This window comes from Sorex araneus, chromosome 2, assembly GCF_027595985.1.
Source record: "Sorex araneus isolate mSorAra2 chromosome 2, mSorAra2.pri, whole genome shotgun sequence".
In the NCBI taxonomy this organism is placed as follows: Eukaryota; Metazoa; Chordata; class Mammalia; order Eulipotyphla; family Soricidae; genus Sorex; species Sorex araneus.
In genome coordinates this window covers 123580314-123651659 of record NC_073303.1, presented here as the reverse complement: position 1 = coordinate 123651659, position 71346 = coordinate 123580314, and the positions used below count along the sequence as shown (strand labels likewise).

At 48.7% G+C, this 71346-nt stretch overlaps 1 protein-coding gene across 3 annotated transcripts; it reads right to left on the bottom strand.

Annotated features, from left to right (window-relative positions):
• Positions 1 to 15666: 15666 nt before the first annotated feature.
• Positions 15667 to 45371, bottom strand: AZIN1 (antizyme inhibitor 1). 3 transcript variants are annotated; one of them, NM_001291520.1, is made up of 13 exons: positions 44937 to 45253; positions 40510 to 40647; positions 33666 to 33811; positions 29006 to 29203; positions 28452 to 28625; positions 27721 to 27893; positions 25325 to 25459; positions 24478 to 24559; positions 23532 to 23606; positions 22285 to 22447; positions 19244 to 19359; positions 18724 to 18938; positions 15667 to 18016 (listed from the first exon to the last, which is right to left on the bottom strand). In NM_001291520.1, exons 4-13 carry the CDS (start codon positions 29105 to 29107, stop codon positions 17908 to 17910), a joined length of 1344 nt encoding a protein of 447 aa, NP_001278449.1. In that variant the 5' UTR covers positions 29108 to 29203; positions 33666 to 33811; positions 40510 to 40647; positions 44937 to 45253; the 3' UTR covers positions 15667 to 17907. The 3 variants fall into 3 exon arrangements, with proteins under 3 accessions (NP_001278449.1, NP_001288677.1, XP_054980197.1); NM_001301748.1 differs by lacking the exon at positions 33666 to 33811; XM_055124222.1 differs by lacking the exon at positions 33666 to 33811 and having other exon boundaries at positions 15717 to 18016; positions 19244 to 19356; positions 44937 to 45371.
• Positions 45372 to 71346: the final 25975 nt, after the last annotated feature.

Below are 71346 nucleotides of genomic sequence, written 5' to 3'. Positions count from 1 at the left end.
GCCCTACCCGCTGTGCTATCGCTCCAGCCCCCCTTTACCTACTTTTAATGCTCAGCTCTTGTCTAGCATGATCATTCCCAGCTCCTAGTTATCATACTTGTCCCTCGTCTCTCTTACCTACCCTCTGTCCACACTGGTCTTCTTAGGAGAAAAAAGTTTTGTGACAGGACACAGTCCAGAGTTTCTAATTTTTTTTTGGGGGGGGTAATGAATGCAGATTTCTGCATGGGCATAGATACCTGAGTTCCTGGGTGGCCAGGCATGCCACAGGAGGGAAAAGCCTGGACTGCAGGCTCAGAAGGGCGCTCCTCACCCCCCACCCACCCCACCGTGGGGCTCCCAGATAAAGCAAACAGGAAACAGGAAACAGACGCAAATGAAACCGGAGGCCAAGTGTGGGGCAGAAGAGGGCAGAGGTGACAGTGGGCTGCTTCCCCAGAATGACACCAAAAGCAAGCGACAATGATGAACCTAGGGGCCTCTGTGTAGAGGAAACACATCCAGCCAACGGTCCTCTCTAGCGCAAAGCGTGAAGGTCGAGGTGTCGGGGGCCAAGAGCACTCAGAAGACGCACAGGGGCCAGCATGGCGGGGTTAAGGTGTTTGCCTCGAATGTGCCACCCTGGTTCAATCCCCATCACCACATCACCACGTCGGGTCCCCTGTGCATCCGAGGGAGTGGTCCCTTGGGCACAAAGCCAGGAGAAAGCCCTGAGTGCCGCTAAGGGTGGCCACCCCCAAACTAAAACAAAAAACGGCAGGATGAGGAGCAGCGGCTTCATTGAGAAGGTGGCCAAGGAGGCAGGCAGGCGGCACAGAACGCTCTCACAGTGACAGCAGAAAAAAAAAAGTGGAAGTTGTGTGCTGGTGGTGGAGGGTGGACACGGTGTTTGTGGCTTCCATATCCGGCCTGGCCGCCCTCCTGCACCTGGCCTGCCTTCTGGGCAACCCCCGACAGGCCAGCCCACCCACTTCCCTGAAGCGGCCACCACACCCGGGACCTCCCACCTCTCACTCACACTTTCCACGCCAAGCCTGCCACGTTTCTGCCTCTCAAGCTCCAGCACTGTGCATCTGGTCTTGCCAACGCGGCTGCCGGCAAATTAGACCCCTTGCCTCCCCCCCCACCCCCCGAAGCTGTCATTTTAGCCCTTCGAAGGAGCCCTGCAACCCAGCGCTTCCCAGAAGCCGACTTGCTGGCTATTTGGAGCTGGTTGGGATGAGCAGGAAGGAGCCAGCCAGCCCCAGGCTGGGGAGAAGGAGGGTGACTGGGGGAGGGGCTCGTCCTGGTCTGCGGGAGATTAAATGAGGGTCACTGGAGCAAGAAGCTACACGTGGATCCTCCGAGACTTTCCCGACAGACGGCGAGGGGGGTTTGCTCACCCCCTCACCAGCAGCTCTGCCTGCAAGATGAGACACAGACACCCCCCCACCCCAGGCCTTGGCTAGCATCCCTGGTGGAGCTGTGGCTTTGGAACCAAGAGCAAGGCAAATCCCGGAAAGAGAGACCTGGAGTGGTTCCAAGCGGAGGACAGCTGGGGCTCGCCTCCTGGGCCCGTGGGTTCCTGGGGTGAGGAAGGCTGGTATGGGGGTGGGGGAAACCCAAGCACGGAGGGGTGGGCGCCCGTCCTTCCGGAAACCCACCTGAGTTAAACACGCTTCCAGGAACTTTTTTTTTTTTCTCTTGCTCTGCTGCAGGCGACCTAGAATGGCAGATCAGCTAAGCCCTGCTGGATGCCCTGGGGGTGTGGCCAAGCTTCATTCAGTGGCGGGGACCCCTCATACCCCCACCTCCTTTCCTCTGGACTCAAGCTGCGGCAAACTCAAGGCTCCAAACACAAACCAGTCCTGGACACAGGGGCCCCCAAGGCGTCTGGGGGTGGGGGTCCTTCCTTTCTCATGCCACCCCGCCCCCCTAACTCTCCAAGGCCCTGCTCAAGATTCTTTTATCCTTGCGCGTACCCCTTTTAGAGAGGTGGGTGGGGGAGGGGGGAACTCCAGTGCCAACCTCTTCCTACAGTGAGAATAGGGGGGTGTCTGTCCTTCGTCCAGAGCTGCTGCTTTGCCGAGGACAAACGTGCCCCGGGGTGCACGGACTGGGGGGAGGTGTATCTTTTCCAGCAGGGCTTCCCTGCCCGCCAGCCGGGACCCTTGGCGCGTCCAGCACGTGGCCGGCGGCCGGCCGCAGGTTTCCTCCCGGCCAGCCAGCTCCGCGGGGCGCTCTTTTGGCACCCCTCTCCTACCCCCATCCCCACCCCGCGACTTCTTGTAAAAGGCTCAGCTTGTCCCCACCCACCTCCGCCCCCCGCGGGCCGCAGGGGGCGGGGGCGGGGGCGGGGGCCCTCCCCGCGCGGGCAGCGGAAAGTGTTGACTCAGAGGGCGGGTGGCGGCCAGCTCTGATGTCAGCGGGGAGTCGGGCCAGGAGTGGGGGGGTGCGGGCGCGGGCGGGAGAACCCCGCGGGGGGCGGCGGCGGCGGCGCGTGAGTCACGGTGCGTCACCGGAGCTGCCCCGCCGCGCTGAGTCATCAGAAAGGGGGTGGGAGCGCGCGGGCCGGGGGTCCTGGCTCCCAACGGGAGGAGGCCCCCTGAGTTTCCCGCAGCCTCCTGGGTTTCCCTGCGGGGGGTCGCGGGCGCCCCAGGGGGGCCAGGCCGGGGGACCCTGCGTGGCGCACAGACGGGCCCAGGGGCGCCCGAGATGTAGGTCTGCCCGCCAGCCCCGCTGCGCGCCCTCCCTGGGGAAGCCGAGGCCGCTGCGGGTGCGCGGCGCGGCGCGGCCCCAGTTCTTTTTCATTTTGCTTTCTGATTCTTGGGGAGGAACCACGCCACCCCCACCCCCGCCCCAGTGCTGGGGTGCCTCCCCGCGTGCTCTCAGACCATGCATGGGGATCCTGCCTGCAGGGGCCCTCCGGACACAGTGCCCTCCGGTCAGCCAGGCTCTGTGGCACCCAGGCGGGAGCAGATGGAGCTGGAGAACCTTCCAGGCCTTCTCTGGGGCCGCCCCCGTACTGTCCTGGAGCCGATTCAGAAATCCGCAGGGAGAGATGGGAGACCCCTCTATGCAAGGCGGGCTCCAGCCCCCGGGACAGGTGATGGCACAGCAGTGTCCCCTTCCTGCACGTAGGTTCTGGCCAGGCAGGTGCGTCACCCAGCCTGTTAGTGACGGCCGGGAGAGGTGGCACAGCTGCATCCGGACTCAGGAGGCCTGGTGGACAGGGCCCTGGCGTGCAAGGGTTGGAACAAAGGGATTTCAGGCCATTCCAGGACACCAAGGGCAGGAAGGAGCAGGGGGTAGTCTGGGCATGGCAGCGAGATGGACGGGCACAGGCGAGGCCCAGAGCAGCCTCCCAGCCTGGCCCAGCCCCCCGGGAGCCCCAGGCAGCCAGCCTGGCCAGTTCCCAGGCACATGGATTCCTTCCAGGAATTGCTCCGCGGTGCCCGGCGGCATCGGGCGGGCGGGATAGCTTTTATTAGCGATGTCACATGTAAGCCCTATTTCTTGTTCAGATTGCAACTCCTTTTCCTATTCTGTCCTTTGATCTCTCCTCTCGCTGGGCTAATGTTACCCTTCAGTATTTCCCAACCTGCGACCTCGAAGTGCAGTGACCAGGAGTGCGTATGACAACTGTATTGCTCCACATCCCCTCCCCACAATCTCAGGCCAGGTTCCGGTGGAGACCCCCACCCAGCGTTCTCGCAGTGGAAGGGGTGGTGGGGGAGGGTGGATGTAGAGTGTTTCGCTGAATGGGGGCGCCTCTGATGGTCTGTCCCCTTTGAAGGCTGCGTGGGTCGGGGCTGGAGTGACAGTACAGCGAGCACAGCCCTTACCTTGCAGGTACCCGACCCGGTTCCAGCCTGGCATCCCATATGGTGACCCCGGGCACCGCCAGGAGTAATTCCTGAGCGCAGAGCCAGGACTACGCCCTAAACATTGCCCGGTATTCCCCCTTTCGTCCCCCCCCAAAAGACTGTCTGGTCCTCCTGAGCTTTAGACCCCCTAAGCTCCTGGCATTTTTCTCTTTTTCCATCTCGACCTCGCCAGGAAAGGCGCAGAAGTTATCCTTCACTCCAAGGGTTGGGGCTCTAAAAGCGCTGGGGAGGGGGCGGAGCGATAGTTCAGCGGGTGGGTGCTTGCCTTGCACGCGGACCACCCGGGTTCGATACCCCGCACCCCATATGGTGCCCCTGGGCACCGCCAGGAGTAATTCCTGAGTGCAGAGCCAGGAGAAATCCCGCCCCTCCCCGAATCACCGGGTGTAAGCCCCCCCCAAAAAAAGCAGAAGGGAAAAATTAAATAAATAAAAGTGCAGGGGACAAAGGGTACAGGGCAGGGGTGGCCAAAGCGGCGCGCCCTTGAATTCCACCCCGGTTCCCGTCCCTCTCTCGGCCGGTGGCAAAACACGCTGTGTGCCATGACAGCTGCGGTGACTTTGCGTTTTCCCACTTTAATACCCTCAGGGGTGGGGTCGGGGGTGGGCTTGCTCCCCTTCAGCGCCCCCACCGTGGCCTGGGGAACGAGAGGTGCCCGGTCGCCCCCAGCCCGCACACAAAGTAGCACGTGCTCCCGCGCATAGAGCTCGGGCCCCGGCCACCCCGCCCCCACCGCTGCCCGGGCACTCGGGCCGCACACGTGCGCGGCCAGCGCGGCCCTGCCGAGCCCGCCCCGCGTTTCCCGCTGGAAGCCGAAGGCCGGCCAGGCCCCGTGGGACGTCGGGCCTCTCCCGGGAGGAGCCCAGCCGGTCACGTCTCCCCTATCCGGCTCCCCAGTCCGAGCGCGCGACCAGCCGGCGGGTCCCGCCGGGAGGCGCCTGCAGGCGGGGCCGGGCTCGGCAGGGGCGCGGCGCGGCGGGCGGGGCGGGGCAGGGGAGGCCCCCGCCGGGGAAGCCGCGAGGCCACGCCCCCGCCCGCCCGTGTTGCTGGGGAGAAACCTTGCGCGGCTCCGCCCCCGCAGCGCCCTCTGCCGGCGCCGCCTAGCAACTGTCGGGAGACCCCGCCTCGACCCGCCTGCAGGAGCGACGGAGATTCCCGGCTGGTGGGGGCGTGGGGTTGGAGGGCGCCGGGCTGGGGAAGTTTAAAAAGAAACTACAGTCAGAGCGATAGTACAGCGGGGAGGGCGCTTCCCCTGTATGCGGCCGACCTCAGCCGGTCCTTAGCATCCCACGTGGTCTCCCGAGCACCGCCAAGGAGTCATTCCTGAGTGCAGAGGCAGGTGTAAGCCCTGAGCATCGCTGGTGTGACCCCAAAAGCCAAAAAAAAATGTATTTACATATATTATATCATCAGTCTCTTTCAAAACCGAATATACCGGAGAGGTACTATGTGGAGGGTCAAGCGCTTTGACCCACTGGGTTCCATCCCCAGCAACAACATACGGTGCCCCGAGCAACGCCGGGCGTGATCCCTGCGCAGAGCCTGGAGTAAGTCCAGAGCACAGCCAGGGGTGGACCCGCCCCTCCCACCCCCCACTCCCAAAATTCGAGGAGTCCTGAGTTGTAAGAAAGTTGGAAGACGTGGGGGAGGGGACTCCCTCACCGACAGCCGGCAGGCTGTGAGCATTCCTGATGCCCTGGTGGGCGCGGCCCCTCAGTTGCTGTTACTCCGTCTCGGGTGCTCCTGTTCCAGGTGCCCGAAAGCCATTGTTCTTGCTACCCACGTGGGCTCGTGCCGTAACCAGTGGGAGCGGTGGGTTTCAGCCGCGTGCTTCCTTTCTGTGTGGCTTCCCCAGGCCCCGTATGTAAGAGGCCGAGGGTAAACCGGTCCGCTCACCGCCTCGGCATCTGAAGGCCAGATGTGTTTAGAATTAGAAATTAGCCCCAGCAGCCCACCCCAGCACCAAACTCCCCCCTGGAAGGCACCGCCTCGCACACCAGCTGCTTCCCTCGCTGCACGCAGCCTGTGGGACCCCGTGAGTGCTCTCCAAGTCACACACATCCTCCACATTCGGAATTTGGGGCGACTTTGCGCACCGGTTCTGGCTTGGGGGCATTCCCACGTGGCCGAGGACTCCGGGGGGAGGGGGTAAGGTGCACGGAAACTGCAGGTGGTGGGAGGAGGGGATAGGCTGGAGGGCGTGGGGGTGCAGGGGGCGGGCTGGCCCCCCCCCGCCACTCCCGCCCCGCGCCCGGGGCCGCCTCCGCGCCAGCCCGCTCCCGCCAACCGCGCGCGGCCGGGCCAGCCTCCTCCGGGCTCGCGTCCAGGGCTCCCAGCTGGGGATTTTGAACGAGAGTGACCTCCCCCCGCCCCCAGCCCCGCCCCTCCCACGCAGGGCCTGCAGTGTGTGCCAGAGGGCACGGCGGAGCTCCCGAGAGCAGGGGGCAAAGGCGGGGGCGGTCGCTCTTTGTTACCCGCCGGTGCCAGCCCGGATTCCAGCCCCACCCCGCGGCCGCTTGCAGACCAGACTCGGCCGCCTCCCCCAGGCCCGCTCCGAGTGACTCAGCCGGGGGTCGGCGTCCCTGCCAGGGCCCTCCTCCCCCTCCCCAGCTCGCCACCGCCGCCATCTGCTGCCAGCGCCAGGACGTCGCCTCCCACCGCGTCCCGCTCCCGCCCTGGAAACAGACTCGCTGATGTCACCCCCCTCCCCCCCAGGGGACCCGGAGCCACCGCCCAGGTTTCTGGCTGGGCCTCGTGAGCACCAGAGTCTTTCCTGGGCGCGGGGGTGGGGGTGGGGGGCTTGGAGCGCGCGGGAGACCTGGGTTCCACCACGCTGCCACCGCATGCGCCCCCAACACAGCTGGGGGCGACCCCCCAAGCACTAAGCACCATCCGGCGTGGCTTCCCCTCCCCCATTTAAAAAGTGGGATGTGTGTGTGTGTGTCCATGTGTGTGTCCATGCGCATCGCTGCTCAGGGCTGACTCCTGCTTCTTGGCTCAGGAATCCCTCCTGGCAGGGCTGGGTACCCTACGCTGTGCCGGATCGAACCCAGAGCAGCTGCGTGCAAGGGAAGTGCCCTACCAGATGTATTATCTCTCCGTCCCCCCACCCCCATTTTTCTTCTTTTGGGGGCTCCGCCCTGTAGAGCAGCCGCCCCATCGCCCCTGCGCCGAGCCCCGCGGCACCGGCCCTCTCGGCCCTCTGCCTCCCGCCCTTGGATTTCCCTACCGGGGCGTAGACACGCGTCCTCCCCCTGCCCCCTTGTCTGGAACATTCCCGTCTCTTCTCCCCGCGCTCTCCGACTGCGTCTCAGCGCCGCGAGTGCTTTACCCGCAGACCTGCCGGCGGCCGCCAGCCCATCTGGAGCCGCCCGGAGCTCCGTTCGTCGCAGGTTTCCCTCCCCGGGGACCCCGGCGGCTCTCCCGGCCCAGTGGCTGCTGGTTGGTCGTGGCCGGCGGGTGGTGCGAGGGAGGGGTGCCCCCGCCAGCGCGCGCGCCCCCCTGCACGGCTCACCCGCCGTCTCTCTCCCGGGCCCCAGGCCAGCACCCGCCTGCGCCAACGCTCACCCCGGGAGCCCGCCCTGGGCGCGGCAGGAAGCAGGTGGCGCGCACCTGGGTCACTCCAGGTGATTCTCACAAACGGTCAATTCACAAAGGTGCAGCCAGCAGAGATCTTGAGGCTGCGGGTAGAGAGCCGAGGGGCAGGACCGGGAGAAAGAGCTGCTACCGGGTGCGGGTGCGAAAGGCCGGTGCTGTGTCAGGCCGCCAGGGGGACTTGGCGGGAAGTGAGCCCAGAGTGAGGCCCTCCACTCCGTGTCCCCGGATCTCTCCACTCCCCTGTGCTTGCAGGCAAAGCCCAGGATGGCAGCACCCACGCTCTGCAGGACGCAGTCCCCCCTCCCCCCCACTGCATGGAGATGGATTTGCCCTGATCCCCTCCCTGCTGCACTGACCACTTTCTTGGGTGCAGAGCAGGGGGAAGGGAGGGGGGTTAGTCTGTGCAGGGGGGAGGGGGGAGAGTCAGTGTCCACACAGAGCAGGGATGAGGCAGGAGGGCGGAAACACACCAGCACCAAGAATCCACTGAATCAGGGTCTTCCCTGTGCCAAATGCCGTGACCATAGACTTGACCCGGGCATGGCGGAGCGCTAGGTATCGTATGTGTGTGTGGCCATTTCTCACACCATGAGAAATCATTTCCCATGCTGTGGACTCTGAGCTGACATATTGACATTAGGAAATGAATATGTGTGGGGGAGTCTGCATACATGTGCATGCTTGTGTGTGTGTGCACTTGCGTGTGCATGCATGTGTGTGCCTATGTGTGCGCCTTTGTGTGCCTGTGTATGTATGTGTGCATGCAAATGTGTGCGTGTACGCACGTGTGTGTGTGTGTGTGTGTGGAGTAAGCTGATATCCAAATGACAACTGCCCTATGTCAGGCACAGGTCGGTGGGAACAGGGAAGGAAGCAACAGTCCCCGTGCCTCCCCTTGGAGACCCAGAAACTACCTGAGAATCTGGAGGGCCGGGGTGGGCTCCACGGAGCAACCCTGCCTGCAGAAGCTGCAGGCCCTCGGCTCCTTGGGGCCGCATCCAAATCAGACCTGGGGCTTTCCCTGTGGGAGAGACTTGCAGCCCCTTCCTGGCAGCCTCTGCTGCTTCTAAGCCCCAACACGGACCCACCCACCCGCTCCAGCAGGGTCAGAGGAACCTGCAGCCCCAAACAGTACAGGTCCTGACCCCCGCTTTGGTCCCTGACCACCAAGGGTGCAATGTAAAAAAACAGTAATAATAAAATAATAATACTATCAAAAATAACTTCTGGAGGCCTAAGCAATAGTACAGCAGGTGAGGTATTTGCCATGCACGCAGCCCACCTGAATTGGATTCCCGCCCCTCCTATGTAGTCCCTTGAACTCTGCCCAGAGTTATCCCCGAGGGCAGAGCCAGGTGTGGGCCCCCAAATAAACAAACAAATAATCCCTTCTGGGGTTAAAGAGATAGTACTGTGGGTTGGGCATTTGCCGGTTGGGCATTTGCCTTGTAGAAGCCGTGAGCATCTCAGGGTGTGGCCCAAAAAACAGAAAAATCATTGCTTCTCTGGGTCTGAAACCATCAGCATGGCGGCCCTCTCCTCTCCCAACCAGCCAGACCTGACCACTTCCGGCTTGCGGGTCCCCCGCCCCCCCCTTCTGACTCCTGGCCCCAGTTTCCTGGAGCAGGAGGGGTGCTGGATGCTCAGTGTAGTTAGTAAACACAAGGCTCTGTGTGCCCTCGGGGACATTCCAGCTCCAGGGAGCTTTAAATGCCCCAGGACAAAGCCACTTTACAAGGGGAAACCCCACATCCCTTGATTTTTGGGGTTCTCCCGGTTACACAGTACCCGGAATACCCCAGGATCACCAAGCCTGGATTTGCAGTGGCAAATCTGTTGCCTGCAGGGGTAGGCGGAGGTGGAGCGGGAAAGTGAGGCAGGAATTCCCTCTTGCTCTAGGCAACCCTGCAAATGACCTTCAGAAACAGAGTAAGGGCAGGAGGGGCAGCAAGAGACCTGAGCTCGTGCTTCATGTCAGGAGGCTGGGGTTCAAGCCTTGCTATCACACGGTCTTCCCAAGCACCGCTGGGCGCAAACCCTGAGCACAGAACCAGGAGTGATTCCCCATGAGAACTTCCACAGGTGGCCCTCAAACCAAACCAATAAATAGAACAAAACCAGGAAGATAGAGCACAAGGAGAACGAATACTGCCCGGAGCAGTTAAAGCACCTGAAAAATCTCAAGGGTTTGAGCAAGTGAATTACTAGGAGTAAAAGTGTTCCATGAGCGCCATCTAGTGGGCATATGGGCCACTGCCGCCAACCCCCAGTAAATGATTTAGTGCTTACTTTTTTAGCTTCTGCTAAAAACTTCCAAGCCAAACAAGCGACCTGTTGCAGAACCTTATACTGATGGCTTTTGTAATTTTCCTTAAAAATGTTTTTTCCCTACACTAGTTTTATTTAGAAACTAAGAGATGCAATGGAAACCCATATAGCAAAAGAAAGGAATTACCCCAGTTGGGTGTGGGTTGATTGAACAATGAATGTGTCTTTGTTTTTTTGTTTTTTTCTTGAGGGATTGAGTAGTTTGGGCCACACCTGGTGATGCTCAAGGGTTACTACTGGCGCCACAGTCAGCCTGAGTGTGTGTCGAGCCATGCACACTAGAGCCCCTCCCTTCTGGCTAAAGTCTCAATTTTTTTTTAATCAGTTTCCGTGAAATTGCAAAGTTATTCACGATTGGTTTCAGACATACATGGATTCAACACCCATTCCTTCACCACCACCCAACTTCCATCAATCCCCGCCCCTCCCAACTCCTTTTGCTTCTTCAGCCCACCAGTTTGTTTCTAAGAGGAACACTTTTCAAAGATATGGGGTTTTTTTGGGGGGGGGGAAGAGTGGAGCTGGAGTTATAGTACAGCAGATTTGCCTTGCACACAGCTGACCTAGGTTCAATCTCCGGCATCCCATCTAGTCCCCCAAGCAATGCCAGAAGTAAGTCCTAAGTGCAGAGCCTGGAATAATCCCTGAGCATGGGCTGGGTGTGACCCAAAAAAGCACGCGAGTACGCACGCACGCACGCACGCACGCACGCACGTGCACACACACACAGAGTTTTTGCATTGTTTTGTGATACTATTGCCAATAGGGTTCATACATAACATGGCACCCCCCTCTCAGTACCACTCTTCCTCCTGTCCTATTCCTCCACCATGGCTCCTGCCCGCTTCCTGTCCTCTCCCCCAGACCCCTCAGGGGCCATGCTTCCTACTGTCCTCGTTCTCATGTTCATTGTTTCCATTGACTTTGGGCATTTATCTCATTTTAACTCTGGTATTCAGGCTTGGACTTTAGGGCCACAGCCAACCTGGTGGATCAGCTGCGCTTCCTCGTTCTGTGCTGGAGTAAGCTCTGTGGGTGCCCGGGAGGACAGGTGTTGGCACTAAAGATGTAGCCAGCTGCGTGGAAGTCCCTTGCACCCTTCCTGTACCTCTCTCTGGTCCACATCTATTGCAGAGGGGTGCTCAGGAGTTCCCACTGGTGACTCTTAGCCAACTGGGTCAGTTCAAGCAAAACAAGGGCCAGCAGATGTGGCGCTCTCTGGCCGGGGACTCTTGGGCTGCCCCGGGCAATGCTGGGAGCAGAACCTGGGTCGCGTGTGCGCTGGGCATGTGCCCCAACTGCTGTACCAGCACCCAAGTTCCTCATATCACTTTTGAAGACTGCTCCCATTTTCTTGCCGTTCTTTTATTTTAAAATGTGTTTTTAGGAAGGGAACCTTGTTCCCTAGCACGGTTAAAGTGTGCACCATTCACACCCATCTGTGTGGACCACCCCAAACTGCCAGGATAGTTTCTTTTGGGTTTGGGGGTCACACCTGGCAGTGCTCAGGGCTGACTGCTGGCTCTGCACACAGGGATCACTCCTGGCAGGGCTGGGGGGCGGGGAGAGGGCGTGTGGGATGCTGGGGATTGAACCTGGGTTGGCGTGTGCAAGGCAAGGGATGGAGTCTGGCCTCTAGACGTGTATTCCCAGTTGTTCCTGCCTGTCCCTCTCCTCCATGCTGCTGCGGGCTCACATTCCCTCTGCAGCAGGGTGCTTCCTGGGGCTCATAGATCAGGTCGGGGTGCGCCCACACGCAGCAGGGCTGTGCACAGCGGTTTGTGTCATATGGTTGTGGTGCTAGTGGGGGTGGGTTACTCCCCTTTCTTAGATGTCTCCCCACACTTGCTGCTGTGTGGCCAGAAATCCCTTGTGGTCTGGAAGTCTGTGGAGATGCCGAGGCTGAGAGCAGCCAGGGCACAGAGCATGTGGGATCCAGAGATTCGAACTCAGGACCACAATCCTGTCAGGCAGGAAGTGGCTCCAAATCACTTAGCTATTATTTTGGGGCCCCAGAACGCTTAGGCCTTTTACCATCCCATTTTTAACTTGTTTAATAGGTGAGGAAATGAAGTTCTGAGTCAGGAGTCATAGAAACCAAGTTTGTGGGGAGAAGAGGCCCTGGAGGGTCACTCAATGAACCCACCCAAGGCCACGCACCTGGCGAGTGGCAAAAATGACTTGAGTTAGTTCTCAAGCACAAGGCCCTGCAGGAGTCAAAGGCCAGAGAGGGTGCAGTTTGGAGTCACAGGCCAGCACCTATGCGAGGTTATGTGATTGGGTGTAGGTGGCCATGGTCACCCGGTGACTGGCCCAGACCTCAGGTCAAATGCGGGCCAACAGGTCTCTCTGTGGGAGTCAGTGCAGATTTCGAGGGTCAGGGCCTGGGCTGGCTACTTCTGCCCTGCTGGAACCAGGTCCCAACTCTACACTTCCAGGAGTGTGGGGCCACAGGTGAACAGGAGAGGAGGGGCTACACCCGGGCCTCACTGAGGGCTGAGACCCCCAGGCATGTGGCCAGGAGCAGATAGGACCCAAAGGGGCTAGACTGAGCAGCTCCCAGGGTACTGCAGGCTTGTGGCTGTCGGGGGATCCTGGTAGCTGAAAACCTCTAAGACCAGGAGGGCCAAAGTCAGGGCTCTGGGTGCCTGTGGTCTCTGGCCCACCTCTCCCCTGCTTCTGGGTGGGGTGGCAGAGGGGATGGGGTGAGCAGGTTAAGGCAGAAGGGTGGGCACTTGTGGTGCTGGTCTGGAGCCGAGTGAGGGGAAGGAGGAAACTTTGGGCAGAGTGGTTAGCTTGCCTTGCACACACACCACTGGGTGGTTAGCTTGCCTTGCACACACACCACCGGGTGGTTAGTTTGCCTTGCACACACACCACCAGCCGCGATCACCCAAGCTTCGCCTGGTGTGATCCCTGAGCAGCTCAGGAGTGGCCAGAAAAATCAACAAAGTTTGGATGAACCGAGAGCCGCGGCACGAGAAGCAGAGCCTCCGCGCCTATTGACTGTGATCCTGAGGTCTCCTAACCCATTTTGGCACCAGAGCAGATTCTTGCAGCCATGCATTTTGACTGTGAACTGAACTACAACCTTGTGCAGCCCGGGGAGGGATTTTTTTCCCTCTCCACCCCATTTTTCTGAGCGAAAATGGCGGCAGCAGCAGCAGCCACGCGGTGAGAGCCACCCTCTAAGACCCCTCCACCAGGAGGTAGGACTTTCTTTAGTGACGTAGCCTGTAGGTGGTCCTGGGAGGGGGGGTGTTCCCGGCGCGCCTTCCGCCCAGAGATGAACCGAGAGCCGCGGCACGAGAAGCAGAGCCTCCGCGCCTATTGACTGTGATCCTGAGGTCTCCTAACCCATTTTGGCACCAGAGCGGATTCTTGCAGCCATCCATTTTGACTGTGAACTGAGCTAAAATATTAGAAACCCAAAACCGCGCGGCCGCTATTGCGGCCGCACGGACTCAGTCTTCACTCTTACCAATGAAGAGAAATTAGTAGATGATGCCTATTCGGCAGGCCTGATTGTTGGGGAAAATTTCCAATCAATAATAGTGAGTTCTGTATGGAAATATGAAATGTACTCAATATATATAGAGAATAATGGGAATATCATTAGCTACTTAGATGGGGGGTGGGGTGGGAGGGGGGTGTATTGGGGTTCTTGGTGGTGGAACGGGTGCACTGGTGAAGGGATGGTGGTTTAATCAGTATTTGACTGTGACTTAAACCTGAAAGCTTTGTATTTTTTTCTTGTTTTCACGGTGGTTCAATAAAATATTTCTTTAAAAAAATAAATAAAATAAAATAAAATAAAAATAAAAACCCAGAAAAAAAAATCAACAAAGTTTTGAGAACCAAGTGGGGACCGCTTGGTGGACACCGTGCCCTGCCCAACCCCCCCCCCCCCCCCCGCCCCCTTGACCTGCTCTCACACCATCCTCTGGAATGGGCCAGAGGCCTGAAGCCTGAGTGCAGCTACAGGAGGAAGGTGATAAGGAGACACTTAGAGAATATACCTGTTCAGGAGCCACAGTACAAAGGGTATGATGCTTGCCTTGCACACAGCTGACCTGGATTCGACCCCGGTGTCCCATAGGGTCCCCTGAGAACCACCAGGAATGAATCCTGAGTCCATTCAGGAGTAAGCCTTGAGCATCGCAGGTATAGCCCCAAAGTAACAAAACAAAACAAAGAATGTACCCCTTGCAGGCTCCCCGTCACTGCAGGTGCCCAAAGGTGGGGTACCTGCTTCAGCCGAATGGCCCCATGAACAGCACGCATGGCCCAGGAGTGGCTCAGAGAAAGGGTGTGGACTGCACGTGAAGGGACCCCAGCAAGGCAGCATCATTGGAAGGGTCTAATCACCAGCTCAGGTGCGAGAGGTCCAGCTGGTAGGGCACTTGATTTGACCACAGCCACCAAGGGTCAATCCCCAGAACCCTGGACAGTCCTCCCCCTGCATGGTCAAGTAGCGATCTCTCGAGTGCAGAGCCAGGAGGTGCGGAGGTCCAACCTGAGCCAGCTTTTTTTTTTTTTTTTTTTGGCATATCGAATACGCCACGGGTATTGCCAGGCTCTGCCGTACGGGTGGGATACTCTTGGTAGCTTGCCGGGCTCTGTGAGGGAAGGAGGAATCGAACCCAGGTTGGCCGCGTGCAAGGCAAATGCCCTACCTCAATTTCCCGGAATCTAGAAGACCTGACATTGAAGGCGTGTTTGTGCTACATACTGAGCCCGCCAGCAATGGACGAGACACTTTTCTGGGGGAATGGAGACCACTCACACTCGGGCTCCTGGTGGGGCTCAGGGACCCTTTAGGATGCTGAGTCGGCTGCGTGCAAGGAAAGCACTCTACCACTGGCCCCAACACACACACACCACCCTACAGGAAAGGGGAAAATGTGGAGGGTGAAACGAGGATGGAGACCCACTAGAGTCCGAGGTGCCCTAGGTCTGCCAGAGGAAATCTGAGTACACCTTCCAGGGGTCTGGGGGATCTCACGGGGCACTTGCTTTGCATACAGAGGCCTAGATTTGGGTTTGACCCCCCACGCCTGAGCAATGGGCCAGGAGTAGTCCCTGAGCATGACCAGGTATGACCTGAATTTATGAAAAAAATAAGTGTTGTCGTGCTCAAAGAACAAAGAGGTTTTCAGATTTGTTTTTCGGCACACTGGTGGTGCTTGGGGATCACTTCCAAGGGGTTCAAAAGACCGTATCAGTGCTGGGGTGTGCAAAGCAAATTCTGTACCCACTGTACTATGGCTCTAGCCCCTCACAAGATTTTTTTTTTTTTGTGCCACTCCTGGCACAGTAAACAGGGCTTACACTTGACAGGGCTCAGGAGACCATACAGGATGCAGGGGATCAGAACCCTCATCAACTGTGCAAGGCAAACGACTTATCTGCTGTACCGTTTATCTGACTCCTCAAACTTCTTCAAATGCACAGGGGTTACTCCTGGCTCATGCACTCAGTAATTACTCCTGGCGGTGCTTGGGGGACCATATGGGCTGCTGGGAACCAAACCCGGGTTGGCCGCAAGCAAGCCAAATGCCCTACTCGCTGTGCTATCGCTCCTGCCCCGGGATGTGCCTTCTGAACCCATTCTTTTGCATATGTGAATGGGTCCAGATCTATTTGGGATATGCAGTTAACTATATAGATCTAGCTTATTTAGTTTACGATAAAAATTGTCAAGACTGGCAAATATCTAGAAAGTATGGCCCCAGAAATCTTGGCACACACATTTGGGCTTTGTCAAAGCCATTGTTCCATATGGAATACCCAACACTGTCGGATTCCATGTTCCTTTATAATAAGGCAAGTGAGATTCAATAATGCTTGCAAGTTTATATATGTATCAAGCAGGTATGTAAAATTTCAACTGCCACGGTAGGAGTCAAAGTAAAACAGGAGGAATAAAAGCATTTTATCTGTGTATTCGGAATCACACACAAATTACCTTTACAGTTCAATTTACTATATAGAAATCATCTGGGTTTTATATTTTCAGTTAAATTCTGAACTGAGATTACAATATTGTTTTTAAAAAAGAATTGTTACATTAATTCAGTATTTTTAGCATACCAAATTCAAATACATAAGGTCAAACTTCAGAATTATGGCAAACAGTCTTCAAATACAATACAGACATTGCTTAAAGTCACCTCATCATTAACAAGCGATACCTACAATTTTGAGTTCTTGCACATAGAACAATTCTATGGATATGTCAAAACCACGAAGCTCAAAACTGTATATCAAGCCAAAGACTCAAAGTTGTACCATTTTAAAAGGTTTGGCATTTCTTGGACCACAAAGCACAACATGAGAAGAAAGGTGGGAATAATTTTTCATTTACGGTTTAAAAAAGTTGCATGGTAGCTTGGAATTTTGCATAAAACCCCATTTATACCTTGGCAAAGTCCAAGGGAAATTAGATGACAATGAATGGGGCCTTAATTTTTTTAAAATTTTTTTTTTATTAACAGAACCCATGACATTCAAATGGGCATTAATCAAATCAAAAAGATTAAGCACCTACTGGTTTTAAAGAGACTGAAATTTATTAGACTCTTGATCAATTTCATTTCACCTTGAAATCAAGGTGTAAAAAACCAGCTATTGAATGCATTCCGAACTTCTCCTATGTAGCACAGGTAGAATTTTCTGTCCATTGGCACCAAAGTGAAGTCACGTTTCCTCTTGGGAGACAGAAATTCCACATCTAAACATGGAAGAAGTTAGGAAAATGTGACTCCTGTTGTTTATTTTATTACTATTGTGATTCTGAGATCTAGGATTCCTAATATACTAGCAGTGAACAATACAAATTCCTTGCAACGAACTCAGTTGCTGATGCAAATTTTCTTCCCCCAATCACCATGAAATTTTAGTAAGAAAAGTAATTACTAAGCTGAACAAATGGGAAATAAGAAACTAAGTGAGTAGCTTAAAAAAAGAAAAAGAACCCCCCCCCCCAGATTAAAACCACTGTAACTGAGAAAAAAACAGGTGTGCTTCATCCCAACCCCAAACAACGCTGAATTTAAATATTCTGTGCAAAAGAGCAACAGGTTTCTGGATAAAGATGCAGCCCTTTAAGTTTCAGTGTGCTGCAGATTTCTCTGCAATTTTAATTCCCTCCCCCAAGTTTATTCAAAGTTTTTAATAGAATCTTCCATTTCAGCCAAACGGATTTATGATTCCAAAGATTTACTAAGGTACGCGATTGCATTCTATCTATACAGAAACACCTATTATTACAATTGCTTTATGCAGGATTAACATTTTTTTGGTGTTAAAATTGTTAAACATCATGCTTACTGCACATCAACTCTCCATAATGAATCTGAACTTCACAATGATTTACCAAACATTTTACTTAAATTACTAATTAAATAACTGAAAAAGGTACTGAGCCAAACTAAACTGTAATGGGCTATAAAGGAAAAACCTTCAAAACAGTCCATATACACATCTATTTCAAAACTACCTTTGCTAGCTAGCCCCTTTCCCAAGTTTTAGCTGAAAAAACAGTAAAATCTACACAAATATTTATTGCAATCATACAAGGGTTACATTAGGTCAAATACAACAAATACTATGATGCAATTTTACATTTATTAACTACAGTTCAAAGCACAAATTCACACATTCTAAATACACTAAACGTATCTAATGAAGTCACACTGGTCTTCCACTGACATTTTGCTCTAGCTGGGTGAAAGACATTAACTTTACAAGACTTTTAAACACGAATCCTTAGTATAAAAACTGTGTACTTGTATGTAAACGGTTTAATGGGGAACCCAATTAATGGGCTTCCATCTCCACTAAGTCATCCATTTTGTTGCATATTTTAATTTTAAACGCTTAAGGGGTAGGACAAACTGATAAGTTTTTATCTGGATACATTATCTAAATCTCCCAATTATCCCCAATGAAATATGATGAAAGCTGATTTTGTCTGGTCCCAAATAGCTATTACTAAGTTTTGTTTTCAAGAGAATAAACAGAATAAGATTAGATTTTTTTTCCCCCACTCTGGAATGTAGACCAGACAAGCTTAACCTGCCAACTTCAGATCTAAAGAAGCGTTAATGCCTGTTTAAGCTTCAGTGGAAAAGCTATCTTCTTGGCTCAGCTGAATGCAAGAAGGCACAAAGAAGAAGTTCTTCATCGTGTCTGAAGTAATTCCCGCATCTTGCATCTCATACCTACAAAGAAAGAAAGAAAAAACCAAAACTGTATTAGCCCCAAGTTTAAGCACAAACCCACACAACCAGATAGACGTACAATAAAATGAGACTATAAAATGTCTTAATCCTTTAAATAAAAGGTGACTATTTGGGAGTCTGGGATGAGAGAATGGCTGGCATGTGTGCATGCACACACATCCCATGTTTTTTATTAGGTCACAGCTGATGGTGCTAAGGGCTCTGTGGTAGGGACCATTCCTGGCATCGTTACATGCAAGGTGAGGGCCTTATTTCCTGTACCGTCTCTCGGAGCAGCTTGGGGATCAAACGCAGGATGCCCACATGCAAGGCAAGTGTCCTACAAACTGTACCATGCTCCAAACATCATTTTACGCAATCTCAAATACAGGAAGCTTTTGTTTTTGCACTTTTTGTTTTGTAATTTTGGGAGAGCCCGGCAAGCTACCCATGGCGTATTCAATATGCCAAAAACAGTAATAATAAGTCTCACAACGGAGACATTACTGGTGCCCGCTTGAGCAAATTGATGAGCAATGGGATGACAGTGCTACAATGCTACATTTTGGGCCACACCCAGTGATGCTCAAGGGTTACTCATGTGGGATGCTGGGGATAGAAGCTAGGTCAGCCGGGTACAAGGTAAGTGCCCACCCACTGTAATCTCTCTCCAGCCCCTCAAATACAGGATGCTTTAGACACCTTACCAATCACTGAATGACATCATGTAATAAATTGTTGGCCTCTGAAAATCATTGAAAGCAGATGGCTCATGGAAAGAATCTGCTCCCATGTTATCAAAGATAAGCCAATCTCCTACATTCAGCTCAGGAAGAAGACAGTTTTCCACAATCTGATCAAGCTCATCACAGGATGGACCCCAAAGGCTGCTTGTAAACAGAGGCTCATCGTCCTTGTATTTCTGTAAGAAAGAAAAAGTTGCTTGAAAATTCAGTTTCTGCTCAAGCTGGTCCTGAATGTGCTGGTAGACGGGGGCACCTTTTAGGGTCTCAGAACCAATGAGGTGATAAAAGCCCATCTCCTTTCAGGCAGCGCAGAGGACTGACGTGGGGGGTGGGGGGGGACAACAAGTGCTCCAAAAGGGCAACATTCCCCACCACCTTCCCACTGCATACTAAAATCTTACTCCAAAAGTTGGTATGTGCATTAAGAATAGCTCAATTTTATAAACTGCCTAATGAGATTTGATATTTTTATAGAACTTGCCTTGTGAACCTCTGGAACGGTATTTAAGTCCTCAGACAGTTTACTTGCAAAAGAACCATAAACACCATCATTCATATAATACATGAAGGCTGGTTCATCACTTCCGGTTTTTTCTACTGAAATAGAAACAGATAAATATGAAATGTGGTATTAAACATAGCTATTATGCATAACATATAAAATATTAACGACTTATGCAGCTCAGACTTTCAAACTATTCGTATAACTTAGGAAACACATCAATATATACTGAAATGCCAAACATACCTTTTCACAAAGGAAGCCAACCATGGGATGAGTCAAGCACTCTACTGTATTAGTGGGAAGTCAAAGTAAATCAAAGACTACCATGAGCTATCTACTGGTGAGGCCGGCGAGTATAGCAGTGAAGGTGCTTGCTTTGCCTACTGGCCGACCTGGGCTCCAACTCAGGCAAGCACTGAGGAGTAAGGCCTGAGCACCTCTGCGTGTGGCCCAGAAGCCAATAAAATACCAAAAATAAAAAACAGCCTAGGTCGGGATACACCAAAACTTGCGTGTGTGTACTCAAATCCCCACCTCCACCCCAAATACCAGTGGGCTTAAGTAGCACTATCGTGTTGAAATCTTTGGAAACAAACACTGAACTTTTATGACTCAGCAACCACTCTTAGTCACATCTGCAAAGCGGTGGAAATCTGCCAACATGACTTATACAGGAATATGCGTAGTGTGAGGTTCCAGGGGCCCATGCCCCCTGGAGTGTGTAGCGTGCGGGACCAGGACCTCTAGGGCTGAACTCTCAGCAGGAACTACGTAGCGCTGGGGTATTGGTCTTGTTTAGGGTTTGCTGTTTTTGGGTCACACCCAGCAGTGCTTACTTCTGGTGGGACTTGGGGTACCTTATAGGGTGCTGGGAACCAAACCCGGGTCTGCTGCATGCACAGCAAGTGCCCTCCCAGCTGTCCCATCCTTCTGGCCCTAAGCACTATGGCATTCTCCCTCCATTCTTCCCTGTCTGAAGACTGAGGGTGGCTTACAAGCCCGGCTGTTTGACTTGCTGCTACTTCCTAGTTGAGGGGTTTGTACATCTTGACTGATGACAACCAGAAATGGCCTGTAGTGCCAGCACTGCCAGGACTGTGCAGTTGAATGTGGATCATTGGGATGCGAACTCAAGACCTGTAACTTGGAAGGCAAAAATTCTCATCCCTGCACGGTTCCACTGGGCCCTGTAATAGTATTATTTCTTCTTCTTTTTTTAATTCTAACAGTCCTAAACTGGAAAGACTAGTGTTTATCAGTAATAGAAGGGGTAAATAAATTATACTCTCATAGTGGAATACTGATTTAAAAACAGAACAAAATGCTTCCAATATTATACTGGGTCTAAGTCAATGATCTTAAATGACTTGGAGAGATAGTACAGCGGGAAAGAGAGTTTGCCTTGCATGTATCCAAGACAGGTTTGATCCCCCGCACTACATATGGTCCCTGAAGCCCCGCCAGGAGTAATCCCTGAGCACAGACCGGGAATTAGCCACGAGTACAACAGGGTGTGGGCCAAAAACAAAACAAAAAACAACAAAAGTATTTTTAAAAGAAAAAAAATATGCATCCTAATTCCATTTATATCAAGCAGTCCCAAATAATCTGCAGTGGAAATGCACCCCCCCAAGGAAAAAAAGCAGCTAAGATGTGAAAGATATATTTATTCCTTCAGCAGTCTGGGGAGAATGCAGTTCCAGGGCTCGAACCCAGGGCTCTCTGTGCATCCTAGTCCTGAGCTCTTTGAGCCTGGAACATTCTAACCAGGATGCTGTGCATGCCTTTCTGTTTCACGTTAAACATGCCCAAACAAAAACACCCAGGAGGGGACCAGAGACATCACAACAGACTAAGTGCTGTGTGCAGGAGGTACAGGGTTCAGTTCTAGCAGATCACGGTCTCCGAAGCACAAAACTGGCAGCAGCATTATCAGGTGCAGCCCCAAACGGGAAAAATGAGCCCAAATCAACAATGAATCCCAACCTAAATACTGAACTTGCGGCTTTTCTTTTTTTGGCAGTGCACAGGTTGGCTGCCCTGGCACGATCTTCTGAGCACTGAGGGTTAAGCAAATATGCGCCAGGAATGGGAGAAAATCTTTTCTAGGCACCATATAGTATACTGAGTAGCATACTGCACTCAGAAATGTACATACATTTCCTAGTGCGTTCTGTTCAGTGAGCAATTATTTTAGTAGAATTATAACCTAAACTGAAATCCCATTCTCTATTAAAGTGAATTAAGGCACCTAGAAGAAATGCTAATTCCAGAACTAAGACATGGAAAGGACAGGGATGTGAGCCAGAAACATCTTGATGTTAAGAAAGTAAAGAAACATTCGTAAGTAATGGCAGCACAAGAGGACACCGACATGAGGCGGCATATGAAAGACTGCCCGGGAGTTATTATAAACCAAGACCATTCTGAAATAATGCAAGATGGGGAAAATATTTTTTGTTTAGGTTGATTTAATATCTAATTCATTACTACTGAAGTTAACAGGATGAGAAAGGTCATTTGCACATTTAATCCACTGATCAGACAAGATCGAAACCATCAGTATCACTGCGAAAAGCTCCTTGGCCATCCATGCTGAGCCTCACACCTATAATTTCATAACTGACACAACGTCCTTTAGCATACTAACAACTGAGTAGTATCTGATTAAAAATAATTTTCAAACTGGAATTCAGAGAAACAAACAGTATTATAAACGTTGGGGCCTTTGAAGAGGGCAGGTTGGGACTGGGAGGGAAATGAGATACTGGTGGAGGGAAGGTCCCATTGGGAGTGTTGCAACACTATGTGCTTGAAGCAACTGTATAGTGAACGACTTTGTAAATCATGATGTTTTTAATAAAAACTAATTAAAAAAAAAAAAACAACTAACACAACAACTTTCGGGTCTGGGATGTAGCTCAGTGACAAAGCACTTGTCTTGCACGTATGATGCCCTGTTTGATCCCTGGCAAAGCAGAAGAAATTAAATTAAAAAACTTATCTTTGTATCTTACCTCCAGAGGAAAATTTATCATTTTCAACAACTTTCTTTGCAATAATATTAACTGCAAGAGTGAATGCAGAAGACACATAGTAGCTTCCAGGTTCTGAAATGATCTTAATGCCAGACCCTTCAGGAAAGTAGATATCCAACAAAGGGCTGATGACGTGATTAACCTACAGATTTAAAAATACATCATGGGTTTAATGTCGGATAATCCACACAGTGACACTATAATTTGAGTCTCAGATGATGACTTTGTTAATCTGCCTCAGTATTCTTCTGTGCCACTCTTCAAGCCTGTGCTCTCCCCGGAACATGGATGTTGCGTGCTTATTTCCACTCTGGTGTTCTCTGCTGAATACATACTTCTCGCTCTGTGTCCCCTCACATCTTTCTAAATAAGTGTCATTAAAAAGTAAGGGGAGAGAGAGGGAAGAAGGGAGAGGAGAGAGTAGAGGAGAGGAGAGAGAACTGGAATCTTTTTATGTCATCAGAATTCTAAGAATTTCACTAAACTTTAAGGCTGGTGGTAAAGAGCCCAATGGGCTTAAGCACATACTTTGCATGCAGGTTCCATCCTTGGTGCCACACGCAACCACCCACCCCCACCACCCAGGTGGGATCAGCCCCCAGACAAATTAAAAGCTAATTTGTCTTCTCATTACCTGTTTGTATTTTTAGAATTAATATTTGAATGCTAGCAGTTTTAAGTCCTTGTCATTTTGGGGACTTAGGGGTGGTATACATACCATACCCTTACTCCCCACCCCTTACACAGAAAATAATACTCCAATATAACACTAGTTTCATTAAGCTCTGGGTTTGGGGCTTGAGAGAGTGCAGTGGGTGTGGCACAAAACAACAACTGAAACAAAACTGAATTGGGGGAGGGGGCAATGTCATAAGAAAATTGGCCACAGTTAAAGGTGTTGAAAGTAAAACAATTCACGATCAACTGCACAACTGAACTGAAAGTACATTTGGCAACCATGTTGAATTTCTTTTTTTTTTTTTTTTTTTGCTTTTTGGGTCACACCTGGCGATGCACAGGGGTTACTCCTGGCTCTGCACTCAGGAATTACCCTTGGCCGTGCTCAGGGGACCATATGGGATGCTGGGATTTGAACCCGGGTCGGCCGCGTGCAAGGCAAACGCCCTACCCGCTGTGCTATCTCTCCAGCCCCCCATGTTGAATTTCTTGGCCAGAAAGGGAGCAAGTGTTAAACATTTAAGAAGCCCCTAACTAACAAAGCTTACCTCTTCCAGCTGATACTCGGTTCCCGTGAAGCCTCCGCCAATGTCTAACATGTTCATTGTAAAGCCAAATTCTCCCTAGAAATAAAAATAAACACTTCATTAATTCCCAGATTGTAATGAAACACATATACATTCTGAAAAGCTCCTGTTTTGTTTTGTTTTTTCCCCTTTTTGGGTGGTCACACTGGTGATGGCTCAGGGGTTATTCCTGGCCCTGCACTCAGGAATTACTCCTGGCGGTGCTCAGGGGACCATATGGGATACTGGGACTTGAACCCGGGATGGTCGAGTGCAAGGTAAACGCCCTCCCCTCTGTGCTATTGCTCCAGCCCCTGAAAAGCTCCTTTGTGAGGGGAGAGAAAGATTTGCTCTGATCTACAACACATTAATTTTTTTTGGACTATATTAACAGGGGATTAATGCATCATTACATACACATCCTTCTGGTGTTTACCTGCACTGCCTAACAAACAGGCTTCATCCACTTACAAAAGTAACTATGGGGCTGGAGCGCATGAATGAAGCTGACCTGGGTTCAAACTGATACCCCAAATAGTCTCCCAACCCCCCAGGAGAGATCCCTGTGCACAGAGCCAGGGGTAAGCCCTGAGCACTGCCAGGTGTGGCCCCCAAACAAAAAGAAAAGTAATTATTGAAGTCTGAAAGTTGTACTATAAAATCTGAGGTGCATCCTAAGCTTAATCCAAGTACACCACAGATGACAAGCAATTAATGCTAACCTTCGCAACCTGCCTGAAAAGAGGAAAATAATCACAGGGTCAGAGAGAGCACTAGGAATGGAAGGGGAAGGGTGGGCTATGGCCCAGGTCAGATTCTGCTATGCAAATGCCCCCCTACCACCACCAGAAATGACCGAGGTACAATCAGGTTTGGCCCAACAACCCACACCCTCTGCCACAAAAAACAATTTAATGAAAGTACTTACAGCCATGTCAAACACACATCGGGCATCAGATAGTGCATGTACATATACTTGGGATTCTTTGCAAGAACTTGAAACATGAAATCTAAAAGAAATAAAAGCAGCGCTATGTTTTAGAGGTCTTTCTACGTTGTTCAAATGTTGTTTCAAATGACACTTAAAGGAGCTAAGGAAATGTCGGATTCTTACACTTTCATGAACGAATTTTAACAAATTGTTTTACTTCATGTGACTCAAAAGTGGGCATGCTTTCGTGTATATATGGTACAAACATGCACCAGATTAGTTGAAGATTCTGAATGCTTCAATTTAATTTAAACATGTACTGAACCCTGATTGTGGCTGTCCTGGCTACACAAGTGTGCTAAAACTCACAAGTATATACCATAAGATGAGTCCAATTCCCAAACATTTGAAGTTCAAATATAATCGCTTAAGGATAACTAAACTTAGTACGGGTGATCAGCACATAGCAGGCGGGACGTGGCCCATGGTTCACTAGCTGGCACCACGTCCACAGTTCCCGGGCAGTAACAGGAGTGATCCCTGAGGAGTCAGGAGTAAGCCCCAAACACTGCCGAATATGGCCTCAAAACCCAAACAGGAGAACAAAGACACACTTCTTTCCAACAATTTGAAAATATAAACTAAATTACTAGCTTAAGTGAATTACTGCTTACTACTTTATTTCATTAGGGGGTATACAAATACAAATAGCCTGAAAAATAAAGCATGTATCTGCTTTTCCCCTAAGAAAGATGCTTTAGAAAACCCAAAGTTGATGGAGATGTCATGTGAATTGTCTTAAATCAGATTGCCACCATTAAATGAAGTTAAGACAAATACTCACTTAACTCCAATAATTTGGACATCAAGTTCCTTAGCACATTCCAAGAGGTGCCTACAGTTCTTCAGGGTAGTGCCAAACTTCATGTTACCCTCTTCACCTCCAATAGCATCTTCTGTTGCAATATGTAGTAAGACCCTAAGAGAAGGGGAAGATGATTGGGGCAGAGTTGGTTTACATCATCATCAGCACATGTGAAGCCTGAAGATTGTAGGAATTGTGTTGATTATGTTGTCAGCACTCCCAAATCCAGCGACGGAAGAATCAAGTGAACCTAATGAAAAACAATCCTGTATAGAGAAAAAACTAGCAATTAGGGCCTAAAGCGTGACGCTTACAAGGATGTGAATTTGGAAAATGCAGGAAGCTAAGATTCTGTTGTAGCAGCAAGAGTGGGTTGGGCTCTGAAATGAAGACGACATTACTTTCAAATGAAGTCCATCAATCCAAAAGTCCACCTACAAAGACTAAATTCAATAGCAATGCCATCATTTTCTTTCAGTAAAACTATCAGGCTTTTAAATATCTCAAATTTCCTCCAAATTGTTCCTCTTAGCTTATCTTTCACCACTTAATTTGATCAGTCCTATAAATTTCTTACATCTAAATAACTGGGAAGATGGAGTTCTTTGTTGTCTGACTAGCAGCAGTCTTTCAAACATCACTGATTCAAACATATTTGACATTTCCATAAAACTCATGAGAACCAAGATTGTCAGGAGATCTTTAAGTATTAAAGAATAAACACTTTAAAAAATATACCAACTGATTCTTATAATGGCCGTTTTCCTAAGAAAGTCCTGATGAATCTCAGAGTGCTAGACTAATAAAAAAAAATTGCTCTTTCAAGCCTGTGCTCTCCCTAGAACATCCTCTCTTTCTCCTTCACATCTAAGTAAACTTCATTCGATAATAACTATTTTAGTTCAAAATGATTCTATTTAATAAACTGGATGTGGCAGTAGCAAAAGTATGTCATTCAATTTATGACTGAACCCAGTACACATCTAAAATCAGGGTTCATTTTAGGAAGATCATAAACAGAATTAAAAAATTTTTTTTCTTTAATTTACTCATTTCTGGGCCATATCGGTCAGAGCTCAAGGATCATTCCTGGCAGCTCAGGAGACCAACAATATAGGGTGTGGGGGATGGAACTCAGGTCAGTCACGTGCAAGTAAGTGCCCTACCTACTATACTCTCACTCATCACTCTGGCCCTTTTTAAAAAATTTAATCTTGTCATGATTTCCATTGTAATACCATTAGTTGTAGAAAATTATATACAAAACATACGAATGACACGCTCTCAGGAATATGTAATGCATACAACAGCACTTTAAAGTGAACGATTCTGTACTATTATTATCACTGTATCACTGTCATCCCTGTTGCTCACTGATTTGCTTGAGCAGGCACCAGTAACGTCTCCATCGTGAGACTTGTTGTTACTGTTTTTGGCATATCGAATATGCCATGGGGAGCTTGCCAGGCTCTGCCATGCGTGCGAGATACTTTCGGTAGCTTGCCAGGCTCTCCGAGAGGGGCAGAGGAACTGAACCTGGGTCAGCTGTGTGCAAGGCAAACGCCCTACCGGCTGTGCTATCTCTCCAGCCCACTATTACACCTTTAGAATATTCTGAAGGTATAGAATATTCTGGTATATTAGATATACTAATTTTGTTGAAACTAAAGTTTTAATTAACTCAAATACTCTTTTTCTTTTTTTTTTCTTTTTGGGTCACACCCAGTGATGCACAGGGCTTACTCCTGGCTCTACACTCAGGAATTACTCCTGGTGGTGCTCAGGGGACCATATGGGATGCTGGGATTCGAAGCCGGGTTGGCCGCGTGCAAGGCAAATGCCCTACCCGCTGTGCTATCGCTCCAGCCCCTCAAATACTCTTAAAACGTAAACATAAATATCTCAGGAAATGTGCAAGACTTTTCACTTGACTTAAAAATTTAAAAATAAGCTTCTAGTTCAAAGAGAAGTGTCAGTGCCTTAAAAAGAAACCCCATGAATTTACAGACTTTCAAATCCTAAGACATGTTCAGACACCTGAAGAACTGCACCAAGAGTAACTCAAACCTTCAGGCACAGCAGGGAAAATACACTGGCCAAAACATATCCTGTTGCCAAAATGTTAAACAGGAGTATTAATAGATTTCTGAAAATATCTGTGACCAAGATTTTGGTTACCACGCAAATTTCCTTTCTTGATTTAAAGATGGTTAAGTTCACATTCCAAATACCATTATCTCATCTAAATCACACAAAAAGCAGGTAGCAGTTAAATACTACTAAACACAGATCACTACTCTCCATAAAGGCCTCTTTCTCAGAAGATAAACCCAAGCCCTAAACAGATGTTTTCATGCATCTAGCTTTAAACTTACTTGGCATTTGGGTGGTTTCGTGAAATTTTCTTCAATTCAACTTCATTGTCACACGTCATGATATTCACTCCAACTTTTGCTGCATACTTAATCTGAGCCACTTGCTTGCATGGACTTATATAAATGATGTTTTCTGGAGATACGCCCAGTTCTTGCACTAAAGCTATTTCAGTCTGTAAAAACAGATTGTAAACATTCATCTAAAAGGAAAAATTTCTATTATGTCTTACCAATTAATACTTTAATTGGATACTACTACTTTTTTGATAGTGGTGGTGGCAATGCTCAGGAGTTACTCCCGGCTTTGCACCCAGGGGACCATATGATGATGACCCATACCTGGGTCAGCTGTAACCAAGGCAAGTGCCCTACCCGATGTCTCTGGCCCTGTTTTTCTTACTGCTTAACTTCAAGAGATTAGAATTCGGGGCTGGAGTGATAGCACAGCGGGTAGGGCGTTTGCCTTGCACTCGGCTGACCCATGTTCGAATCCCAGCATCCCATATGGTCCTCTGAGCACTGCCAGGGGTAATTCCTGAGTGCACAAGCCAGGAGTGACTCCTGTACATCGCCGGGTGTGACCCAAAAGGAAAAAAAAAAAAAGAGAGAGATTAGAATTCTATGTCACAGCAAAACAAACCTTGACAATTATAGAATGAGGAGCAAGTTAGAGGAAGTTTTCCAAATGTGTAAAAGGTTGCCATTGTGACAAAATTCTGAAACATACTTACTTTATTGGAACAAGCAAACCCAGTGCCAAGAGCTGCCAAAATCTCAAGCACAGCTGGAGTCGCGTTGCACTTCACTGTGTAGAAGGGCTTGATCTGAGCCACCACATTCTGCCACTGACTGTGTTTCTTCACAATCTTCCCGAGATCTCCCACAAAAAACGCATTCTTTCCTGTCTATTACAGTCAGAACAACGAAGATGACAACTATTACAGCAGATGTCACAAATGAGGCATGCACACACACATACATGTAAAACTACATTTAAGGTTGGTTAAGAGCAAAAAGTCACACTAAGCAAACAGAATAGAAACACTTTTCTTTGAAAACCTGAGTAGGCCTTGCATTTCCTATCCTGCTTTCTCTCCCTGGTTAAAATTGGCCTGTCTACTCGAGAAGTTCAGGACCTAAATCTAAATGTCCTCCCTTGTCCACCCTAGAAGCCAAACTGCTAACCATATTAGTTGTCTCCATTCTGAATTGTACCTGACTGCAAGACGGTCCAGCAAAGAGCAACTACAATGAAACCTGAAATGCACAGAACCGACACACTTACCAGGGTATGTTCATAAACATAGTTATCAATAACATTTCCAAGGTTTGTTCCTTCATCCAACAGGCCAACGGAGTAGTTTGCATCGTCAATAAATCCTTTCATCTCAGCCGTATTCCACAAAGCCGAAAGTCATAAACCAGGAAAAACAAGAGACCGGCCACCAAGCCTTATGTCTGGGTCCTTAGAATATGCAACAAACTGTCAAAAGGAAAGTCACATCATCTTTTGTATTACTGTCACAGTTAATGGGTTACAAAAGTGAAGCTAACAGACAGGGATTTGAAAACACTACTTTCTGGTTCTTTAATTCATTTAAATATCACTGTGGGGGCTGGAGGCGGCAGCTGCATAGGCTGGAACACCTGTTTGAGCCACCTTCTCTGCCCCCTGCCCTGGGCACAGCAGAAGGCCCCAGTACCAGCTGCTGAGGTCGGGAAGCCAAAGCAAAGTAAAATGTACACTTGTACATAAAAATTCCACCCACCAGTGTACTCTTCATTTATGCAGTCACAAACTCATTCTGTTACCTTGTCTTAAGAGTTTTCTCTAAATAAACTATTTTACTCAGTTTTACGTAAGAAGTGATGTGCAGCCATAAAATTAAGATATCAGTCGTAATGCGAATGTACCTCCAACATCATCTAAAAGTAGATGAAAGTAACAGAAATGGAGGGGATGGAGGGCAAGTCGAAGCACACTTGTAATACTCAGTGCAAGCCAGGGCTGTATGAGTCGTGTCAGGTAAGCAATGCAGGGAGAGAGAGCTCAAAGGACTGAGCATACACTCTGCATGTGGGAAGCCTGGGTTTGATCCCTGGCATCACAGTTCCCCAGGACTTATCCACTGCCGGGTGCAACCCCGAAACATGCTAAAAACAACCCAGAAATCAAGTTAAGCAGGTCTTTTGCCTATATCACTGGAGTACGTCATATAAGAGCTGTGTGATTTTAGGTCAATTCCCCCCACACTGCAGCTATCTAGATCCTCAAAGAAGTTGTAAAAAACAGAAATAAGCAGTAACCTGTTTAAATTTAGGCTGAGGGGCCAGAGAGACAGTATATAATTATATAAACGGATGAAACTTACCTACTGTACTACATCTCCCTAAACTCTAATCTCTCATTTTCAAAAAGTTACCAGATTAAATCAAACCACTCTCCAATTCAAAAAAGTAAGGCATTCTCCACTAGATCACTCTACTTCTGGGGCAGCATATTAAACTTTCTTTCTTTTATGGGGGGAGGGGGGCAGCATCCAGCAGTGTTCAGGGGGCACTCCGGGGACCATATGGGACGCTGAGGATCAAACTCAGGTTGGTCACATGCAAGGCAAACACCCTATTTCTCTGGCCCTGAAAGTTTATTTTCTTTCTTTCTTTCTTTTTTTTGCTTTTTGGGTCACACCTAGCGATGCTCAGGGGTTACTCCTGGCTTTGCACTCAGGAATTACTCCTGGCGGTGCTCGGGGGACCATATGGGATGCGGGGGATCTTGAACCCGGGTCGGCCGCGTGCAAGGCAAACGCCCTACCCACTGTGCTATCGCTCCGGCCCCAAGAGTTTATTTTCTTAATGACATTCAGTCATTAATCCTCCAATTATTTTCGCAATTCCTCCAGGCTGACAATCCAGTAGCAATGTGTGGCATAGCTAGTTCTCAGTGACTATTTAAAAACCTGAGCAAACTTTCCTGTGTCCTTGCTTTGCCTTTTCCCCCTTGTTCCCCTTACTCTACTACTACAGTCCAACTTAGGTGATGGTCCTCTCTCACCCTAAATTGTTCCACATTTCACTGGTTCCCAAATCCAAGGGTCAGCTTTCTAGCAACATGGAAACAAAACCCTTGGTAAGCCATAGTTTTAGTCAAATCCTATTAAACGGAAACACCATTTGGTTTTAATCACAAAACATACCAGCTTCTGTTTCAAGAAGCTATTATTTTCAGTTCAGTTCATCAAATCTCTTTCATAATGGCAGAAATGGAGTTGACAACACTTTAATATAAACAAAGGAGCTAACTTCAGTGTAAGAGTAAGATAGGAACTTTCTGCTAAGTTTGGCATCACAAATCTTTTTCACAAAAACCAGCCTTCATTTATGATGAAGAATCTAATCAAGATATTTTAGTTTGTGACTCAAACATGTCTACTATATAGTATTTACTTGGGAACTCTGGGTTATTGATAATGGCCCATGAGAGTCACTATTGCCAAACGAGCTTAAAACCAATGGAGAGTTATTTCTGATACCAAGCATTCTCCTAAACACTTTATACTGTTAATTCTCTAAACCCGTAGCAACCATAAGGAGGGTATTAATCCATATTTTACAACTTAAGAAACAAAGTTAAATAGACTAGCTCTAGACATGAAGATCAGGTTATACTTAAAAACCTTGCTTCCTCAGTGCACCCCATTCTTAGAACAGGATGCTTTTCAGGCTCACTCATGTCCTCTTAAATCTTCATGACTTTACATTGTTTCAAATTCCTTCTTTTGTCTATTCCTATAAGCCCTCCCCCCCTTTCATTTTCAATTTGCCTCAGCAGTAGATTACACTCTCCTAAACACTGCTGGGAGTGAGCCCTCAGCACAATGCGAGCATGATAGAATAATGCGTATGCATCTTTGACATATGCACAGAAATGCCCGTGCAGCCACCATGACGCCACTGATGTGTTTTCCCTGTCACTAAAGCAGCTCTGGGGAACTGGGATATTTCTGTGGGGACTGGGGACTGGGCAGGGAGTGAGAAGCATGAGCTGTTGCTAAGCTGCACTTTTAACTAATTTTAAGTATGAACTGGGGTAAGCTAAAAACAACTGACAAGTAATAGTACTATCAATATGAATAAAGATACTAGAAAACATAGCGTGCTCTAAAGAGTAAGATACACTGCCTGTGAATGGGGCTTTACTAGCGTCACTGAACTCACACTCTAGAACTACAGGGTTAATTTACAATCCCGAGGCTCAATCACACAAGTACTCTGATGGAAACAAATTTTGGGGAGCTTGGGGGACACCAGGTGATGCTCAGGTGTTACTCCTGGCAATGCTCAAGGGACCATACAAGATGCCAGTGATTGAACCTGGGTTCCCTGCACTTAGGGCAAGGTAACCTGCCCTACCTGCTGCAGTAGCTCTCTAGCCCAGAATGAAAACAAACCTCATTTGTTACAAACTGGCAGTACCTGACGTGATTGGCTAGCACACCTGAGACCACTACAGATATATTTCCTAAATTATACTGAAAAATTGCTGAGTAACACCAATATTAGTAAAGCCTTTACATAATAGCGGGGAACTCAGTTTGTCATCTCAAATGTCCCCTGAAGATGCACAGAGTCCCATAATTCATAGCCCTGAGCATGTACTCAGACAGATGGACAAGACTTTACAACTCTGAGAGCTTAGAAGGCAGTAGTGGTGTAAACAAACTCCCTGCAAGTATGCTGAAAAGGATCCATCATCCATCATTTGCATCTTTAAATGAGCCCAAAGCCAGACATAAGTGATCCGAGAGTAAATGCACAACTGTCAGTTGTTGAAAAATAAAAGGCATTGCCCAGGAAAAACTAATTCTTCCTTCAAAGGAGTCTGCAAAACACAAAGACCTTAAGAAGAAGGCGTTTACTATCACATGTTAAGTCAGCAAGCCCACAGTCAAATAAAGCATCACTGAGAAGTCTGTTATTTTCATCAAAAAAGCTTTGATGGGTGACAAGGGTAGGCCAATCTTGATGTGTAAAACCAAAATTTCATGTCACATGGTATAGGGAGTCAAAAAAAGTGTGCAGGTGTTTGCAGTGAGGTTTGGGTTGTACTTGGGCTCCATCAAGGCAATCCACTCACCTCCATTTCTAAACTGAGAACTACCAAAACCTCCTCACCAAGAATGGAGACTCCGAGCTGGAGAGCTAGCATGGGGTTAGCGCATTAGGAGGTAAGGCGGCTTGATCTCTCACGTGTGGCCCTGAGCAGAGCACAGAGTAGCTCCTGAGGACCACCAGGTATGGGCCCCCCCCACCGAAGTTCCCCTGCACTCCGCAGAAACAGGACTCCAACCCCGATGACACCACCTCCTCATGCCCTTGCTCTTATCCTGGGTTTAATTCCCAAAGTATACTGCATTACTTTTTATGGCTTGCTTATAAATTATAAACAGGACGGATTTATTGTCACCAGCACATTAAGGACCACAATTGCTATTAGACACTGAATTATTTAAGCTTTAGAAATTCTATCCTAAGTAAACTGCAGAGCCTTTTCAAAATGTTTCAGAACTCAGGAGCAAATTTATTTTAATGAGAGCTTTGGAGTTAATTACTAGAAGTGTTCTCCACTCAAGAGCCGTAAGCAAGTTTCACAGATACCTTATCAATACGTAGTGAGGGAAAGCTCAGCTTATTTTATAATAATACAATTGCTGTAAGTACAATTCTATGTGTTGTAAGTTCCCTCATACATCATAGCTGGAGAAAAAAACTTATTTTGAATTTACACCTTCATATCGGTGTTTTAGCGTTTTCATGAAGAGCTGCCAAAGAACAAAAGGCTCCAAAGAACTGCACAGCGCTCCATGCAGCGTGCACGAGGCCAGTTGCGCCCTCATGTTCATCAGGAGCGGCTACAGCAGCTGGGCACTTGCCTTGTTACACACCTGCTACAAAGGCTTCTACAGTTGATTGTACTTCAGAAGAAACTGATACATCTCTCAAATAATCACAAGATTATTCTGGCAGCAACAGCCCACTTGACACCAAGCTGGATGAATATGAGTCTTGGGTTTCTGGAGTGAAGACCTCCCTGGAAGTAGAACAGGGAGAGCTGAAAGGTTGAGAGGACCGTTCGGAACATCGAAGCAGGAAACCCAACCTTAATGTAGCAACCACTCATCTGTAACAACTTTTACTCATTAAAAACGAGAATTTGAAATATTTTGACATTTATATTTTTACTCTGTAGAAACCAAGAGTAAATTTCCTGTATCATTTCCAAAACAAACCCATGTACTCCGTAATGTAGCTCAAAGTTTTCAAGTCACATGTTGCAGCTGAATTCACTGCTGCAATTCTCTCCAATTAAAATGTATTACTTACCACATATAATACCTTTAGCAATTAGTGGCCAGAGACAAGAGCCTTAGAAGTTTCTAAAGGATGGCTATCACTATAGATACCGAGGCCTGGAGTGGGCAAGAATGTACATACTGCACATGCAACCGTTCTGAAACTTCAATTATACGTTGATCTTAATATGACATAGAACTCAGCTGGGCATGTGACCCAGTGGACGAGCACATGCCTGCTTGGGGAAGGCCCTGGGTTTGATCACCTGGCATCAAACTGAAAATTAAGACCACACAAATGTGCCACACTGTACTGAAAATTAAATGGTAGAATGTCACAGCCGGTGCTGCCCTGGACATCAGGATGGCATGCTTCAGTCAACAGGAAGACTGGCAATGGCAACTCCCTTAAATAGATCTAAAATTTCTTTCATTTTCAGGTGATGAGATTAGGGGAAAAAAAATAAAGCCTATCTCTAGAAAAAGATGATTTGAACTGATGAAGAACTGAAGAAAGAGTAAGAATAAAGGAGATACACAGGAGGTTTGGGGATATAAAGATGGGCCTAAATCAGGCTAAATCTGAAATGCCCCTGTAAAGGGCTCCCGGTGAAACTTCCTCACCAGTAGTCCAAAAATATCTGTGTTCATTCCAAACAGATGAATTCTACTACACAGCTAATGAGAAAACTACATTGTCTTATTGTCTTTATTTATTTATTTATTATGCTTTTTTGGGGTCACACCTGGCGATGCACAGGGGTTACTCCTGGCTCTGCACTCAGGAATTACCCCGGTCGTGCTCAGGGGACCATATGGGATGCTGGGATTTGAACCCGGGTCGGCCGCGTGCAAGGCAAACGCCCTACCCGCTGTGCTATCTCTCCAGCCCCTAAAGATAGTACATTGTCTTTAGATCAATGTACTTTTGTATGAAGTAAACACAACCATATTCCCCTAAAGCTCTTTCAGTAATTAAGATGTGGTGCCATAAAGATAACTATTGTAACAGGAAATACTGCACATAGCTAGAAAACGAGTTTTCTAGTTCTTCTGATGCAGTGTTTCCTATAAAACCTATGTATAATGCAATTATTGCAGTTAACAGCAAATTAAGAAAAAGAATAAAAGCTCCAGACATCAGATTATAGACCCAAGGAACTAGTTCAAGCATAAGCACAATCTAGCCTGTGTGTGGCCAGATTCAATCCCTGGTGCACCAGCCCCCCTTTTCCAACCAACGGCTGCCCCTACGTATCTTTCAAGAGGCAGTGGTTACATCTCCCCTGAATAAATGGCAGTTTTCTATGTACCTCAGAAACACTGGCTTTACAGCAGACTCTGAATCACAAATGGAAACCACTGTTTTTCTATCACTGTTTGCTCATTTTAACTTTTTTGTTGAGGGGGTGCCGAGAGGGATGAGCTTGAATACTTGATAATTCTGGAGCTATTCCTGGCTCTGAGCTCAGAAGTGACCTCTGGCATGTTCAGTGGACCATATGTGGTGCCAGGAATCAATCCAGGTTGGCCACGTGGCTGCATATCGTCCTGAACTCTCTGGCCTTTGCTCAAGTTTATAGTTTCAGTTCAATCTATGCAAATGGGTGGAAGCAGATTCCACTGAGTTTCCCTAATGTGTAGTAACTCACCTTTGTATATATACCAAATGTACCTGAATTAGACCTAAGGGACAGACACACACACACACACACACACACACACACACACGTTTGGAGGCCACACTGTAGTTGTCAGGGCTTATTCCTGGCTGTGCACTCAGGGATCACTCATGGTGGATCCTGAGGGAACCTAGTGTCAGGAGAACAAACCCGCTGCACTATCTCTAACCTACTACATCCTATATTATAAACACCCATTATTTCTGCACAGCGGGTAGGGCGTTTGCCTTGCACACGGCCGACCCGGGTTCGATTCCCAGCATCCCATATGGTCCCCTGAGCACGGCCAGGGGTAATTTCTGAGTGCAGAGTGCAGAGTCACACCCCTGAGCATCACCGGGTGTGACCCAAAAAGCAAAAAACAAAACAAAACACACACAAAAAAAAAACATTTACTATCTGTCTCTGAGCACTACACTCAATCACTTGTATCACTTGTTTCATCTGTTACTCATCGATTTGCTCGAGCGGGCTCCAGTAACATTTTCAGTCATCCCTGTCACATGCTAGTGTAGCCCAATGGCATCTGCTCGCTCTAGGAACATGAAGAGCATCAATCTGTTCATTCAGGGTTTTGACGTTTTGGCAAAGAAGTCTGGCCATCTTGTAGGTGGGCAGTCAGTCTTTTGACATCACATAGAATCCAGTTGGCAATGGCTCTAGTCCAGTGGTTGTCTCCAAATTGCATTGCATGTCTGGCCCATCTGATTTTCAACGCCTTGGCAAACAAGACAGCGTCCCTATTTCTTGATCACCGACAGAGGTCAGAACTCTGGATTCCTTCTTGAGTGAAATGTAATATTCCAAGCATAGCTCTTTCGATTCCTCTTTGACACCCATTATTTCTTTTTTTTTTTTTTTTTTTGCTTTTTGGGTCACACCTGGCGATGCACAGGGGTTACTCCTGGCTCTGCACTCAGGAATTACTCCTGGCGGTGCTCAGGGGACCATATGGGATGCTGGGATTTGAACCCGGGTCGGCCGCGTGCAAGGCAAACGCCCTACCCGCTGTGCTATCACTCCAGCCCCAACACCCATTATTTCTAATTTGCTCCTTATACCCAAGGGCAGTGCTACTCAAGCAGGGGTCTTCTAAGTGTGTTCCTACCCTTAAAAAGACTAGCTGAAGAGGGCACTCTGGTGATGGGTGTGTGGCATTGGAACAATGAGAAGTACGCATGAGAAGTTTAACAGTACTGTCAATCCTGGTAACTCAGTAAAAATGGATTTTGTGTGTGTGTGTGGCAGGGAGACAGTTAGCTAGCTGATTGCAAACTGATATAATAGTCTAGGCCAGAGGGCCCCAAACATTTTTGGCTCACCACCCCCTTTTTTCAGGGAAACAAAATTTAAATTTTTATTTGTAAATCTCTTGGTTTTGAGGCCACACCCAACTGTGCTCAGAGCTTACTCCAAGTGGGGTTCAGGAAACCATATGGAGTGCTGGGGATGGTACTCAGGATAGCCATGCAAGGGAAGGACCCTATCCTGTCTTATCTTTCTATTTTGACAAGTTAAAGAGTCAGCTGGTTAGTGGCCACTGTACAAACATTGCATAGTTCAAGAAAATACTATTTTCATACGATATTTTTTAACTTCTAAACGTTTTACCACACACAAAAACACCTACACTGGTGCCAAGATTACCCCCAATCATCCCCAAAATAACCTTGACCCAAGGTAAACAGATTAACTCACAAGCTTGTGTAGCTGAGTAAAGAAGCAAAAGGTAACAACTCTATAGCAACTTGGTCCTAAAGAGAGACGTGAAAGGTGTGCTTACATGAGATAATGAAGCAGGTAAGGCATCCCATATGATCCCCTGAACTCGGCTAGTCCTGAATTCAGAGCCAGGTGTGGTCCAAAACCAAACAAAATACCAAAACCAAAACCGAAGATAATGAAACAAAGGCAAATGTTTGGAATACAGCATTCCACGGGTTGTTCTTTTGGCTGCTTTTGCAAGTCAGTTACATGCATTTAAAGACCTCACAGTAGCTGGGTGTGATCTGATTTTTGTCAGCTTCTGCTTGCAACGCAGTATGTGGCATGAATGCTTCTGATCGGATCCTAATATTTTCCATATTACTTGCTGGATTACAGAAAAGGGCGGTTAATTCTTTAGTAAGCTTATAACAAATTGCTCAATTGTGCAATTTGAGTGACTCTGGAAGGGAGGTGAAAGGACAAGGCATGTTTCCTAGTCCTGAGAATGCTTCGCTTGCAGAGCCTCCTCAGTTTGTCTGAATAATGGACAGCCTAGAATAGCAGTCTACTATTTACCTAGATTTTACAATTAATCAAGTTTACAAAGCATTCCACTAAAATCCTAGTTGGAGTTTAGTCTCAATGGTTTTTTTTTTTTTTTGGAGAATGATAAGTATAAAATTTGAAATCCTCTGAAATAAGACTGGGGGACGGAAGTGAAATAGCTGAGTCATTATTACTTCAGGTCAACTATTCATCAATAAATACAAAAATCATTTCCACACTTAAAATTACTCCACACGTCTTTAAAAATCCCTTAGATTCTCCCACATACATATACCCCAAACAATAAAATGTTAATGATCAGCTATAGAAACCCATACTTGATCATTAACAATTACTCAAAGCCAACTTTAGGGCCGCAGCAATAGTGCACAGCAGATAGGGCACTCGCCTTGCACACAGCCACCTAGGTTCAATCACTGATACCCATCATGGAACCCCAGCAAGCAGCTGACTCCAGTCTTAGGCACCGCTAAATTGACAACTTCCTTGAGAATGTTGAGCATTATTACTTCCAAGTAAAGAACCTGGTCAAGTTAAACATCTCAACCTTAGGGTGGGAAGATGGTATAAGCATTAAAGAACACACCTTGCAGGTGGTTAACCCTGGTTTAATCCCAAGCACCATATGGTGCCCCAGGAATTGCTGGGGTGGTCTGGGTAATCCAGAAGGGGGCCGCAATACCATGGCATCCTCCTGCCTTCACATTGAACCACTGGCCTGGCTGATTGAAAATTACTGGCAGGGGTTCCTCTGGGAGACTGGTTTGGGTGGGGATGTTAAAAAAAAAAAAATCCAAACCTCAGGGTCAAAGCAATAGTACAGTGGGTAGAGTGTTTGCCTGGCACACAGGTTCAATTCCCAGCACTGCTGGGTGTGGCCTCAAACACAAATAATTCAAATCTCAATAGCGAAGGCCTATAAAGTAATGGAAAAAATTAACCACATAAGCTTGGTCACACAAATTCAAACATACTCCGGTTTTGCAGAATTTTAACTAAACAGTGAAATATACCTATTAGAAAATTAAGTATGGTGAAATAATCCTTGAAATTCTGTCAGTCTGTCAAGACAGCCTGTTGGGAGTCATTATCAGCTGTTGATCCTCTGAAACAGTGCTTCTCAATCTTCTCCCAAACTTTTTTTTTTTTTGGGAGGGGAGGGGTCACACCAGGCGATGCTCAGGAGTTTCTCCTGGCTTTGCACTTAGAAATGACTCCTTGCAGTGCACAGGGTACCGTATGGGATGCTGGGGTTCGAACATGGGTCAGCCACATACAAAGCAAATGCCCCCCCTGCTGTACTATCGCTTCGGTCCTTTCCCTAAACTTCTGACTTTGTTTCCTGTTGCCCAGTTTTATCAGTTGTTCCTCACTTCCAGAATTTCACCTGTGGTGCCCTTAAAATATCCTGGGGCCCACAGCGGCTATATAGCCCCCTGCAGAAACACTGCTCTAAGACACTGGTCCTGGGGGGGTGGGGGGGCAGAGAAATAGTGTAGCAGGTAGGTGGTTTACCTTGTATGTATCTGGCCGAGGTTTGATTCCCCGCACCCTTAAAGGTCCCCTGAGTCCCAACAGGAGTGATCCCTTAGCAGTGAGAAGCCAAGAGCATCATAGGATATGGTTCAGAATCAAAACCAACGAACCAACCAAACCAAACCCGCAACACTCCTCACTGCCGACTGACATTGGAATGACCAGAATAGGCTAAAAACAAAGTCTGGGTCCCACCGTCACTGCTGACAACTATCATGGCTGTGGTCTGGCCTTCAACCACAACAGAAATATAGGAAAGACATTAGGAATTTTAATAGTTTTCCAGGTGAATCATAAGCAAAGTTTGAGGACCTCCATTCTAAATGTGGTTTTTTCATGTGCTGGCTGACAGGTGTGTAAAATGGTTGGAAACCAATATCCTACAAGTAGTTTTCTCACAAGCTAAGTACTAAAGAATCATCTTAAGATAAATAAATACAAGCTTTAGGAGTTGAAGTCCTGGGCTGCAGTCTCCGGGTTATATTATACACGCACACACATACACATAAGCTGTATAAGTCACATTTGGTCTCTAACCGAAAACAAGCAAACCCCCAAACTAAGAGAGACTTCACCTCCCACATCCCAAGACTGGGGATATAAAGTACAGAATCTTTGGCTTTAAGAATAAATTTTTCCTAATTAAGTTCCAGTATGAGTCCATCAAATTAAATGGTTCAATCTTAAAAACAGCAGAGTCTGTTCACAGAGATAGTTCACAGAGTCTGCATGCAAGTAATTCTGAGCCAAGGGTGAGCCTGGACCTCCGTCCCCTCCCCCATTAGGAATGACCCTTGAGGTAATGTGCCAGAAGGGGAACCCTGGGGAATGGTCAGGCTGACCCAAACAAACAAAAGCCAATGCTGCTGCTGCTGCCACCGCTGCCACCAAGCCCTCTCCTTTAATTTGACAAGTTGCCTGATGGTAGGCATGGAAATACTTACATGGACAAGTTAGGAGATGGAACCCCCCTATCATCAGCTAGGTTCCCAAGGTGGCTCAGCGTTGAAGTCGAACTGCTCTCTATACAGCACTTCTCCTAGGCCCTCTGGGTAGTTGTATACTTGGTCGGAAAGTTCGCCCTAAAGGAAATAGTAGCACATAATCCCATTACAAAACTGTAAGGTTGGAAACGTCAAGGCAGAGAAATTGCAACATAAACGATGATACAATGTTATTTCCATCTAGGAAAGCCTGTCCATTCTCTATGACACCCATGGATGACCACCACACCAACACGCCTGCAGTATAACCTTACAGTAGAGCACACATTGCAGTCAAAAACAAAAGCTCTTATTTTCCACACACCAGGATCAATTAGTCAACTCATGTTGGGGACAGAGATAGTTTGTTCGCAGTGACTCTAAGGAGTAGCAGTTACCCAGGATGACACCTCTCACTCAAGCCCTTCCCCACATAGCTACAGCTGTTTGCTGTTGGGGCTGGAATGGTAGCCCCAACAGCAAACAGCTCCTTGCATGTGGCCCACCGAGTTCCATCCCTGGCACCTACACAGTTCTGAGCACCCACCTGGTGTGGGGCCAAAACAAACATCAGAGTTGGAATGCTAAATTTCAGACTTTCAAGAATCTAAGGTGTATGCAGCCTGCAAATGTCCTTCAGCAGGACATTTTCTTTCTTTTTCTCTCACTTTTTGTGGGTCACAGCTGGTGGTGATCAGAGGTCATTCCTGGCTCTTCGTCCAGGAATTACCCCTGGTGGTGCAAGGGAGAGCATATGGGGTGCCAGAGATCAAAGCTGGATCAGCAAGGCAAGTGTCCTATCTGCTATATTATCTCTCCATCCCCCATTTTCTATCTTTTCTCAACCAAAAAAGGGAAAACCTAATAGGAATGAAGGCCCTAAAATTCAAGAGGTACAGTAGTAACAAAAGGGGTACAGAGAATAAATTGTATTTACATATGTTGGTTTTACTCAGTCAAATCATGAAATTGAGTAAAAAATATGATAATGAAAGCACAAAGAGTTTCAAATGACAATGCAGAGAAAAGGGTACAGAAAAAGAAAACATTCACGTTTAGAATTGTGGTGGTATAAATCAGTTGGAAGTGCATAACTGATTGCAATAAATTCCCTAATAATTTGAGATGAAGTTTCTTCTTGCTTTAACAAGAACTATACTAGACTGAGTCAAAGTCTAACATACAATAGACAGATACACACAACACACAATACCTCCCATCTATTACCCACAAATGTATTATTAGTTTAACTATTCACATAATCTTTACTAATGGGATGTGTAAAAAAGCTTACTAAAAAGTGAACTTGTGTGTCCCTGGTTAGATCCACAGTATCACATATGGTCCCCTGACTGCCACAGGACCATATGTGGTGCTGGGGATCCAACTTGGGTGGGCTACACGCAAGTCTGCTTTTTTGATTTTCAAAAATACCGAGGAGGGTGGGGGTGGGGGTCCAACTGATAGTACAGTGGGTAGTGTGTTGCCTTGACCCAGGTTCCATTCCCCAGCATCCCATATAGTTCCCTGAGCACCATCGGGGTAATTCCTTTGTGCAGAGCCAGCAGTAACCCAGCACATTTCGGGTGTGGCCCAAAATCCTGAGAGGGGCAGGAGTAATAGTACTGCGAAGTGGCCTTCCTTTCATGTGGCCAACATGGGTTTGATCCCAGGCATCCCATATGTTGCCTGAGCCTGCTAGAAATGGCCTCTGGGTGCAGAGGCAGGAGTCAGCCCTAAGCACCACCAAGTGTGGCTCCAAAACAAACAAATCCTCCCCGCCCCCAAACTAAAAACCAAGACTGAGACTTGTTGCTCAGAGGTTAGATCAGATACTTGGCAGGGCTGGATTCACACTGCCACATTGCCCTCAAAGCACCCCTGAGGCACCTGATAAGCCCATCCTACTCTGTACCTGGCCAATACTTAACAAATTAAGTGTAAGAAAAAAAAAATTCACTTTCCCAGAAACTACTGGTAAAATGCAGCGTGATATACCTTGGTTCCTGGAACAAAGAGAACATTAAAAGAAAAAAAAAAGGTGAAATCAAGAGTCTAGTTATTAGAAAAGTGCCAAAGCCATCCTCTTAGTTTTAACAAATACACTATGGTAATATTGTAAAAGAAGACAGCATAAGGTAAACTGAGCAGAATACACAGTACATGGCACTATCTTATCAACTTTTTGGTCATCTATATTCAAAATATCTTAAAAAACACTGGGTAAGGTATTTCTGTAATGGACCACTACTCAGCAATAATACTGACAAATACATCTTGGATGAGTATTAAAAAATATACTTGTCAAAGGCGACTTTTACATAAAAGAATGTCTATAGAATGATCCCATTTATATAAAAGTTCAAGAATTGTAAAAACCAATTTGTGGTTCAAGTGAAAATCAGAACCATGTTTCCTGCCATGGAGCAGGTGATAAACTCAAGAGCAAAATGATTTTCTGGGTGATGGCATGGTTTACATTTTGATAGATCTCGATTACCCCGCTGTGATTTTGTCAAAATTCATCACATAGTACATATAATGACTTGTGTTAAGGTTTTTACTCAAGTATCTTTTTTTTTTTTTTTTTTTTTTGCTTTTTGGGTCACACCCGACGATGCACAGGAGTTACTCCTGGTTCTACACTCAGGAATTACTCCTGGCGGTGCTCAGGGGACCATATGGGATGCTGGGATTCGAACCAGGGTCGGCCGAGTGCAAGGCAAACGCCCTACCCGCTGTGCTATCACTCCAGCCCCTACTCAAGTATCTTTAAATAACTAGCGGCCTAGTCCAGTTTGCTCCCCACAACGCATCTCCTGAAACATGGGCCAGAAGCAAGCCCGGAGCACCACTAGGTGTGCCCCCTCAACCAAGAGCAAATATACATATTGATCTTTTGCTTTTTTGATTCATTTTTTTTTTATTTTAGTTTTTGGGCCACACCTGGGTTGCTTGGGGGGGGGGGGGGTGTCTGACTTCTGGCAATGCGCTTGGGGCCCTCTCCTGGCAGGCTCAGGGGGACAATAAATTCGATGCCGGGTATCTAACACCGGTCGACCACGTGCAAGGCAAAAAGGCTTTCCCCACCCGCTGCGGCCCCTACATGCATCTTTTAAACTAGCTGTAGAAAAACTCCATTATAGCAGGAGCAAACTGGAGGCTGCTAGCTCCTAACGACATCTGGGCGGGTGCGGGTAACAATTCTTTCGGTGTATTGGGGAATTCAGAGATCAAACCTGAAAGCCGGATGGGAAGGAAGGCACCCACCAAAAGCTCCCCCCACCCCTTCAGGCCACACACAGCCTCCAGGGCAGCGCCCGCGCGTCCAAAGCACCAGCCACACCGGCCCTCCGGGGAGCCCGATGCCTGCCAGGCGGCTCCCCCTTCTCCTCCGCTGCCCGTCCACGCCGGGGCGGGAGCCGGAGAGCCCAGGGGACACCCCGGGGTGCCCCCAAACACGTCCACTTCATCCCCGAGACCGGCTCGAGCCGCCAGGCCCCGTCGCTGGCCCACGGCGGGGCCCGGGGGTCCCTCCGGGGTGGCTCGGCCGGGCGCGGGGAGGACGCCGGCCGGCGGCGGGTCACCGCCGGGAACGCCGAGTCGCGGTGACTAACGCTGGGGCGGGGGGGGGGGGGGGTGACCGGGGCGGCGGGGGAGTGAAGGCGCCGGGCGCCAATCAGGGGCGCCGCGGGGGGCGGAGCCGCAGCCCCGACGCTCCGCCAAGGGGCCAAAGGCCTCGCGCGCGCGTTACCTGACACCGGGGCTTCCCCGCCGCCCGGCCCCGGAGCGGCGTCAACTTTCCTCGGCCTCGGCCCGGGGCTGCGGCGGCCGGGAGGGGGCCCCGCCCCGCGCCGTCCCCTCCCTCCTTCCCTCCCTCCCTCCCCCGGCAGCTGTCACCCGGGGCCGGCGCGGGGCCCGCCCCGCTCCATTCATACCCCGCGCCGCGGGCCGCCGCCGCGAGGGGCTCCGCGCGCCGCCCGCCCGCCCGCGGCCCCCGGGGGCCGCGCCGCGGGCCCCCCGGCCCCCTCCGGGCTGCGGCCCGGCCCCCTCCCCGGAAACAGCAATGCACCACGGGAGCGGGGAGGGGGCCGCACGCCGCCCCGAGGCCCCCCGCGACCCCCGGTGGCCGAGTCCTCCCGCGAGCGCGCGCGCGCCCCCCCACGCCCCCTTCGCCTCCGGCCCGGCCGCGCCCGCGCCCGCCCGCCCCAGCCCCGGCCCAGCCCCGGCCCAGCCCGGCCCCGGCGCCGCCACACGCTCCGCCGCCGCCATGTTCGCGGCCGCCGGGGCCGCGGGGCGCTGCGGGGCCGGGGCAGCCGTGGCCCGGGGCGGCTCCTCGAGGCCCGCGCTTTCCCCGCCAGCCCTCGCCGCCCCGGCGCGGGACTCACGTGAGATAACGGCCCAAAGAGTCGGGTAAAGCGTCTTCTCTTTTTCGGCGGAATTTTTAAAGAGGGATGTGGTTCCCTTGAGCAGAAATACCCAAGGCGGCCTGGGCCATAGGCTGCGGGGACGGCGCGGGGCGGAAGGCGCGGCGCCGACACCAGCTGGAGCAGCAGCGGCGGCGGCGGCCCGGGCGGGAGAAACGGGGGGAGAGCGCGGCGCGGGCAGAGTGCGGGGCGCGGAGGGGAGCTCGGCCGCGTCGCAGCGCGGGGCCGGGGCGCGAGAGGAGAGAAACGGAGAAGAAGAATAATGAAGAAGAGAGAAGCGGCAGAGACTGGAGAGAGGAGAGAAGAGCGAGAAGGCGAGGTGGAGGAGGAGGAGGAGGAGGAGGAGGAGGAAACGGAACACCGCGGTCGAGCGAAGGACCGGAGAGTGTGGGAAGGCGGCGCCGGCGCGGCCGGTATTTATAGACGGGGGGCGGGGCTTGCTGACGTCACAGCCGGCCGGGCAGCCGCGCGAGCGGGGCGGAGTCGCGCCGGGGCAGCGGGATCCGGGAGGGGGCGGAAGAGCCAGCGCGAGGCGGGCGCCGGGGGAGCGCGGCGGGGCAGCGGGCAGCTCGCTGGGCACCGCGTTGGGCACCGCGTTGGACACCGCACCGCACGCGGACTTGGGCGCGCCCCGTCCCCGGCGAGGGCGTCGCGTCCCCCGCGCTCCGCGCCCGGGGTACCCCTCCGACCTCCCGGCTTCCCCCGGCCCAGCCAGCGGGTGCGGGGGGCGCGCGCGGAACCTCCCACGGCCCGGGCTGGGGGTCATAGGCTGCGCTCTCGGACACGGGCGCCACGGCCCCGGGACGCGTCGCTTCTTCCTGGAAGCCATTTGTCACGCTTGGCTGAGACCCGGCAGGTTACCGGGTGGTCGTGGATTCCGGGGAGGACGTGGAATGGTACGAGGCCAGGTGGGCATTTTCTTGGCCATGAAGGAAGCCCCTGCCCCCCTCTTTCGTGCTGGAGAGGGGACCGTCGTCCTCCTTTTCGAAGTCACTTGAATTTTATTGCACCAGGACAGGACCTGAACCTCCCCAGCTGGCGACCTACATTGCTTTGTCGTCTGTTCACTTGTCTCCCCCCGCCCCGCCGCCCCACAGCGTCTTTGCATTAGCGTTCCCCATGCCTAGCACGTAACTCAGATTGAGAGAGGTACTTCCGAGATTTTAGATCTTCGCGATTTAGACCCCGACTCTAATAAGCGGTGTGTGCCTGCGTCCTGTTGGCTCAGCCATCGGAGCCTGGCTTGATGAATGCATCAGCAGTTGGGAAGGAAGGGCTTTCCCGAGCGGGACTCTGGGAGCGGGAAATTGGGGAGAAATCGTGGACTGTTGCTGACAGCTTTTGTTCTGCGCCCTGGCCCAAACATGTCTACTTGGTCTTCCCGGTCCTCGAAGTCCTTAGATTCAGAAAATTCCCTAGCACATCCCTGTACTGCGAGAGCCCCTAGGGAAGAAGCAGCTTGGGGTGGAGAGGAAGGCTAGGGGTGAGCACACTACTTTGTAATCTTGCTTACAATCTAACAAGGGAAAAGAAACAGTTATACAAAGTAACTGCACTGTTGATGGATAAATAGAAGATGCTGCCTGGAACCCTGCAGTAGGAGGGCCGCGGTTGAATGATCACAAGGCTACATTTTAGGAGCTTGGCAGCCTTCTCATGCCTCCTGGTATTCCATAGGAAGGGAAACTGGAGGAAGAGCACCAAAACCCGGCTGGAGATAGAATACCGGGTCTAGGGCACTTGCCTTGCGTGCGTGCTGCCAAGCCTGGTCCCAGTCCCTTTCACCACATGGTCCTCTGACAGGAGTAAGCCCTGAACACAGTCAGGGATGGTCCAAACCCAAGCCCCACTCCTCCACACCCCCAACTCCATCCCCAAATAAAGAACAGAATGAACCAAAACAACAGCAATAAAAAATAGGGACATGATTGCAAATGAGATTGAAAAGGTAAATTTATTTGGGGGCCACTCCTCGTGGTGCTCAGGGCTCACTCCTGGCTCTGCACTTAGGAATCACCCCTTGAAGGGCTCAGGGAAGCAAACCTGGGCCAGCTGCATGCAAGGCCAATGCCTCATTTGCTGTGCTATTACTCTAGTGTCTGCAAAGTGAAATTTGGGTGAGATCCACAGGGTTGACAGGCAGGGGAGATAGCATCAAGGACTGGAATGCAGACTACCAGCAGGAGCCCTGAGCCACATGGTCCCCTGAGAACCCCAGGATTGGCCCTTGAGGGCTGCCAGGTAGGGCCCACAAAACAAAGCCACCAACAGGGAGGGTTGAAATCTTTGACTTTGTTCTGAAGCATGTCCAAGAAGAAATAATGTAAACATTGTCTCTTTATAAGTTTATCCATGTAAGAAATAGCCAAGTTAGGAGAGGAAAACAGGAAAAGACATGTTTTAGGGGATTTAGAATGGATTGGTGGGGAATAGCATGAGGGAGAGAGAGAGAGAGAGAGAGAGAGAGAGAGAGAGAGAGAGAGAGAGAGAGAGAGAGAGACAGAGAGAGACAGAGAGAGACAGAGAGAGACAGAGAGAGAGAGAGAGAGAGCGAGAGAGCATAGTCTTTTGAAAGGGAGACGAGCAGGGATTGCATAATTTGAAGATAACTAATCCCCAGGCAGAACACTGGAATCAGGATGAGAGGTAGAATCCAAAAGGATCCTGTTTGGAGGGAAGGCAGAGACTTCTGGGAAAATATGGAGGCCTGAGAACTAGAATAGGGGTTAAGGTGTTTGTCTTGCATGCACCCAGCCCAGGGCCAATCTCTGATGCCCCTAGGGTCCCCGAAGCCCTACCAGAAGTCATTCCTAAGCACAGAGCCAGGCGTGACCCCAAGCATGCCTGGTTTTGCTCCCCCCCAGAAAAAACAGACAAAAGAAAGAAGGGAAAATGTGGAGGTGGACAGAGAAGGGATTCAAAAGACGTGACCGAGAGGGCCAATGGGAAACGATGGTGGTGATCCATGAGGAGGAGGAGGAGGAAGGGCCCGGAAGAAGCTAACTGTGGCCTTTGAGTAATTCCAATGGGATAAGAACTGACAGGCTGGGGCTGGAGCAATAGCACAGCAGGTAGGGCATTTGCCTTGCACGCGGCCGACCCGGGTTCGATTCCCAGCATCCCATATGGTCCCCTGAGCACCGCCAGGGGTGATTCCTGAGTGCAGAGCCAGGAGTAACCCCTGTGCATCGCCGGGTGTGACCCAAAAAGAAAAAAAAAAAAAAGAACTGACAGGTGGCAGAGCTCTGGGTGAGGAGTCCTTGAAGGTGTGTGAGCAAATGTTGGCCATTCTTCATTTTATTTTTATTTTTAAATTTAAAAAAATTTTAAATTTCTAACTTAAAATATTTTTATTGATTCTCCATTTTATATTATTATTTAATCATCATTGAAACACCAAGAATTACATGGTGACCAAGTGATTGAGTTTCAGATGTAGAATGTTCCAACACCAATCCCTTCACCAGTGTCCATTTCCCTCCACTAGTGTCCTCAGTTTCCCTGCCACCTCCAGCCTGCCTCTTTTTTTGGTTTGGTTTTTGTTTTGGGGTCACACCCAGCAATGCTCAAACCCTTGGTTCTCACTGAGGAATTACCCCTGGTGGTGCTTGAAAGGACAGTATGGGATGCCTGGAATCAAACCCAGGTCAGCTGCATGCAAGGCAAGTACCCTACCTGCTGTACTATCTCTCTGGCCCCTATAGGGGACACTTTATCCCTCCTTTTTTTTTTTTTTTTTGCTTTTTGGGTCACACCCGGCAATGCACAGGGGTTTGTTTCTCCTGGCTCTGCACTCAGGAATTACTTCTGGCAATGCTCAGGGGACCGTATGGATGGGATGCTGGGATTTGAACCCAGGTTGGCTGCGTGCAAGGCAAACGCCCTACCCTCTGTGCTATTGCTCCAGCCCCTGCTATCGGTTCAGCCTCTTTATTTCTCCTTCTAGTACTCTTTTCTCCTCCAGAGTGACCCTTCACCAATGTCTGTTGTACCTTTCTGGAACCTATCCCTCCATTCTCCCCTCTCCTAGGAGAACCTATCCCTCCTCTCCCCTTCCCTAGGGGAACCTATCCCTCTCCATCCCCTCTGCTAGGGGCAAGAAGTTCTTAGGTGTTTGTTGGTGCCCTGCTATGTTTCTGTCCCTCATATGACACTGATAATTCTGTGTCTGCCTCTCCCCCTCTGACTGATTATACTCAGCATGATACTCTCCAGATCCATCCACATGACCGAAAAATTGCATGACTTAATCTTTCCTTTCCTTTTCTCTTCTTTTCTTCCCCCCTCTTTTTTTGAAATAGAAAGCTTTCTTGTAAAGTAGAAGGGAAAGAAAAAGAAAGTCCCCAGTGAGAAGGAACTTAGTATAGGGCTAAGTTTGACTTCATCTTTTTATGACTAGTGTGTTCTATTTTATTCTAGTGTGTTCATCTGATAAAGGCTTATATATATGTATGTATATATATATATATATACCATGTATATACAATAATTTCTTTTTTCTTTTTGCTTTTTGGGTCACACCTGGCGATGCATAGGGGTTACTCCTGGCTCCACACTCAGGAATTACCCCTGGCAGTGCTCAGGGGACCATATGGGGTGCTGGGAATCGAACCCGGGTCGGCCGCGTGCAAGGCAAACACCCTACCCACTGCGCTATTGCTCCAGCCCCAATATACCATAATTTCTTTAATCATCTGTTCTTGGAAACTTGGATTGTTTCCAGATTTTGGCTATTGTGAATAGTGCTTTAATGAATGTAGGCATGTAGAGGTCTTTCTAGCATGTGTTGGGCTCTTGGGTTATATTCTAAGGAGTGGGATTGTGGGGATATGGAAACTCAATTCCTCATTTTCTGAGGAATGTCCGTATTGTTTTCCCAAAAGATTGGACCAGTTGACATTCCTACTGGCAGTGAATGAGAGTCCCTTTTCCCCCACACTCACCCAATATTGGTGAGTGAGGGTCCCTTTACCCCCACATCCACCCCAACTTTGGTTGCTGCTGTTGTTTTTGATGTGCTCAGTTCTCTGGTGTGAGATGGTATCTCATTGTTGGTCTGATTTGTATTTCCCTGATGATTAGTGATGAAGAGCATTTTTTCATGTGCCTTTTGGCCATTTCTATTTCTTCTTTGAGGCAGTTTCTGTCATCTCTTCTTTCTACTTTTTGATGAGGTTGGATTTTTTTTTCTTGTAAAGGTCTATCAGTGCTTTTTATATCTTGGAGGTTAACCCTTTATCAGATGAATTGAACATTCTCCTTTTTTTTTTTTTTTATGGGTCACACCCAGTGATGCTCAGGGGTTCCTCCTGGCTCCATACTTAGGAATCATTCCTGGAGGTGCTCAGGGAACCATATGGGATGCCAGCAATCTAACCTGAGTCAGTCGCATGCAAGGCAAATGCCCTCACCACTGGACTATCGCTCTGGCTCCATGAACATTCTTTCTAACTAGAGGTACTGAGCTTGGCCCAATCGAACATCCTTTCTACCAACAGGTGATTGAACACAACTTTTATTCCAACTATGGAGGCCTTATAAGAAAGATTTGTGTATTTGAAGATAAAATAATGCTAGCCCTCAAGTAAGAGTAATAGAACCAGGAAAATGACACTGCATTTCAGGAGATAGCCCCGGCCTGGAACTAACCACCATAACTCCCTAATGAGAAAAGCATATTTAATGGTGCCTGGGGTTTGAGGTTTGGGTGGTTTTGCCAAGTCTAGTTACTCATACACAAATAGCCAGGTAGTGCCAGACAAGGTATTGTCATTAAATAGAGAACCCAGAGATAAAATGATATAATACCCAATTCACACTTAGATCATCCTGGTCTATTAATTTAAACTCATTTGCTTTTGTGCCAATAGATAGAAAAGATTGCATAAATTAGATTGTGAATCAAGACAAGCCACTCAGAAACAATAGGTAAACCTACCCCCCCTCCAGCCTTTATTAGAAATATCCTATAGCCACATGTAGAGATTTAATCAATGTTAAAGAGTCCAGTGGTAATTGGGATAAAAAAAAATCCAGTTTAATGAGAATATTTAAAGAGAGCTTAATAGAAAATTTTAATCCTAAAGTACTTTCTCAGGGAATTCATTGCATTAAAAAGAACCCACACACACAAAAAAAAAAAAACCCACTAAAACTGAAATAGATATGTTAGATTTTGAATAGTTGAAGCAGTCACAGTCAAGTGTTATATTTGGGGCCGGAGAGATAGCCCGAGAGGCTGGAGTGTGTGCTTTGTTTTCTGGAAACCAAAGGTTAATTGGTGACCACATAGGCCCCTGAGCACCACTGGACATGGCCCCAAGCAAACAAACCAAACCACAGCAGGCAGGGTGCTTGTGTGGCATGCTTGTCAACCCAGTTTCAATCATCAGCACCCCATAAAGTCATCTGAGCACGACCAGGATGCAGAGCCAGAAGTAAGCCCTGAGCCTGGCCCAAGTGTGTCCCCCAAACCAGTAATAGTGTTGCATTTTGGGTGCCTAAAGCTGGCTCAGAGGGAAAAAGTACTTGCCCTCAGTAAAAACAGAGCCCCCAATTTGCTGCTGGTGGTACTGTTATCTGGTTCAGCCCCTATGGAAACCAGTATGAAAACTTTTTGAAAAAGTTAAAAATAGAACTTCCAGATGATCCACTAATTCCACTTTTTGACACTGCCCCAGGAAATCAAAGACATGAATGCCAAAACGTACATGCATACCTGTGTTCATTGCAGCACTGTTTAGGACGGCCCAAGGTCTGAAAATGACCCAAGTGCCCAACCGTTGAATTTTCTTACCCAGAGTCTGGTGCTCTGGCCTTTATGGACTAGTAAAGATGGGGTAAAAAGTGATTTCAGGGGCTGGAAAGGTAGCACAGCAAATAAGGCTCTTGTCTTATGCTCAGCTGACCTGGATTTGATCCTTGGCATTCCATATGGTCCCCCTAGCACTGCCAGGAGTGATTCCAGAGCCCAGAGCCAGGAATAATACCTGAGCATTGCTGGATGTGGCAAAAAAAAAGGGGGGGGGGAGAAAGAAAGTGTTTTCAAATTACTTTGTGGACTACAGGGGTTTGGATTGGATTTGAAATCAATCTCATTCGGAACAGGCTAAATAGAAGGTGGGGCTGCCCTTCCTGAATATCTGTTGTTAAAATCTTCTAAAGTTATCTTTCCTTTCTTGAAGCTGATTTATCACTGCAAATGAGAAATCACCTATCTTGGAAAGAAACTTTTTTGTTTTGTCTCGAATTCTTTGTTCTCATGCACGTAGGGAGCAGCCAGTGGGGCTGCAGATCTGCATGCTCTGCGTCCTAGCAGTGACTCACAAACCCTTCCTCTCAGCCAGCCCTGTCTTTGCACAGAAGCTCATTTAACCTTTTGAATGGCCGGCCTGGCGGTGAGGGGTGACGGAGGCCAGATTCTGGAACGATCTGATCTGTGCAGTGGCTGGCTGTGTCATCAGACAGGGTCAGCGTTTTTGCCTCTCCCAGGGACATGGATGGCTTGAGTGATAAGGGCTCGTGGGCAGCATGCTGACGTCCTCTATTACCTTGAGAAAAGCAAATTACCTACAATTTAGGAGGGCTGCTCTAGAAACACGTAAGATGCCCAGGCAATAATCTAATTTTACAAATTAAATGCAGCTTACAAGACAGGAAAAAATCAAGCAGCAGCAGCCACAAGTTTGTGCCTCTAGGGTTTTGTATAATGCTTAGAACTTGGGACATTTGGGGGACATTCACTTCATTTTCACTTTGCTGCCAGACGACTTCTGGTAACAAGTTTTTCATTTGGGGGGTAAACCAAAATGAGATAGACTTCTGTCTACCTCAGAACTGCTGCTTGGTGAATATTCTAGATTTTGTTGTTAATGGCTAGCTAGCTTAGAAGATGGAAGCTCGGGGGTCAGAGAGATGGGATAGAGAGTAGGGTGCTTTCCTTGCACGTGGTCAACCTGGGTTCCTTCCATGCACCACAAATGGTCCCCTGAGCACCTACGGAGAGACCCCTGAGTGCAGAGACAGGAACAAGCCCCGAGCACAGCCAGATGTGGCCCAAAAGCAAGAAAGGAAGAACAAAAGGAAAGAGGGAGGGAGTGGTGGGGGGAGAAAGGAAGGAAGGAAGGAAGGAAGAAAGGAAGGAAGGAAGGAAGGAAGGAAGGAAGGAAGGAAGGAAGGAAGGAAGGAAGGAAGGATTTGAATTAGGGCCATCTAAACCTCACTAAAGAAGAATAGTCCAGACAATGAAGATAATAAGAGATTAGAGATTAATTCCTATTTTATCAAGCTAGGGAAAAGAAACAGATTACTTACTTTCACACACAAAATTATCTTTTTGTGTGTCATTCAGCTATATGCTGTTTCACTTTTATTTTTGAAGGAGAGGTCACACCCAGCATTGCTCTGGGGCTCCCTCTGACTCAGTGCTCAGAGATTGTTCCTGGCAGTGCTTAGGGGCCTCCCACATCCATCAGCCCCTTTGAACTTTCTCTCTGGTCCTCAACAATGCTTTGAATTTTATATACTATGTGAATTTGATCATTATTTATTGCTGTAACAATAGGGTTTTGTTTTTATTCTGTTTTGGGGCCATATTCAGTGACGCTCAGAGGTTATTCCAGGAATTACTCCTGGCAGTGCTCAGGGGACAATATGGAATGCTGGAAATCGAACCTGGGTCAGCCGTGTGCAAGGCAGGTGCTCTCCCCACTATACTCTCTCTAGCCCTGTAACAGTAGTTTTATTTAATTTATTAATTTAATTTATTTTTTTTATTGAACCACCATGAGATATAGTTACAAAGCTTCATGATTGAATTTCAGTCTTAGAATGATGGAACACCCATCCCTCCAGTGTGTGCATTTTCCACCACCAATGTCTCCAGTATCCCTCCTGCCACCCCCACCCCATCCCACTCCATGCTTCTGTGGCAGGCACCTTCCTTCTTACTTGCTCTACTTTTGGGCATCATGGTTTGCAATAGAGATACAGAGAGGCCATCATGTTTGTTCCTTAGCCTACTTTTAGCACACATTTCCCATTCCGAGCGATCCCTCCAACCATCATTGACTTAGTGGTCCCTTCTCTCTCCCACCTGCCTTCTCTCCCAGGTCATAAGTCAGGCTTCCAAATTGCAGAGCAATCCTTCTGGCCTTTGCCTCTACTGTCCTTGGGTGTTAGTCTCATATTATGTTATTTTATATTACACAAACGAGTGTGGTCATGCTGTGTCTGTCACAGTACTTTTGAAATATTCGTTTAAGGTGGTGTGTTGAGAGCTCAATGGATGAGAGCAAGATTTGCATCTGGGAGACCGGAATCCCTCTTCAGCATCACATGACAGCGGCTTGATATTTTCCTTTCTTAACTTTCTTATCTTACAAGATAGAGGTGAACCAATCCATTGTTATATATAGATTTTCTGTTCATTTTTTTTAAGTGCAAGTTAGAGGCTGGGGAGACAACTCAAAAAGCTGGAGCACATGCTTTGCATACACAGGAGACCCAAGTTTGATTGACAGAATCCCGTGGTTCCCTAAGCTCCACCAGGGAGTAACCCCTGAGCACATAAACAAAAGTAGCCTTCAAGTTCCACCAGCTATGGCCCCCAAATAAAAAAAAATGTAAATATCAGCAAAATTTTTCCTTATTTTAAATTATGCTAAAGAAAATTTGAAATAAGATGGTTTCATGCTGACATATAAGGAAGTTATGTTTCTTAATAATTATTGTATTAAAATTACAATGGGCAGAGAGAGCCCAAAGGACTTTGAATGCAGGCTTGATCTCCATGGTGCCCTGGGCACTGCTGGGAGTGAGCCCCCAAAACAGGACTGGGAGCACCACTGATTATGTCCCCCCACTACTCACTCACACACACACACACACACACACGCATGCACACAGACACACATATATACACACACACCACAAATTTCACTTAAGATGCTTTTTATCTGCAATTGCCCATTTCCCATTTTACTGATTCCTCTTATTCCCAGGAAAGTCAATAGCTTATAATTAAGGGGAACACAATTGAATGACTATCTAAATTGAGAGAAATGAATAGTATTGGCAGTTCCCAAGCAGTGTTGAGGAATCCTGGGAGGCATTCTCAGCAATACTCAGCCAGCTAGACCAGGTGGATCCATACTAGGGCCCAAGGATGCAGAGCAAGGGCCAGAGAGATAGTACAGTGGGTAGGGTGCTTGCACTGCACGTGGCTGACTCGGGTCCAATCCATGATAGGGTCTCTAGAGCCCGCAGGAGTGACCCCTGAACATAGAGGCAGGAGTAAGTCCTGAGTGCTGCCAGGTGTGGCCCCCAAACAAATAAAATGAAAAAACAGGCATGCAGCACAGGGGATGCCCTGCAATATTAGAGACCAGTGGGCCACACAGCAGTGTTCTGGGAGCCGAGTGGGATCAGGGATGGAACTCAGGTCCTAGCACATGCAAAGCACATGGCCCTGACCACTGAGCTATCTCCCCACACAGTAAATATTTTAAAATTTATTTTTGGCTTCCGGGCCACACCTAGGGGTGCTGGGATTCTGCTTTTAATTTGTTGCTCAGGGGTCTCTCCCTGCAGTGCTGGTTTGAACCCTGGCACCACACAGTCCGATGATCATCACAAGTGCCAGGCCCCTGGCATGCAAACGCTGCACTCTAGACCACTGAGCTCGCCCTCCAATGCATGAAATGTGTGTGCGTGTGTGTGTGTGTGTGTGTGTGTGTGTGTGTATACATGCACGCATGCATGTGTGCGTGTTTTGGGGGCCTCATGGTCATGCTCAAGGGTAACTTCTGGCTCCGTGTTCAGGATTCACTTCCGGTGGTGGTTGGGGGTACTATATGGGATACTGGGGATCAAACCTGGGTTGGCTGGCATGCAAGGCAAATGCCTTACTGTACTAGCTCACCAGCCCAATTTTGTTGTTGTTATTTTTTAAGCCATGCCCGGCTGGCCCCATTTTTAAAATAAAATTTTAATTATAATTTGGAAAGTGGGAATAATCTGTCAAACAAAGCCTGAGACATTTCACGTTTACTCTTGTTCCTAATTCCTAAGCGCGTTTGCTATTCAGAGAAAGTGAATGAATAGAAACTGAGCTTCACTATAATAGTGGCCAGTGTAACACCAAGAATGCCTTAAAAAGAAGGGAAAAGAACAGTCTCAGCCATTGTTCTTTGTCCTCCAAAACAATGGTGCTTCACAGCGCATTGATCCCCACATCAGGTTTCCAGCTGCCAGAAGCAGCTTTGGAGTGGGAGAAGATTGAAGGCGGAGGGCCTGTGCTGGGGCATGCCTCCTGTTTGCTGGGCACAACCCCCTGGCAGCAGAGTTATGTGGCTGGAGAGCGCTGGCATCCGGCATCCAGTTGCTCCCACAATAGTAAAACGAACTTGAACTTTTGGTGTCTGAGAGCACGCGGCAGAAAAGCAAAATCTGGAGCTGGAGAGAGTGTCTCATGTGTCAAGCCACGTGCCTTGCATGTGGCTAACCCTGGTTTGAACCCTGGCACCACACGGTCCCCTGATCATCACAAGATACAGTGCTAGGGAACCCCCCCAGCACAGCCACGGTGGCCCAGGTCATCCCTGGCACTGCAGGGTCTGAGCAGCACCATGTCCTCTGGCATTGACACAGACTGTAGGAACTGGTGGGGAAAAGTCCTCCCCAAGAAAAGAAGTCAGCTTTCTTTTAAATACCATGAAGGGCGTCCTTTAGGGCTTTCCCATCAGTGCTGGTTGCTGGTTCTGGGGGAGCGGGGTGAGGCTGGGTGGAAACCTGGGTGATCAGACATCCCCAGAGAGTCATCCAGACTGGCAGGGGTGAAAATGGGCCACGCTAGTCTGCCGTGAATAGACTCTAGTCAGGAGAATCCTTGGAAAAGCTACCGAAAGTTCTGTCATTTTTGCCACCTGGGGAAAGTGCCAAACCAGCTTATTAGAAATTCAGTCAGACCTCTTTTTCCTTCTTCTTTTTTAAAGGGGCAGTTATACATGCTGGTATGCAACTGATGGTTTCATACATGCAGAGCATATACTCTGCCACTGAGTCCCACCCAGCCCCTGCCTTGCTCTTAATCCCAGATATCTAGAATACCATGTCTCTAGGCAAAGAAAGCAACAGGGGACTGGAGAGATGGTACAAATGGGTTAAGGCACTTGCCTTATATGTGGCTGACACAGATTAGATCCCTGACACATTGCTAGGAATAATCCCTGAACGCAGAGCTAGGAGTGAACTTCAAGCATTTCTGGGTGTGGAGAAGGAAGAAAAGATGAAAGGAAAGAAGGAAGGGGAGGAAGGAAGTAGAGAAGGAAGGAAGGAAGGAAGGAAGGAAGGAAGGAAGGAAGGAAGGAAGGAAGAAAGGAAGAAAGGAAGGAAGGAAGAAAAGAAGGATGAGTGGAAGGAAGGAAAAAGGAAGGAAAGATGTATGGAAAGAAGGAAGGAAGGAACAAAGGAAGGAAGGAAGGAAGGGAGGAAGGAAGGAAGGAAGGAAGGATAGGAGGATGGAAGGAAAGAAGGAAAGAAAGAAGGGTGGAAGGAAGAAAGGAAGGAAGGCTGGAAGAAAGGGAGGAAGGAAATAAGGAAGGAAGGATGGAAGGAAAGGAGAAAGGAAGGAAGGATGGAAGAAAAGGAGGAAGAAAGTAAGGAAGGATGGATTGAAAGAAGGGAGGAAGGAAGAAAGGGGAAGGAAAGAAGGAAGGAAGGGTGGGTGGGTTCAGAGATCGCTGAAGATGAGGAAAGAAGGCTGGGGGAGCAGCTCAAGCTCCCTCGTTCCTCCCTCACCCGGTGATGGTGCTGCGAGGAAGCCCCTGGAGAACCCCGCATGGCAAGATCCCGCTTGCTCGAGCCAATACCCAGCAGGGTGCAGAGAAGTCAGTAAATTGCCAGGTTTGCAGAGCTGGCTGAGCAGGGCCCAGCTTGCGGGTCTCCGCTGTCTCTCCTCACTCTCAGGGAGAAGCCATCCCCTCTTACAGTCACCTGGCAGGGTCCTGCCTCTGGCTCCCCAACTGACTTTATTAGTTTTCTCCCGTCATTGTTTAGTTGTTGTTATTCTTGTTTGATTTGGGGGGCTTGGCTATTCTCAAAACAAAAAAAGTCTCTGGGGTACTCCTGGCTCTGTGCTCAGGAGTCCCTCCTGCCGGCGCTTGGAGGATGATATACAATGCCAGGGATGGAGGCCAACCTCTCCGTGTGCAAACCAAGTGCCCTAAACCCTGTGCTGTCTCTCCAGCCCTGTTCCCGTCACTGTTGGCAGGCAGGAAGGGTGGCTTGGAAGTCAGTCCTGTGTCATCTCAAGCTGCTGAATTCTCCTCTCAGTAGGAGAGCGTGGTTCCATGTGACCAGGTGGACACCTCGGGAGCAGTGAGAATCGAAGGGTCTATACCCTCAACAAAATCCATCACTGTCCACTACCCGCCCCCAACCCCAGTGAACCTTCTTTCGGCTTCCTGCCCAGCTCTTGACACACACCCTCTCCTTAGTTAGGCTCAATTTTCTTCTTTTCATTAAAAAAAGATCAGGTTGATTTGTTTTGTTCTTCCCTCTCCCATTCAAAACTTTATTTAAGCACCATTGAGTTACAAAGTTGTTCATTGTACAGACATTTCTGTATTCCAACACCAATTCCTCCACCAGTGTCCTAATTTACCCCCACCCCCAGCTTGTCCCCTTAGCAGGCATAAAATAATTGACTCTATATTGCTTATTACAACATGAATCTCATGGTGGTGTTACTCAAGTTGTTGTCCGAGGATTTACTGGTCTGTTAGGTGCTGGTTGAGTCTTCTGTGTTATTTTCATTTTTATTTTTTTTTCCCACTGAGCTTATTGGGCTTCTGTGCAACTATCCTGTCTAATTTTTCGGTGTCCCTCCTGGGCTCTCGGTGCTATGGACCTCGGAGGTGTCACATGGCCACATAATGCTTTGTCACTCGGATGAGTCAGCACCACAGCATCTCGGGTCTCCCGGGTTCAGTGTGGCATGGTGGCGGCTTCCCTCTGAGATGGGTCATTGCGACAGGCTGACTCTTTTGGCCATTGTGGGTGGGTGGAGCACTGGCTCTCCCCACGGGGCAGGGCTTGGCTGCCACGTCCGCTGCCCATCTGGGCCTGGAGTCCAGCCCTACCAGCTTCGCTGCCGAGCTCCTCTCCTGCCAGCATCAAATTTTCGAAGTAAAAATGTAAGAGCTTCTCTTCTTCCCTCCCCACAGAGAAGGCAAGTTCTGTTCTTTGACCTGATCTTGTTCTCCCACTCTGCAGTGAAATCTTAGACTGCATCATCATTTGGATCTTGGCAAAATCTGCCCCCAGTTCACTTTCTCCCGCCTCAACTCGCTATGCACAGATAGTCTCACCCACATTGCTGTTGTTTATTTGGGGTTGTTACACAGCAGTGCTCAAGGGGTACTCCTGACTCTGTGCTCAGGAACCACTCCTGAGCATATGAGGAGCTCAGGAGACCATATTTTGTGCTGGAGATTGAACCTAGGTCTGCGGCATGCAAACCAAGCAGTTGGCCTGCAGCACTATTACTCCATTCCCCTTTCTTTAATGCCGCTTTCATCTTCATCTGTCTCTACACTGGCACCCTCCTCCCCAGGACCCCATTTCTTCTAGATCATAGTTTGACTACTTCGGCTCTTCAGAACCTCGCCCAGACCTTGGGAGCTGGCCTTTTTTGTTCCGGACACAAACCTTCCACTTTGTCCTTGGACCCTCAGGTTTTCCACACCTCTGGGACTTCTAGTAGTTGTTTATTTTTATTTTGGGGGATGAAGGGAACTCCCAGTTGTGCTCTGGGCTTACTCCTGGCTCCGTGCTCAGGGGACTGTATATGGTGCTGGAGGCCAACCGGAGGTTGCCTGCCTGCAAGGCAAGTGCCTTGACCCCTGTCCTATGTCCCCAGTCCCTCTGCAGGTGCTTGCTGTCCATCTGAACACCCCCCCCCCCACCACTACGCATCCCTACTCCAGTCCCACCCCCCATTCAGATTCCAGGCTTGCACTGCACCCATCATAAGGTGACGCAGATCTCTCCCGTGCCCCTCTTCCCTAGGGAACCCCCATCTACTCCCTACTGTGTAAGCCCTTGAAATGGAAGTGGCTCCACCCTCCATGCACCGCTGCTTCCCACCTCATTCCTTGGGAGCTCTTTCCTTCTCACCCTTTCTGCCCATCCCCTGTTCACCCCTGGCCTGGCTCCGCTCATTGCATTAGCTGGAACTGGGCTTGCTTCCAAGAACATAGTTTCCCCTGCCTCGGTCCAGAACCGAGGGCCATTTACCCCACTAGCCTCAGACCTTGGGCCCGGGAGCAAGGCCGGCCTTTCCCCAGCTCTTCGTGGCTATTTGTTTGTTGGGTCACACCTGGCAGTGCTCAGGACTTACCCCTGGCTCTGTGCTCAGGGATCACTCTTGACAGGGCTTGGGGGGCCATATAGGGTGCCAAGGATTGAAACCGGGCCAGCCGCCTTCAAGGCAAGTGCCCTACCCACTGTACTGTCACTCCAGCTCATTTTGTGTGGCTGATGCCAGGTGGTTTGCCTGGAAGTAAGAAGTTCAGCCAGCTGGGAGGTCCAACCCTTCTCCACCTCTGTGCCATCTGAACAACTTCCTGCCACTTCCGTGATGATTTTTATTATTAAAGGCACAGAGTTCACTGTCTCCTTCACCTAGAGTTCCTATAGTGTTCCTTCCAAGTGATTTTGGTTATTCTTTCTCCTTAAAAAGGCATAGTAGGGGCCAGAAAGGGAGTACAGAGGTTACGAGGCTTGCCTTGCATACATCTGAACCCTGCCAGGAGTAAGCTCAGAACACTGGTTAGTGTGGGCCCCCCAAAGACTAAAAATGAAGTTCTAGAATAACAAAATCACCCTCTAATCTTATGTATCCCTATTCCTTAATAACCACCATGCCCAGCGGGACATTCATCTCAAAACCAATGGCAAAGTACCTTGAGTAGTGGGTGTTTTTACTAGTTCCTATAAAAATACCCAATATTTTTACCTACTCAGAAACTTCTACTTCCCTGAGGCTGTTCTCAATTTGGGGTTAAAGCACCAAAGTTTCTCTCTGTAATCACTACATTTGTTGCCTTGCAGCTCTCAGCCACCCCCCAACCCCACCCCATTCCTGTCATCAAGGGTCATTGCCCAATTTTTTTTTTTATAAACTAAAGCTGAAATTCACAGACCTGATTAACCATTTTAACATGTACAGTTCAATAGCATGGAGTGCCATCAAAAATGCTGGGTAAGTGCTCCCCAAAAGCAACCAGCAGATTCAAATATAATCGTGGTTTTTATTTTTTGGAAGCAGGAAATTTGGATCTTCCCATGAGTGAAACACATCATAAAAATCAGTGCAAGTATGCCCTCCCTATAAATAGTTTTTCTCTTTCCGTGATAACAACCTGCCTGGCAATGTAGCACCCTCACCACCCACAGCTCTGGAAGATTATGTGAGATAACGTGACTTTTAGGAGTGGGTGGGTGCTGGTGCAGGTCGGAAGGCCCTGACTTGATTAGACCAGGGGTAATCATCAACCAACCAATCACTCGCTCAGAAATGACTGTGGCCCAGCTGGAGACATTCTCCTTCCTTCTTCCTAATGAATCCCAGTGCCCAGTGCCTGTTGTGGTAGGTGCTGGCCCCGAGTGACCCCACCCTCGTGGAGGACCCAGATGAGCAGCCATGTGGCACATACCCCTGGATGAAGGTGCAGAGGATGGTGGGGAAAATGTGGGGGTGGGGGTGGGAGACTTTAGTGGGCTCAGAGGAGAAAGCAGAGAGACAGTGAAGCGAGGCCCCCTGTTCCAGAAGACTCCCCAATTCTCTGGTTGATTGGAAGGAAGCTCAGAAGTACTTGGTTTTCTTTTCCTTTTGGATCTGGGAGCACACCTGGTAGTGCTTAGGACTTACTCCTGGCTCCGTGCTCAAGGATCTCTCCTGGCAGGGCTTGGGGGGGGGCAGGGGGCCGTCAGTGCTGTGCTGTGCTGTGGCTCTAACCCAGGCTGGCTGTGTGCAGAGGAAGTGCCTCACCTGCTGTGCTATTTCTCCAGCCCCCAGTGCTTAGTCTGCCTGCGCTGCATGCTGATAGTAAGGGTCTCTTTCTCTCTCCGGGCTCTGTCCCCCCAGTCACCCACCTGCTGCATCCACACCAGTGTGTCATGCATCCCATCCCCTGAATTCCCATCTTATCTTCACTTCCCTTAGCCGTTCGCTTCAGGTATGGGCAATGTGTTTGCTCACTCTGTTTTTTATTGGGGGAAAGGTCGCACACTCCTGGCAAATGTTCGGGGACTGCTTATGGCTCTGTGCTCAGGGGTAACCCCGAGAGTGCCAGAAATCAAATCTGGGCCTCCCTCAGGCAAAACCTGCGTCCATGCGCTCTGGGCTTTTCAATCTGCAGAGCTTTCCTGTGGTGCTTTACTATTTACCAGTGGCTTTTTGTACATTGTTCTGTGTGAAGTTTTGTTTGCTTTGGGGCATCACCAAGAGGTCCTTACTCCTGGCTCTGCACTCAGGGATCACTCCTGGGGATGCCTAGGGGACTCTATGGGGTGCTGGGAATCAAACCGGAATCAGCCATAGGCAAAGCAAAGCACTCTACCCACCATCCTATTTCTCTGCCTCAGGGCCAGGGACACAGCCTGAGCAGGTCCCAGCTCGGGCAGTGCCCCCTCCCTGTGTGTGTGTGTAGGGGGGATGTGATCTGTGCTGCAGGCCCGGCTGAGTCACCTCTCTCCTTCCAGCTGCTGTCACCAGACCACATGGCTCTTTCTCAACTCAGCCCGAAAGAGAAGTGCGGGCTATGCAGAAGTAGGTGGGAGCCCCAGCACACCACCCTGTCCTCTTCTCGTGTCAAAAAAGCCTGCAGGGACGCCTGTCATTTCAGGATGGAGCAACACAGCCAGGAAGGGCAAGAGGGAGCTGCTGGGCTGGGGCTGCTTTCGCGGCCCTAAGGGTTGTCCTGCACCTTGAACTCCGCTTAGGGTTCCGAGGGGAGTAAGGAGTGTGTGGGTTGGAGGAGACGGTGTGAGGCTCCTTTGCAATAATGGCTTCTGTGCTGGCGAAAGTATTAGAATGAGTGACTTCTTGACCCCACGCCCCACCTGTTGATTCCATTGCATACCATGTGCATGTGATGTCCCTCCCAGAGACCTTGAACGTGGAGCCCAGCACAAAATCTTGCTCACTTAGTGACTTGCAGCTAATCACGGGAAGTCTTGTCAGTCCTCTTACTACCCCCAGGTCTCTGCGAAGTCTTTGCTCTTTGTTCAGAAACCTCTCCTGAGTTAGATGGACTAGGCCCCATGCCCTTGGTTAGAAGGACAGTTTGGGGAACTCTCAGACCTGGCTTCTGGTCTTGCTTATCTTATTTTTCTTGGGGGATATAGTCCACACAGCAGAATCTTTGTGGTTTGGTTTGGGTTTGGGTTTGGAGACCATACTTGACAGGGCTTACTCCTCACTCTGTGCTCAGGGATCGCTCCTGGAAGGCTGGGGAGACCAGACAGGGAGCCTGGGCCGGCCACATGCTGCACTGTGGCTCCAGCCGCTGCTTAAGCTTTTTTTTTCTTTTCTTTTTGGGTCACACCCGGCGATGCACAGGGGTTACTCCTGGCTCTGCACTCAGAAATTACCCCTGGTGGTGCTCAGGGGACCATATGGGGTGCTGGGAATCGAACCCGGGTCGGCCTCGTGCAAGGCAAATGCCCTACCCGCTGTGCTATTGTTCCAGCCCCTGCTTAAGCTTTTTGAACTTAGGGCCCAAGAGATAGTACAGCAGGTAGGGTGCATGCCTTGCATGCAGCTGGCCCTGGTTCAATCCCCCGCCTCCAAAATTCCATCTGGTTTCCCAGGAACCACCAGGAGGGATCCCAGAGTACAGAGCCAGGAGTAAGCCCTGAGCATCACTGAATATGGCCTCTTATTCTATGCCTCCCCCCATCCTAATCTTTTAAGAACTCAAATTGTAAAACAAAACAAAACAAAATATCTATGAAGCTAGATCTTTTAAGGGCCAGGGCCAGGGCTCTGTGGTAGAGTACATGCCTTGCCCATACAGTGATGCATGAAGTTAAACCAGCATGTCAGTGAGTTCCAAAACGTTTCTGAGGTAAAGCTGTGTTGGGAGGGGGACCTCTGTAAAGCAAGCTGACTTCTGAGAAGAAGCTTCCTGAACTGAAATTTCTCGGTGCGGTCTGCCCTGCTGGGGTTGTGGAACCTCAACAAGGAGGAAACCCTCCCTCTTCCGGCCCCCAAAGTCCTCCCCCACCCCAACTTCTGAATGGTCTGCAGGCGGGAAAGAAACTACCATTAAAAACTAAACTGGGGAGAAGCAGCAGCTTTGGCCCTTTTTGCGCTCTGTGTTTGAGACAGCCTGTGCCCTTGTCGATCTGGTACACTGGCTTCTTACTGTCTCCGGGTTAAGTGCTTTGCTGTTCTCCTTCGAATTTCTTAGGTGAAGTGTTCCATATGTGTATTTTTTTTCTGGAGTTCTCGGTGGGAGGCCTTTTGGAGTGATAGCAAAGCGGATAGGACCTTGCACACGGCCGGCCCGGGTTTGATTCCCAGAATCCCATATGGTCCCCTAAGCACCGACACAGGTAATTCCTGAGTACAGAGCCCCCCTGAGCACTGCCACAGGTAATTCCTGAGTGCAGAGCCAGGAGTGACCCCTGTACATCGCTGAGTGTGACCCAAAAAGCAAAAAAAAAAAAAAAGAAATATCTTTTAAAAAGTGAAATGAAAGTAGAAGTTGGCTGGAACTAACGTAGCAAATGGATCTTTCTACGCCCCCACTGGCTCTTGCTCCATACTTGGAAAACCTGAGGCGGAGGGTGCCTGCCCCTCGGAGCAGTACGTTTCCGCCGACCGGGGCTTGGCTGAGCCACCATCTCTTTGTCTCCACACTCTATCCGAGCTGTTGGATGAAACCCCGACCTTTCACAGCTAGGTAGGACTATACCTGCAAGTAGCAATGGGCATTCTTAAATGTCTTAAAAAGATATTAGGCTTAAAAAAAAGATCTTAAGCTTGAAATATAAGTTATATATGCATTATTTATGTCAATTCCCAAGTGTGAAAGCAGAAATTTATCAAAATACACTAATACACACACACACACACATATATATTTATTGATTGATTTTGGGGCCAACCCAGCTGTACTCAGGGGTTACTCCTGGCTCTGCACTCAGGAGACCATATGGGATGTTAAGGATTAAACCTAGGTTGACTGCATGCAAGGCAAATGCCTTACCTGCTGTACTATTTCTCCACCTGATACAGTTATATTTTTAAGACCACACACACATATTTAATGACTATACACACATGCATGCTCAAGACCACTCTCTACATGCTTGGACGAGCCTCACGCATGAAGGAACCGGCAGAGGAACCCAAGTGTGTGGGACCCGGGGCTGAGATCTCCAAGCCTGTTCATATCAGGACTGGGCCTCCTCCATCCAGATCCCCCTTTTTTTCAGTAGCTAGGAAGTCACACGCACAAATTGCCCCCAGCACCCTGTAATCCCATCAATGGCCAAGATCCAGAGACTATGAAACAAAGCTCCTGGAAGACCTCCTATTGTCTAGTTCTCCCTCTCGGAGAACCCGGCAAGCTACCGAGAGTATCCTGCCCACACAGCAGAGCCTGGCAAGTTCCCCGTGGCGTATTCGATATGCCAAATACAGTAACAATGATGGGTCTAATTCCCCTGACCCTGGAAGAGCCTCCTATGCGGCACTGTTGGGAAGGACGAGTAAAGAGAGGCTTCTAAAATCTCAGGGCTAGGATGAATGGAGATGTTACTGGTGCCCACTCAAGCAAATCGATGACAAACGGGATGACAGTGATACAGTGATACACACATACATATAGTCTCAACATTCTGTGTCTCAGCTCTGTTCTCAGAAATATTTCTTAAGAGACAGATTTCTTTTCTCTTCCTCCCGCTAAGGACTTCTGTCTCCAGAGATAAAGAGGATGCATGTGTTCCTTCCCCTCCAGAGTAGGCACACTGATCTCAAACCTCTCTGCATCAAGAGACTGTAACACGGAATCTTCAGAATATAGTCAGCAGGTCAATCTATTTTTATTATTTTACTATTATCTATTTTATTTTTTTTTTCAATTGAATCACCAAGAAAAAAGTTACAAAAGCTTTCAGGTTTAAGTCTCAGTCATACAATGATCAAACCCCCATCCCTTCACCAGTACACATGTTCCATCACCAAGAACTCCAGTATACCTCCCATCCTACCCCCCATCCACCACCACCATGACCTGTGTGGCTAATGATCTTCACTTTACTCTCTCTATACTTTGATTACATTCAGTATTTCAACAGAAAACTCACTATTATTATTTGGAATTTCCCCCCAACAATTAAACCTGCTGAAAAGGCATCATTTGATAATTTTACATTGCTGAAAATGAAGAGTATATGAGGTTGCGGCTGCGTGATTTTTGATTTCTGGTATTTTAGTAATTAAGTCCGGAGAAATTTCTGCCAGAAGTTGCGTCACTGCAAGCTCGTACCTCTGGTTACTGGGCTCTATAAGATGGTGGTTGCCACATGGCCACCGCTGCCTCTGCCACCACTGCGGAAAGGAAAAGCTGAGAGAGAAAAATCTTTTCCCTCCCAGGGCAGCATGGGGTCACAGCTCAGTTCACAGTCTAGAGGCATTTCTGTAAGAAGCCGCTGGGTGCCTAAAGTAGTTAGGAGGCCTCCGGGATCATGGTCTTTTAGGAGCAGAGGAGCCAGTTCATGTGCAGCGGGTCTGGGTCTCGTCTCTATTTTAATTTTTAAAATTTGTTCGGGGCCACATCCAGGAGTGCTAAGCGGCTACTTGGGGGTTGTTGCTCTGGGGTCAGTCTTGGAGATGCTCAGGGGACCATCCCAGGCCTCCTGCATGCAAAGCTAATCCTCTAGATCTTTCTCCAGTCCATTCAAATTTTCTTATAGGCCACACCTAGTGATGCTTAGGGGCTGCCTTCAACTTGGTGATCAGCGGTTGCTCCTGGTACTAGGAATTATTTTTGCTTTGTCAGGGATTGAACCCAGGTCTCCTGGAAGACATTCACTTAACCTCTGTAGTCTTTCTCCAGTATCTCATCCACCAAACTGTATTTTATAGGCAGCTAATGGACCTCTCATTTTCTCTCTCCACTGGTAGGTAAGTGAATCCAATAAAAAGGAGAGGTTCCCAAGCAAAATACTTATATTCCCTCTGGATTCCTGATGGAAGAAGCACATCTAGTGTCTGGAAATGATGTTGAAGATCCTTGTGTATGTGTGTGTGTGGAGGGCAGGATGGAGGGAGGGAGAGAGGGTAAGAGAGAGAGAGAGAGAGAGAGAGAGAGAGAGAGAGAGAGAGAGAGAGAGAGAGAGAGAGAGAGAGAGGAGAGCATGCTTATGTTACACATGGTTGACCCAAGTTTGATTCCTGTTACTGTAGGAGAACATGGGGTTTGTCCTTTTAGTCTTGCCACAGGGAGCTTAGGTTTAGACACTCCTGGAGACACTCCCATTCCTTTGTTTATCTGTAAACTCTTCTCTGCAGCCTCCTTCCCAATCAGTTAATCACCTTTTCCTAATCAGATTCTGTTATTTTGTAAGATTGATCCTTCTAAGGACTCTGAACTTATGTCTTTTAAGTTCAGTTATGTCTTTTGCATAGTTTACCTTAAAGCAATGCCCTTTCTGTATGGACACAGGAAGACAGTTAATATTGTGCTTATAACTTGGGAGTTGATTGACTCCAATAATATTTACTCCTGGGCATCTGCTTTCTCGACTCAGTTGCCCTTAGTTCCTAGCACCCCAAAAGCAGGGTCCTGACGAGGGATGGAATGGACCCAGGGCAAGCTGTGAGCTACCCTGACATCGAAATGGGCCAGGCCAAAGCGCTACAATACTCAATTATAAGTTGAGAGCATGATCATGGACAATGCTGTCATGATCCAAAGGTAACGACGAGATTAGGATGCTGCTGGGGTTAGGAAGACTAACCTGGCCTGAGGACTGTAGTCTGAATTATATAGTGAATGTCCTCAGGAAGAACCAAACTTTAAGGTTCTATCTCTTACTGTGCTCATACAGAATGACATTGTTAGAAATATTAGAAGTAGATTTACTATAACTATTTAAGTATATTACTAGCTCACACCCTGACACACCCTTGTTTGGAATCACACCCTTGAGTGGATCTCCTTAGATGAGATTTCCTTAGATGAGATTTTGTTAATCTCCTCAAGAAATGGTCTTACCCTTCTTTGTTGATTTGTTGATGTTAAACCTACCTTTGTGCTACTGCCCTATGTAATTTGCTATATAAACTGAGACTGTGGGGCAGAGAGGGGGACAGAAGAGACAGAAGAAGGAGGCAGAAGAAGAAGACAGAGGAAGAAGACAGAAGACACAGAGAGACAGACACAGAGACAGACACAGACACAGAGAGACAGACAGAGAGACAGACAGACAGAAACAGACAGAAGAGAGCACAGTGGCACACACATAAGCAGAGTTCAAGGTGAAAAAAGTGAGAGCGAGCGGGGCAGAAAGGGGGATAAAGGAAGATCCAGAGAGAGATCGAGAACCGGGAGAGAAGCAGAGAGAGAGAACGAAATAAACTGATCGAGCAACCAGTTTGGCCTTCTTCCTTCCTTTGCCTGCCTCATCATCGCCATCAACCTCCCCCGGGGTGGGGAAGCGGCGTGAGACTACTGAACGCAGGCAGCGGGAGAGATAGAGCCCTGTTGATCCCTTTCTCTTTTGTGTTTTTACAGTTACCATATATGGTCTAATCCCCACCAGGAATAACCCCTGAGCACAGAGCACAGAGCACAGAGCCAGGAGTATGTCCTGAGCACCTTTGGTCTGGCCCCAAACCAAAACAACAAACTAAATAATCTTTTTTAAAAAATTCTTTTTTAATAATTTTTCACAGCTGATGATGCTCAGGGGTTACTCCTCCTCTGCACTCAGGAATTATTTTGGCAGTGTTCAGGGGACCATATGGGAAGCTTGGAATTGAACCCCGTTTGGCTGTTTGCAAGGTAAATGTCCTACCCATTGTACTATCACTCTGGCCCCCAAATCAAATAACCCTTTCTTTTCCTCCTAGGTTGCATCTGGCAACATGACCCATTGCAGGCTCCCTGAACTCAGTTGTCATAGATGTTGGCTGGGCCTGTCTCCTTGAGTGTCCCCTTGACGGCCTGGGCAGGAAATGGGCACCCACCCCTATAAGTCAGTATCAGAGAACCAGCTGACCTTCAATTTCAGAGGCAGCCAGCAGAAAGCCCAAGGTGCTCCCATACTCCGACCCTGGATATTGCAGCTCTTGCCTTCCAGCCTGGTTTCAGTTTTAGCAGGGCTGCTTTTATTCTTCTTCATTTATTTACTGATTTCACAGGACTGCTTTGAAAGGGGCTGCATGAGACACCATGGTCGCACATCAGGTGTTGTTTTATGCAAGTCTAGAATGTGCTGGACATGTGCTAAGCCCTGCCTGTGACTAACCCTAACCCCACTTGGGCCAAGTGTGGGGTGTGACTGGGACAGGGCTTCCTCTAGGTTCCTTCACTCCTTCCTTCCTTCCTTCCTTCCTTCCTTCCTTCCTTCCTTCCTTCCTTCCTTCCTTCCTTCCTTCCTTCCTTCCTTCCTTCCTTCCTTCCTTCCTTCCTTCCTTCCTTCCTTCCTTCCTTCCTTCCTTCCTTCCTTCCGGGGAAAGCCTGAGTCAGTGCTTCCCGTGTGGTAAGCGTGGACCCTGGTGATAGGAGCTGGGTGACGTGGAGTCCTTGTGCTGCCAGAAACGCACGAGACTCTGGTGGGGACTCCAGGCAGTCAACATAGTCACCACCTGAGAGTTCACACAGCAGAGATGCGAAAACACGAAGATGCATCAGGCCAGGCAGGGGGTGGTGGAGGAGAGACAAGAAGGAAGCCTGGGTCTTTGCTTGCTTCCTCCCTCCCCTTTCCCTTTTGTTTTGCTGATGCTATTGATGTTGTTTGGACTGGCCAACAATATTCTTATTATTATTGCTGATCTGGACTTGGATGTTGCCGTTTGATGTTGCTACTGCTGCTGGTGGGTTTTTGTTTTGTTTTGTTTTATTTTGTTTTGGGTTTTTATGGGCCACACCTAGCAATGCTTAGGGGTTTCTCCTGGTTCTGCACTCAGGAATCACTCTTGATGGTGCTTATGGGACCATATGGAATGACTGGGGATTGAACCCGAGTCAGCTGCATATCCTCTATACTATTGCTCTGCCCCTTGATGGTGTTATTTTTGATGTTAATACTGTTGGTGGTGTTGATGCTGGTACTGATGTTGAAATTGCTGTTGTTGTTAATGATGTTGATGTTGGTGATGGTGTTGCTGGTACTTTTGTTGGTGATGTTGACGTTGGACACCTTTTCTTTTTGCTTTTTGGGTCACACCAGTGATGCACAGGGGTTACTCCTGGCTCTGCACTCAGGAATGACTCCTGGCAGTGCTCAGGGGCCCATATGGTATGCTGGGAATTGAACCTGGGTCAGCTGCATGCAAAGCAAATGCCCTACTCATTGTGCTATTGCTCCAGCCCCTGGACACTTCTTTTTAAGTTTTATTTTATTTTTATAAAGTTGTTCATAATAATTGATTACATTTAATATTTGAACACCAATCCCGCCACCATCATACCTTCCCACCACCATATTTCAATTGTTTCCACCCCAACCCCCAACTCTGCTCCCAAAGCAGGACCAAAATAATTTATTTTGTATAATGCTTGTTATGAATAATCTGCTAAAAATGATCATAAAAAGTTTCCTTAGAGGAAAGTTTGTAAAGATTGTTTGTGTTTCATCCTGGAGCCATTAAGATCTTGTATAAGAGATTACTAACATGTTGTTAAAGGTTGAGCCTTGTGTGCTTTTATATATATATGTATATATATGTATATATATAAGTATATATATATGTGTGTGTATGTATGTAAATATTTTCCCTCTGAGATTCGTTGCCTTCTACTTCAAACCCCATCAAATGTGGTGTGCTACTCTTGGTACATCAGTGGTATAGTGTATGAGATTCATGGCTTCACACTCCAGGAATTCTAAAATTTAAAATATGGCTATACAGCAGATTTACTCATAGGTGAGGCTCGTCCAAGCCTGTAGAGAGCACCCTCTCTGGATTGCCCTGGGAGAGACAGCTTGGCACAGAGTCTGGAAGCATCTCTGTGGCATGCCATTTTATGTTGCTCTCTTCCAAGAGCTTTATTTCTGAGTCTTTGGAATATGGCCATTAAAGAGTTTTTATGGCGCCATAGGCAGTTTGTGGGCATGTCTGCTGGGC

Bases quoted from the DNA above. Each gene is read 5' to 3' on its own strand.
- AZIN1 (NM_001291520.1), bottom strand. From the start codon at position 29,107: ATGAAAGGATTTATTGACGATGCAAACTACTCCGTTGGCCTGTTGGAT. The intron at 28,626-29,005 runs GTAAGTGTGTCG...TGACTGTAATAG, and splicing joins ATGTTTATGAACATACCCTG to ACAGGAAAGAATGCGTTTTT. The intron at 18,017-18,723 runs GTAAGGTGTCTA...CTTTCTTTGTAG, and splicing joins ATGATGTCATTCAGTGATTG to GTATGAGATGCAAGATGCGG.